This window comes from Canis lupus, chromosome 25 (genome assembly GCF_011100685.1).
Source record: "Canis lupus familiaris isolate Mischka breed German Shepherd chromosome 25, alternate assembly UU_Cfam_GSD_1.0, whole genome shotgun sequence".
In the NCBI taxonomy this organism is placed as follows: domain Eukaryota; kingdom Metazoa; phylum Chordata; class Mammalia; order Carnivora; family Canidae; genus Canis; species Canis lupus.
The window spans coordinates 18812532-18884620 of record NC_049246.1 but is presented as its reverse complement, the minus strand read 5'-3'; the positions used below and the strand labels follow the sequence as shown (position 1 = coordinate 18884620).

The 72089-nt window shown below is 41.6% G+C and overlaps 1 protein-coding gene and 2 long non-coding RNA genes across 6 annotated transcripts; 1 reads left to right on the top strand and 2 right to left on the bottom strand.

Annotated features, from left to right (window-relative positions):
* Positions 1-17875: 17875 nt before the first annotated feature.
* Positions 17876-26106, bottom strand: LOC102152828. 3 transcript variants are annotated; one of them, XR_005378522.1, is made up of 4 exons: positions 25917-26106; positions 21925-22012; positions 21598-21708; positions 17876-20369 (listed from the first exon to the last, which is right to left on the bottom strand). It is a non-coding gene; the product is annotated as an uncharacterized LOC102152828 (long non-coding RNA). The 3 variants fall into 3 exon arrangements; XR_005378524.1 differs by lacking the exon at positions 25917-26106 and adding an exon at positions 22928-23265; XR_005378525.1 differs by lacking the exon at positions 21925-22012.
* Positions 26107-35469: 9363 nt separating this feature from the next.
* Positions 35470-62025, top strand: ATP12A (ATPase H+/K+ transporting non-gastric alpha2 subunit). Its single transcript, XM_038573552.1, has 23 exons — positions 35470-35570; positions 36168-36323; positions 38560-38619; positions 41532-41735; positions 42529-42642; positions 43605-43739; positions 43876-43993; positions 44231-44499; positions 45524-45722; positions 45881-45990; positions 47525-47659; positions 50796-50988; positions 52872-53047; positions 53709-53845; positions 56243-56393; positions 57243-57411; positions 57515-57669; positions 59125-59248; positions 59439-59584; positions 60081-60214; positions 60363-60464; positions 60892-60983; positions 61070-62025. Exons 1-23 carry the CDS (start codon positions 35562-35564, stop codon positions 61096-61098), a joined length of 3117 nt encoding a protein of 1038 aa, XP_038429480.1. The 5' UTR covers positions 35470-35561; the 3' UTR covers positions 61099-62025.
* On the bottom strand, positions 44175-53532 carry LOC111092363. 2 transcript variants are annotated; one of them, XR_005378521.1, is made up of 4 exons: positions 53324-53532; positions 53010-53100; positions 50524-50589; positions 44175-44661 (listed from the first exon to the last, which is right to left on the bottom strand). It is a non-coding gene; the product is annotated as an uncharacterized LOC111092363 (long non-coding RNA). The 2 variants fall into 2 exon arrangements; XR_005378520.1 differs by lacking the exon at positions 50524-50589.
* Positions 62026-72089: the final 10064 nt, after the last annotated feature.

The following is a 72089-nucleotide window of genomic DNA, read 5'->3' as shown; positions in this document are numbered from 1 at the left end:
GAGAGGAAGGGCAGCAAAATGGAAGATAGAGGAGGCCTGTATTTCCACATTTTTACTTCAGCCACCTCTGGAAAGGAGGCAAATACTCCTATTTCTCTTTCTTATCTCTTCTTCAGTCCTATCTTATCCTCCTAGAGTGCAGGTTTCAGGCTGGCTTTATACTGAGATGTAAATCTCTTTGAGAACCATGGCAGAGGTAATAATTAATTAGATTTGCCTTATATTTTCAACTAATTTGTGGGTTAAATAGGATTTTATAATCTCATCTGGGGATCAAAACAGCCATTTTAACTAATTATATAGAAAAAAATTATAATGTTCTAAGTTCCAAAAATGTGGGTTACATTTTTAAAAATAAGATGTATTGGTTTTTTTCTGATTATAAGAGTAGTACATGTAATAATAAACTTTGAAAAGTATAGGAAAATATAAAGAAGCTAATTTAAATCATTCGTAGTTTCACATTAGAAACACAACCAATTCTTCAAAAAGGACAGGACACAGTGCCAACTGCTAGCCAAAATTTATGTTTTTGCCTCTCTGGGTACAAAGCTGGAACTCAGGACACCTGCGTAGCTCAGTGGTTGAGCATCTGCCTTCGGCTCAGGTCATGATCCTGGGATTGAGTCCCGCATTGGGCCCCTCACAGGGAGTCTGCTTCTCTCTCTACCTATGTCTCTATGTCTCTGCCTCTCTGTGTGTCTCTCGTGAACAAATAAATAAAATCTTAAAAAAATAAAGCATATTTACCAAAGAACTTTAAAAAATAAAAAAAAGAAAGCTGGAACTCATTTCCTCTATTGCTGTCAGATGTGGCCATGTAACCAAATCCTAGCCAATGAATGTAAATAGAAGTTACACCTCTGGGCCTGGCTGATAAAAATCTGGCACACCTGCACTTCGACGCTCTCTTCCTTTCCAGCTGGCTAGAATGAAAATGGTCTCCAAGGCAAACTTGGAAGCCATGCATTCAAGATAGAAGTATTCTTATCAGTCTCTGTCCTGCAGCAGTTTTACAGAAGAGGGGCCTATGCCAATCTATACATCCACTCAGTAGTGTTAAGAAAGAAAAAGCAATCTTCTCTTGTATTAGTCCTTATACTTTGGGGTCTACCCCTTCCTACATTTATTTATTTTTTTTTTAATTTTTATTTATTTATGATAGTCACAGAGAGAGAGAGAGGCAGAGACACAGGCAGAGGGAGAAGCAGGCTCCATGCACCGGGAGCCTGACATGGGATTCGATCCCGGGTCTCCAGGATCGCGCCCTGGGCCAAAGGCAGGCACCAAACCGCTGCGCCACCCAGGGATCCCCCCCTTCCTACATTTAACCTGCCCTATTAGTATAGCTAAGGATTGCCTAGATTTCCTAAGTAATCTGTAAACTATCTACCATGGGCCTCTCATAAAGCACAGACCTACAACAAATATTTCTTGTTTGATTAGTGATCAATTGGTTGACTGAACATATATAATTTCAGTGAAATTAGTCCTACATGATCCCTTCTTTTCTACACCTGCAAACTTTTCAATACTAGAGTTGAGGCCTTGCTGTCCAAGAGCCCCATTGGCAACCTCATTGGCTGAGCTATGGAATTTCTTATTTTCTCTGGTGAACTATGGAATTTCTTATTTTCTCATTTCCTTCCTAGGAAATAAGACCATAAATCTCTCAAAGCATAGTAAGGTATAACAAAGAAAGAGTTTAATATCTATTTAACAAATCCAGAGTGTCCAGGGGAATGTCCTATCATTGCATCTAAATTCTAACTGGTATCTTTTGGCAGGAGTTTCAGCACAATAAGTGTGCATTAACAGATCAATCTAAATATAATATTCCCTGCCTAAGCACATGTTAGTTCCAAGCATGTAGACAGGTGACTTTCAGAATATCCACAATAAGCAAATATGCCCCACAAGTAAAGAAAAAGAACAAGGGGAAAGTGAAATTAGAGGACTAAAAATGAAGAGCAAGAAAATGAAAAAATGAATTAAAGACTTAAATGTGAGACCTGAAACTATAAACCTCCCTAGAAGAAAACATAGGCAATGATCTCTTGGACATTGTCTTAGCAACATATTTATAGACATGTCTATCCAGGCAAGGGAAATAACACAAAAATAAACTATTGGGACTACATCAAAATTAAAAGCTTTTGCACAGCAAAGAAAATCATGAGCAAAGCAAAAAGGCAACCTACTGAATGGGAAAAGATATTTGCAAACGCATATCCAATAAGGGATTAGTCTCCAAAATATATAAAGAACATATACAACTCAACACCAAAACCCCAAATAATCCAAGGACAAAATCGGCATAGGATCTGAATAGACATTTTTCCAAAGAAGACATACAGATGACCAACAGACATATGAAAATATGCTCAATATCAGTCATCATCAGGGAAATGCAAATCAAAACCGCAAGGAGATATCACCTCACACCAGTCAGAATGGCTAGTATCAAAAATATAAGACAAGTTAACAAGTGTTAGGGAGTATGTAGAGAGAAGATAATCCTCATACCCTATCGGTGAGAATGTAAATTGGTAAAACCACTATGGAAAACAGTATGAAATAGAGAAAGGTAAGATTAAGAGGTACAAACTTCCAGTTATAAATAAATAAGTCACTTAAATGAAAAGTGTATCATAGTGAATATAATAACAATTTGTAATAATATTGTGTGGTGACAGTGACTACACTTATCATGGTGAGGATTGAGTAATACATAGAGGTATATTACTGAATCAATATGTTGTATACCTGAAACTAATATAACATGTTAATTATACTTCATTATTATAAAAAGGGAAAAAAACCCTGACACTACACAAATAACGATTTCTAGTCATAATTCCTTAAAATTAGAAATCAATAATAAATATGGTTTTTTAAAAACACATATATCTAGAAATTTAAAAGTATATGTCTAAATAGCATTGGCTCAATAGAAAAATGTAATGAAAGCTTTGAAATATTTCTAACAGAAAGAACTGTATTTTAAAAGCTTGGGGGAAACCCTTAATGCAGGATGTAAAGGTAATTTATACCTTATATGCATTTATGTAAAAACATGAAAGATTAAAAAAACACAATAAACTATGGAAAGGACAAGAGAATAAATGCAAAGAAAGTAGTAGGAAGAAAGTAATATAGATAAGAGTAAAAAAGTAATAAAGAATATAAACCACAGATAATCAACCTGAGAAAAGCTGGTTCTTCATAAGGACTATAAGATAGACAAATTCCTTGCAAGATTGATCAGAAAAGAAAACAAAACAAGTTACAAATAAGCAAATTTAGAATGGAAAGTGTGACATATCCACACATTCAGTAAAGTTTTTAAAATCATAGGAGAATGTTATAATTTTTGTATCAATAAATCTGGAAACGTCAGCGAAATAGAGTAATTCCTAGTCAGATATAACTTACCAAAATTTACCAAAGAGTGAATAGAAAGAATGGAAGAAAAATAGAAAGAAATTGACTCAGTACTTTAAAATCCCACCTAAAAATGATATTGGGATAAATAAATAAATGGGGAAAATAGATAAATCTCCCATATAGAAGCCTTTCAAATAATTTATGTAGCTACTCTATCCTCAAGAAAATGAGGCATAACTCCTTATTCCTTAAGTGTGGGCTGCCCGTAGTGATTTTCTTTCAAAGAGTACAAAATGGATAGCAGCGGTATAAGTGGGGAGAAGTAGCCTTACAGTGAACAAATCTAACAAGCAGTATTTCAGCCAGGTGATAAAGGTCAGTATCATTAGTGATAAATCATAGTGAAAGTATGTACCTTCAATTTGATATGATGAGAACAGAAATTCACTTTTATGGTCTTCTTCCCCCAAACCCATAGCCCCAATATAATAATAAGAAAAGCATCAAAGAGAACCCTCATGCACTGTTGCCAGAAGGCAAACCAGTGTAGCCACTGTGAAAAACAGTATGGAAGTTCCTCAAAAAATTAAAAATAGAACTACCCTGTGATCTAGCAATTCCACTTCTAGGCATTTATTCAAAATAAATGAAAACACTAACTCAAAAAGGTATAGCACCCCCATATTCATAGCATTACTTACAATAGCCAAGAAATGGAAACAGCATAAATATCCATCAATGGATGAATGAATAAATAAAATGTGGTACATATACAATGAAAGATTAATTGACCATAAAAAATAATAAAATCCTGTTATTGTGACATTGCGGTCGTTATACTAAGTGAAATAAATCAGAGAAAGACAAATACCATATGACTTCACTTATATGTGGAATCATAAAAAACAAAAACAAACAAAAAACAAACTCATAGAACCAAAACAGATTAGTAGTTGCCAGAGGCAGGTATTGGGAAGTGAGTAAAATGAGTGAAAGGAGTCAAAAGGTACAAATGTCCAGTTAAAAAATAAGTCCTGAGGATTGTACAGTATGATGACTATAGTTATTAATACTGCATTATATATTTGAAAATATTTTAAAATCTTAAAATGCTTATCGCAAGAAAAAAACTATGTAACTATGAGTGGTGATGAATATTAACTATTTATTGTCGTGATCACTTCAAAACATCTACATATAAAAACCACTGTTTTGTACATGTGAAACTAATATAATGCTATATGTCAATTATATCTCAATTTTTTAAATAAATTAATTAAATAAAAATTTTTAAAAAGAAAAACATCAGATGAATTCCAACTGAGGGACATTCTACAAAATACCTAAGCAGTATGCCTCAAAACTGCCAAAATCATTAAAAACAAAAAAAGTCTGAGAAACTGTCACAGCCAAGAGGAGCCAATAATTCAGTGAATTGTGATTTCCTGGGAAGGGACTCTGTAACAGTAAAAGGACATTAGGGAAAAACTAAGGAAATTTGAATAAAGTATGGACTTTAGTCAATAATGATATATCAATATTGGTTCATTAATTCTAGCAAAAGTACCATACTAATGTAGATATCAATAATAGGGCAAAGTGAATGTGTGGGGTGGTGGGTTATATGGGAACTGCTCAACTTTTTAAAAGAGATTCATTTATTTATTTGAGAAAGTGTACAGTGGGGGTGCAGTCAGAGGAGAGGGAGAGAAATCCTCAAGCAGACTCTCTACTGAGTAGGGACCCCCCCTCCCTACCCCCCAGACAGGGCTCATCCCAGGACCCCAAGATCATGATCTGAGCTGAAACCAAGAGTCTGTGCTTAAACAACTGAGCCACCTATCGGTAAACATAAAAGCTTTTAAAAAATTGTCTACTGACCAAAAAGCAGAAAAATAATTAAAATTCAACAATTATTCATCATTTGTTAGACAGTAGGTTCTGCTCACTGAATTATTGTTGAATGAATGAATGAATAAATAAATAAGTAAATAAATAAATTTTAAAAGCTCTTGGCAAATGCGGAATAAACAAGAATTTCCTTCACCTGATAAGAAGAACCTGCTAAAAACATCAAACTGTATTGTGAAACCTTAGAAGTAGTCCATTTAAAGTCGGAAGCAAGACAAAGGCACCTACTCCCACCAACCTATTCAACATTATTCTGGAGGCTAACTCAGTGCAGCAAGAAAAGAAGCAAAGATGTTAGGTTAAGTGGAGGGGGAAAAATCTTTATTTGCAAATGATATTTTTTTTTGTCATTCCTCTTTATTTTTTTAATAATAAATTTTTTTATTGGTATTCAATTTGCCAACATAGAGAATAACACCCAGTGCTCATCCTGTCAAGTGCCCCCCTCGGTGCCCATCACCCAGTCACCGCCACCCCCCGCCCTTTTTATCAAATATGTGGAAGCCAATGCACAGAGCAGCTCTGACTGAGAGCGGCAGCTCTGCGAAGGTGCCTCAAAGAAAAGGGAGGCTGTTGGTCAGGTTCTTCTCTCCAGTTTATTCATCTCTCAAACCATCTCCTTCTACCGTGAGACAAGAAGAGAATTCCACAGATCCATTCCTCAGCTCCCCTGAAGCTAGCTTCGCCAGATTGGAGGCAAGTCGGACTTCACAGTATGCAGCACCAGGTAAGCCAGCAGCGCAGCCTTGTACCTCCAGACACCTGGCCACCTAGCCTTAATGCCTAATGTTTCATAGTTAGGATTTCCTGTCTCCCACATCAAACCTACAGCAATTTTGTCCCTCTGGGAGACAGAAAACTCTAAGAACAGATGGGTGTCTCCACAAACACCTTGAACTACATAAGCCCTCTGTACCTCACAGACCCAACAATAGGGACAGCTGGGAGACCTCCATTATAGCAATACTGACTTTTGAAATAGAAATTAAATTTAGTTATAGAAAAATAAAGTTCTATTTCTCACACCCCCAAGTTTATGATCTGAGTTTTTTTACCCTCTGCATGAACATTGTTGATGTTCAAAATTCTTCGGGGTCATGACTCTCAACCTAAGTCACCTGGGCTGCAGCTTAGGTGACCTCTATAAGTGACAGAAACTATCTTCCCCAGCAAGCTGTTAAGGTAATGATCTCTGAGAACAAGGATGGAGGGAAGGCAGCACAGAAGCTTTCCCGTTTACTTTATACAGTGCTACATTACTTTTGTAATTTAAAAAATTAATTAAAAATAACATCAATTATATCTCAACTTTAAGAAAAGAAAAAAATAAAATATGTTTATAATATACCTAGTGCATAGTAAGCCCTCAATAAATGATAGCTACTACTGAGAAGGTCAATGAAAAACAACAGTTCTTGAAAGACAACTATCCACAAGTCATGAAATTAAGGATTTGTCCTTATTACTGTTATTTATTTCCCAATCTTTATTTTATTTTTTTTTAAGATTGTATTTATTTATTCAAGAGAGAGAGAGGCAGAGACACAGGCAGAGGGAGAAGCAGGCTCCATGCAGGGAGCCCAACGCGGCACTCATCCCGGGACTCCAGGATCACACCCTAGGCTGAAGGCAGCGCTAAACCGCTGAGCCACCCGGGCTGCCCTATTTCCCGATCTTTAAACAGAATATTTTGACTTACTGATCAAGCATTTAACCAAATGAATTACTGTAAATATTTTAAAAATTCTAAACAGAACATAGTAACATAGTACATAAAGTCAAATAAAATTTGATATTTAAACAGGTATTCTCCAAAATTATACACGTGTGTCTTACTTTATGGAAAAAAATGATTTTTAATGATGAGCTCTCTAAAATTATTTCCTTACTAATTTCCTACTATTTTCTACTTTAAAGGGAGGCAAATAGATGAAATAATATATCAGTCTGAAATTTTTTGTCTAAGGCCATTAGAATGCTGATAGTCATTGGAATCAAACAATTGAACACTAACTGATGATTGTGGTCGCCTGTTAGTTTACATTTCTCATGCAACACCAATCTGAGCTTCTTTAGTCTGTTACTGGCTACCCACAGAATTTCCCATAATCCCATCATTATACCCACTGCTTCTGTTGTCCTGGTTTTGCCTTCTTTTTTGCCTTGTAAGGCTGGACAATACTTCTACTTCTCACCACCTGGACACATGGCATTTTATTATTGAGGATGGGCAATACATAAAATGAGTTGTTTCCCTGTTTTATTAGGTTTAGCATATTGTATGTTGTGTTTACTAAAAAAGATGATTACTCACACTATATACAACATCCAAAGATGTCATATAAAGAACTTTATTGGATTCATAAAACTTTTCTCATACAGCCAGGATCATTGTAAGATGTATTTGTGAAGTGTAAATGGAAGAACATTTTACTATATCTAGTCAGTGCTGTTCCCAATCTCTGCCAGGCTTTAAAATAAAAAAAATCTCGTTAAACACACCCACAGGCACACACAAATCAATATTCCTCATCAGCAAATAATTCTTTGTTTATCAGTGATTGATACTACCAAAATGACTAGTTAAAAGCCATGAATTTTTTTGAGCTTTTACATTTTAGCGAATGCATCAAATAGCTTAACTTAAAGGGTTTTCCACTAACTACCTGAATCCCCAAAAGTGATTAAAATAGTACAGGTTCAATCACCTCCATATACTTGTCAAAATAGAAAAGGAGCCATGCTCACCCTAAAACTAAATGATAATGCTAATCACCCAATTATAAAACTAAAGAATTTTGAAATTATCTAAATAAGTCCTCCAAGACCATTTAGAAAAGGAATGCTACTTAAACAGTTGCTCAGTTGTGTTTTACTTAAAAGTTACATCATAGGCTCTATATATTGGCACAGGATTCCTTTCTATTCTCAATAAAACAAGAGCCACTCAGCTTCTGATGCTGCTATAATTGGTACTTCAAAAAATAAAGAAAAGGATATCTACCCTTCCGTCTGTCCTGGTTCCCTGGTCCCCAAAGGGGATTACTTGAGGAAACTGAATCCTTTGCTCCAATCACACATCTGGCCTTGAAGATGTAATTTCCAATTTACATTAGAATCTATAATTTACACAGACTTTATGGAGAATACAGATAAGGATTCTATTTTTAGATACAATGAACTCATAAGGAAACTACAAAGTTTATTCCAAGTAAACATATTTGGGGAGTGTTCTCTCTAATTAAGCACAGGAGATTTTTCTAGTTTGGGAGGAGCTATCCTTTTGTACCTCATTACCTAAAAACTCATTTTTCCTGGAAGGAATTTTTTAAGACTTCCTTGTGTATCTCCCTATCTCCTCAGTAAAATAATTTTTCAGGTTTCAAAAAAAAAAAAAAAAAAAGCTACCTATTGCCTGTGGGAAAGTGCTCCTCTCTCCCCTTGTCCTTGGGTCTGCTGGCTGCCGTATTCAATCCCGTCAAATACTTAGACTATGGCCACTGAAACTCCTATGTGCCCATGAGATGGGAAGTGAGTTCACTCAGCTGCAATGGCTGGGCCACGTTGGAATCCCTTTTTGCCACCGCTTCTTGGAATACTGCCTGTCAAGTCCCTGTGACCCCACATTGAGGCTACCTTTAGCACTTTGAAGGTGAGCAGCAGAAAAATGGATCCATCTCCCAGGGAGTTCTAGAAGAGCCTGTACTGTTCTAAGGGTGTGAAGAAGGCAGAGGGCTGGCCAAATAGCTGAGAAGCTATTTCAGAGGAAGGCTGCCTGTTTCTATCAATTCTCATAAAACTTTCTGTGGAACTTGACAGAGAATGATCAATAAATTCTCCCTTCCCTTTTGCCCAGCGTCAGAAAAATGAAGAGGCTACATAGCAGAAATTACTCCAGATTTCAGGCCTTTGTTGTTCAGATTTCAGGCTGGTCCTTTGTTGTCACTCACTTGCTCTGTGATACTGTGAAAGCCACTTATTCCAATGAATTTCCACCTGCGCACCTACCAAATGCTTGTAGCAACTGTATCAGGCTAAGTTCCACCAAAAAAACAAAACCAGTAGGAAATAGATAGACCCTAATTACAAACAATTGGCTTACACAATTCTGGGGGCTGGTGAGGCAGATCTGAAGGCTTTCAGAAGCGGGGCTGGACCTCTGAATAACAGGTTTATGGAATTTTATGTTCGGGGAAGACTCAGATCTGCTCTTAAGGCTTTCACCTTTTTGGATTGTACCCACCCAAGTTCCATCACAATCTCCCTTGCTTAAAGTCAACTGATTATAGTCTTGAGTCCCATCTTCAAAATACCACACAATACCTAGATGAGCATTTGATTGAATAACCAGACACTGTAGCCTCACTAAGGGGACACATCAAACTGACCTTCACATGAATATTTGTCCTTGCCAAGCCCCAGGCCTGTGAAATAATGACTTACACTTCACATACCTGGGACATTTTAAATGTGCTCTCTCTCTCTCTCTCTCTTTTTTTAAATTTTATTTTATTTTAATTCAATTAGCAGATAGTGTATTATTAGTTTCAGAGGTAGAATTCAGAGACTCATCAGTTGCATCTAACACCCAGAACTCATTATATCACGTGCGCTCCTTAATGACCATCACCCCAGTGACCCCAACCCCCCACCCCATTCCCCTCCAGCAACTCCCAGTTTTTTCCTAGAGTTAACAGTTTCCTATGGTTTATCTCCCTCCCTGATTTTATTGTGTTTTTCCCTCTTTTCTCCTTTGATCCTCTGTTTTATTTCTTAAATTCCACATATGATTGAAATTATATGACAATTGTCTTTCACTGATTGACTAATTTCACTTAGCATAATATCCTCTAGTTCCATCCATGTCGTTACAAATGGTAAAATTTCATTTTTTGATGCCTGAGTAATATTCCATTGCATATGTGATATGCATATATCATATCTTCTTTACGAATGTCTGTCAATGGACATCTGAGTTCTTTCCATAGACTGGCGACTGTGGACATTGCTACTACAAACATCAGAAGGGCTACAGGTGCCCCTTTGGATCACTAATGTTTGTATCTTTTGGGTAAATACCTAGTACTGCAATTCCGGGGTTGTAGGGTAGCTCTATTTTTAACTTTATCAGGAACCTCCATACTGTTTTCCAGAAGGGATGCACTAGCTTGCATTCCTACCAACACTATAAGAGGGTTCCCCTTTTTCTGCATCTCTCCCAACATCTGTCATTTCCTGAGTGGTTAATTTTACCCATTCTGGCTGGTGTGAGGTGGTATCTCAGTGTGGTTTTGATTTGTATTTCCCTGATGCCAAATGATGCAGAGCATTTTTTCATGTGTCTGTTGACCATTTGTATGTCTTCTTTGGAGAAATGTTTGTTCACGTCTTTTGCCCATTTCTTCTTTTTTTTTTTAAAAAAAAGATTTTATTTATTTATTTATTCATGAGAGACACAGAGAGAGAGAGAGAGAGAGAGGAGGGAGAGAGAGAGAGAGGCAGAGGTATAGGCAGAGGGAGAACCAGGCTCCATGCAGGGAACCCAATGTGGGACTCGATCTCAAGGCTCCAGGATCATACTCTGAGCCAAAGGCAGATTCTTAATGGCTGAGCCACGCAGGAGTACCTTCTGCCCATTTCTTGACTGGATTCTTTGTTTTTTGGGTGTTGAGTTTGATAAGTTCTGTATAGATTTTGGTTACTAGCTCTTTATCTGATAAGACATTTGCAAATATCTTCTCCTATTCTGTTGGTTGGTTGGCTTTTGGCTTTATGGACTGTTTCCTTTGCTATGCAGAAGCTTTTTATCTTGATGAAGTCCCAATAGTTCATTTTTGCTTTTGTTTCCCTTCCCTTTGGAGACATGTCTAGCAAAGAAGTTGCTGTGGCCGAGGTCACAAACGTGGCCGCCTGTATTCTTCTCCAGGATTTTGATGGATTCCTGTCTCACTTTTAGCTCCTTCATCCATTTTGAGTTTATTGTTGTGTATGGTGTAAGAGAATGATCCAGTTTCATTCTTCTGCATGTGGCTGTCCAGTTTTTCTAACACCATTTAAGAGACTATCTTTTTTCCATTTGATATTCTTTCCTGCTTTGTCAAATATTAGTTGACAATAGAGTTGAGGGCCCATTTCTGGATTCTCTATTCTGTTCCATTGATCTATGTGTCTGTTTTTGTGCCAATACCATACTGTCTTGATGATTGCAGATTTGAAGTCAGGCATTGATGTCCCCAGCTTTGGTTTTCTTTTTCAACAATCCTTTGGCTCTTCAGGGTCTTTTATGGTTCCATACAAATTTTAGGATTATTTGTTCCAGCTCTTTGAAAAACGTTTATGGTATTTTGATAGGGATTGCACTGAATGTGGAGATTGTTCTAGGTAACATATACATTTTAACAATGTTTGTTCTTCTAATCCATGAACATAGAAAAATTTTCCATTTCTTTGTGTCTTCCTCAATTTCTTTCATAAATGTTCTATAGTTTTCAGAGTACAGATCCTTTACTACTTTGGTTAGGTTTATTCCTAGGTATCTTTTGGTTTTTGGTACAATTGTAAATGGGATAAATTCCTTAATTTCTCTTTCCTCTGTATCATAGTTACTGTATAGAAATGCAACTGATTTCTGTGCATAGATTTTACATCCTGCCATGTTGCTGAATTGCTATATCAAAAATATCGATTTTGGGGTTTTCCACATGCAGTATCACGTCATCTGTGAAGAGGGAGAGTTTGATTTCTTCTTTGCCAATTTGGAAGCCTTTTATTTCTTTTTGTTGTCTGCTGAGGCTAGGACTTTTAGTACTATGTTGAAGAACAGTGGCAAGAGTGTTCCTGACTTTAGAGGAAAAACTGAGAGTTTTCCCCCATTGAGAATGATATTTGCTGTGGGCTTTTAATATATGGCTTTTGGGATCCCTGGGTGGCGCAGCGGTTTAGCGCCTGCCTTTGGCCCAGGGCGCGATCCTGGAGACCCGGGATCGAATCCCACATCGGGCTCCCGGTGCATGGAGCCTGCTTCTCCCTCTGCCTGTGTCTCTGCCTCTCTCTCTCTCTGTAACTATCATAAATAAATAAAAATTAAAAAAAATATATTAAAAAAAATAATATATGGCTTTTATGATTTTGAAGTATGTTCCTTCTATCCCTACACTGTGGAGAGTTTTAAACAAGAATGGATGCTGTATTTTGTCAAATGTTCTTTCTGCATTTATTGACAGGATCAAATGGTACTTATCCTTTCTTTTATTAATGTAGTATATCACATTGATAGATTTGCAAATGTTGAACCACATTGCAGCCCAGGAATAAATCCCATTTGGGATTAATCTTGGTGAGAATTATTACATTCATGTTCATCAGAGATATTGGTCTGTAATTCTCCTTTCTGGTAGGGTCTTCATCTAGTTTTGGGACAAAGGTAATGCTGGCCTCATAGAATCAGTTTGGAAGTTTTCCTTCCATTTCCATTTTTTTAAACAGCTTTAGAAAAATAGGTACTAATTCTTCTTTAAGTGTTTGGTAGAATGCCCCTGGGAAGCCATCTGGCCCTGGGCTTTTGTTTTTTGGGAGATTTTTGATGACTGCTTCAATTTCTTTGCTGGTTATGGGTCTGTTCAGGTTTTCTATTTCTTCCTGTTTTAGTTCTAGTAGTTTAAATGTTTCTAGGAATGCATCCATTTCTTCCAGATTGCCTAATTTGTTGGCATACAATTGCTCATAATATTCTCTTATAATTGTCTGTATTTCTTCAGTCTTAGTTGTGATCTCTCCTCTTTCATTCATGATTCTATGTGTTTGGGTCCTTTCTCTTTTCTTTTGATAAGTATGGCTAGGGGTTTATTGATCTTATTTATTCTTCCAAAGAACTAGCTTCTAGTTTTGTTGATCTGTTCTACTGTTCTTTTGGTTTCTATTTCATTGATTTTTACTCTAATTTTTATTAATTCTCTTCTACTGCTTGGTTTAGGCTTTATTTGCTATTCTCCAGTTCCTTTAGATGTAAGATTAGCTTGTGTATTTGAGACTTTTCTCATTTCTGAAGAAAGGCCTGTATTGCTATATACTTCCCTCTTAGGACTGCCTCTGCTGTTTCCCAAAGGTTTTGAACAGTTGTGTTTTCATTTTCATTTGTTTCCATGAATTTTTAAAATTCTTCCTTAATTTTATGGTTAACCCATTCATTTTTTAGTAGGATGCTCTTTAACTTCCATGTATTTCCCTTCCAAATTTTCCCTTTTGATTGAGTTCAAGTTTTAAAGCACTGTAGTCTGAGAATATGCGGAGAATAATCCAAGTCTTTTGTACTGGTTAAGACTGGATTTGTGACCCAGTACATGGTTCTGGAGAATGTTCTCTGTGCACTTGAGAAGAATGTATATTGTGATGTTTTAGGATGAAATGCTTGGAATATACCTGTGAAGTCCATCTGGTTCAGTGTGTCATTCAGAGGCCTTGTGTCTTGTGAATCTTCTGCTTAGATGATCTGTCCATTCCTGTGAGTGGGGTGTTAAAATCCCCTACTATTAGTGTATTATTATCAATGTGTTTCTTAAATTTTTTTATTAATTGGTTTATGTAATTGGCTCCTCCCAAGTCAGGAGCATAAATATTTATAATTGTTAGATCTTCTAGTTGGATAGACCCTTTAAGTATGAGATAGTGTCCTTCTTCATCTCTTATTACACTCTAGGGTTTAAAATCAAATTTGTCTGATATAAGGATTGTTACCCCAGTTTTCTTTTGATGTACATTAGCATGATAAATGGTTCTCTACTCCCTCACTTTCAATCTGGAGGTGCCTTTGGGTCTAAAATGAGTCTCTTATAGATAGCATATCTATAGACTTTGTTTTTTATTCAATCTGATACCCTGGTTTTTTTGATAGGAACATTTATTGAAAGATATGAATTTGGTACCATTATATTACCTATAAAGTCACTGTTTCTGTATATTGTCTCTGTTCCTTTCTGCTCTTTGTAATTTTTAGGCTCTCTCTTCATGTACAGGATCCCCTTTAATATTTCTTGCAGGGCTGATTTAGTGATCACAAATTCTTTGTTTCTGTTTGTCCTGGAAGCTCTTTATTTCTCCTAATCTGAATGACAGCCTTGCTGGTTAAAGTATTCTTGGCTGCATATTTTTACTCATTTATCTCCCTGAATATATTAATTGGTTTATGTAATTGGCTGCTCCCAAGTCAGGAGCATAAATATTTATAATTGTTAGATCTTCTAGTTGGATAGACCCTTTCTGACCTGCCAGGTCTCTGTGGACAAGTCTGTTGCCAGCCTTACATTTCTATCCTTGTAAGTTAAGAATCACCTTTCCTGAGTTGCTTTTAGGATTTTTCTCTTTGTCTCTGAAATTTGCAAGATTCACTATCATATGTTGAGATGTTCACCTATTTTTATTGATTTTGAGGAGGCTTCTCTGTGCATCCTGGACTTGAATACCTGTTTCCTTCCCCAGACTAGGGAAGTTCTCAGCTATTATTTGTTCAAATAAACCTCCTGCCCCCTCTTTCTCTCTCTCTCCTCTTCCTCTGGGACCCCAATAATTCTAACATTGTTGGGCTTTATGGTATCACAGATCTCTTGAATCCTCTTTTTAAGGATTTCACAATCCTTGTGATCCAGTAATTATCTCTCTTGTCCTCGTTCCTTTATTTTCCATCATTTGTTCTCTATCTCACTTACTCTCTCTTCTGCATCATTTATCCTAGCAGTAGAACCTCCATTTTTTTTATTGCATCTCAATAGTAGCCTTTTTATTTCGACCTGATTAGATTTTAGTTCTTTTATTTCTCCAGTAAGGGATTCTCTAATATCTTCTATCCTTTTTTGAAGCCCAGCTAGTATGTTTATAATCATTGTTTTGAATTCTGTTTCTGACATCTTACTTGTATCTGCATTAATTAAATCCCTGACAGTGATCCCTGTGTCTTGTTCTCTTTTAGGGGTGAATTCTTCCATCTTGTCATTATGTCCAGAGAAAAATAAATGAGAGAACAAAAATATAAAAATAGAAACAGCAACACTGAGAAAAATATACACTAAACAAATCAGAGGAGATCAGAAACCAAAAAAGAAAAAAAATGTAGAAATAAATCAAACAGAAGGTGAACAGAGCGATAAACTAGATCCTGGATGTATTTCAGTCTGCTAGAAGAAACTAGATCCCAAAGTCAGAAAGAAAAACATATATATACATGAAAATAAAATTGAATACAATGAAAGGAAGCCAAATATGAAAATATATATATATATATAAAAAATGTAAATGTAAAAGTGAAAATTTTAAAAGATTTAAAAAAGAGTTGATAAAATAAATTAGCTGAGAAGGAAAAAAATTTTAAACCGAAAGACTAAGGATTCATGAGAAAAAAACACAAATTCTATATACTATTTTCCCTTAGTGCTGGAGATTTGCAGTTCTGTATGATGGGTAAACTTGGTATTAGCTGGATGTTCCTGCTGGCCTTCTGGAGGAGGGGCCTGTTGCTCGGATTCTCAGGTGTCTTTGCCTAGGGGGAACTGCACCCCCCTTGCCAGGGTGCTGGGTTCTCTAGGTGGCTTTTGTTCTGTGAAGGTTTTCAGCACCAATCTGAGAGATGAAAATGGCAGCACCTGATCTCTAGCCCCAGCACTGAAATTTCATTCCCCCCTACTCTTCAGTGAGCCCCCAGAGAAAAACAATCACTCCTGTCTCCCTGGTTTCCATCCATATTCTGTGTTCACTCAGAACCTCAGCCTGTGACTGAGCATTTTTATCTCGGGCACATGACCACATTTCAAGTCTCCAAACTTTACAGATTCCTGCAGTGTGCACCTGCACCATTCCTCCCAGGAGGTCTCACTGTGGTTCTGCCTCTTGCTGGACCCCTGATCAATGGATAGTAGTCATCTGACAGTACAGCACTTCGTGGTTTATGGCAACATCAAGCAGAAAGCCCACTCTAACTTCCCTGCTCTGATGCTTGGGAACTCTGCTGCACTCAGGCACACCCATTCTTTTTGTCCCACCTAAGCACCTTTCAGGCAGGGACGTCCCCCACAGGAGTAGACCTCCAAAAGTTCTGATTTTATGCTTCGCTGCCTATATCACTCTCCAGTATCCTGCTTACAGAGGATCTCTCCCCCCATGGCTTATCCTCCAATATACCGCCTTGGATTCACTTCTCCATGTCTTCTACCTTACAAAAAGAGGTCACTTTTCCATTTGTAGAATTGCAGCAATTCTTTTCTCAGATCTCTTGTTGAGTTGGTAGGTGTTCAGAATGATTTGATTATCTAGTTAAATTCCAGGGACCAGACAAAATTAGCATCCCATACTCCTCTGCCATCTTACTTCTCCCTAAACTTGCTCTTTTAGTTATTATATAGTTAGTTATTTTCTCAGTGTTTTTTTAGTATAATTGACACACAATGTTACATTAGTTTCAGGTGTAACACACAGTAATTTAACATCTCTAAAAAGCTATGCTAAGTTCAACACCTGTGTAACTGCCATCTGTCACCATACAATGCTATTGATACCACTAACTATATTCCCATTACTTATTCATCTCCATTACTTATTCATTCCATAACTGGAAGCCTGTATCTTCTACTCCCCATCCACTGATTTTGCCCATTCCCCTACCTCTCAGTTTATTTTCTGTATTTATGAGCCTGATTTTGCTTTTTGTTCATTTATTCATTTGTTTTGTTTAGATTCCACATGTAAGTGAAGTCAAATGGTCTTATTTCATTTAGCATAATACCATCTAGTTCCATCCATGTTGTCCCAAATAGCAAGATCTCATCCCTTTTTTGTGCCACATAACATCCCATTGTGTCTATATATTACATCTTTCTTATCCATTCACCAGTCAATGGACACTTGGGTTGCTTCCATCTTGGCTCTTGTAAAAAAAAAAAAAAATGCTACAATAAACATAGGAGTGCATATATATTTTTAAATTAGTGTCTTCTTTTTAAAAAAGATTTTATTTATTTATTTATGAAGGACACAGAGAGAGAGGCAGAGACATAGGCAGAGGGAGAAGTAGGCTCTCTGCAGGAACTCAATGTGGGACTTAGTCCCAAGACCCCCAAAATCACACCCTGAGCCAAAGGCAGACACTCAACCACTGAGCCACCCAGGCTTCCCAGTGTCATCCTTTTCTTTGGCAAATACCCAGCAGTGGAATTATTGGATCATAGGGTAGTTCTATTTTTAATTTTTGGGTAACCTCCATACTATTTCTACAATGGCTGCCTGAGTTTGCACTCCCAACAGTGCACAAGGATTCCTCTTTCTCCACAACTTAGCCAGCACTTGTTATTTCTTATCTTTCTAATTTTAGCCATTCTGACAGATGCGAGGTATTATCTTTTTTTTTTTTAAAGATTTTATTTATTTATCCATGAGAGACACACAGAGAGAGGCAGAGAGGCAGAGACACAGGCAAAGACACAGGCAGAGGGAGAAGCAGGCTCCATGCAGGGAGCCTGATGTGGGACTAGATCCCAGGACTCCAAGATCACGCCCTGGGCCAAAGGCAGGTACTAAACCGCTGAGCCACCTGGGGTTCCCCGCGAGATGATATCTTATTGTGGTTTTGATTTGCATTTTTCCCTCATGATGAGTAATGTTGAGCATCTTTTCATGTGTCTCTTGGCCATCTGTATGTCTTCTTTAGAAAAATGTCTACCCAGGTCCCCTGCCCATCTTTTAAGTAAACTTGCTCTTTTAGAAACATGAGCAATTGTATAAAAAAAAAAAAGAATATTAAATTCTAAACTACTAACCTCAAATTCTCCCATATTTGTTCATGTATGTACATATAATTCCACTCAGCTGCAACCAGTGTACGTGTAACTTATTTTCTGGTATTTTCACCTAACTTTATTTCATTTAGGCATAACTAGTATTGACATTTTCTATATATTTATCATTTTTTCCAATTAATCTATAGCATTTATTCATGTTAATATGCTATAGTTTTAAGTCATAGCCCTCTTTTAGCCATTTGCGTAGTTCCAAGTATTTGTGATTTAAAAAGCACTACTAGAACACATTTATACAAGTAATTTTTTAAACTTTTGAATAAAAAAAATTCTTCCTTCTTTTGTAGATGCTGTAATTATGCACTTCCTGCTCACCACCTAGCAAAGGTGAAAGGAAGAATCTCACCTCTACTTCCATGTATGAGGTACCAGGTCTCCCAAAGAGCTCCTCTGGCAGGCTCGATCTAAAAAGAAGTTTGCAGGCTTAGAAGAAACGAAGCATTTTCATTATTCAAGTTTAGATTCTGCATATGGTAATGGTATACTTACTACTCTTATTGTACTTGGACTAATTAACCTTTCCTTCTGATTTAATATAGATTTATAAAATCAGTGATCTTTTAGAGCAAGTTTCCTGTTCCAGCAAATGTCCCTGTCTTGGTTTACCACCCTCTCTGGAGTTTCCCTGGTGTAATCTGAAAGTGACTAATTGTTATGGAGAACAGGGAAAGACCAAAGAAAAAGGAGACCATTCCAGGTTGGTAGGTAATAGTTTTAACAAGGAGAGGGAACTTACAAATGAAGCTTATCTTGGGTGGCAGCAAGATGAGTGGATCCCTGCCTCTGCCTGCCAAATCTTACAAAGTTTATAAAGAGGGCTTAATTAGGTTTAGTCATGTATATCATTTAAGTATTCTCAATATCACATCACACTATCAAGACTAGGTCCTTGGAATGGCCTCTGGGAGTAGGAAAGGAAAGTGAAACCCACATTCCAAGGAAGGGGTTGGTGAGGAGCCTCTGAGCGTTTAGGTTGAGCTCACAGGTGAACTGGCAGTTATGTCTTTTCAATGACCTTCCCCAACATTCCACTCCTCATGACTGGCCCTTTACAGTCTCACACACCCTTCTTTCACAATGGGTCCTGAGCAGTTGGCAAGGAGTTTCACTAGCATGAGGTGGCTCAGCTGGTGGCTCTCTGGCTGCAGTGGAGCAGATACCACACCAACACAGGCACATGTAAGAGAAAACACAGGTTAAGATAATAATTCCAAAATCACTGATAACTTTCCATAAGAGCCTGTGATCCAAACCACTGATTCATCAACTCCCCTAAGCTGGGAGTCAGATCACTCGGGGAGCTCACTGTGTCCTTATGTGACTTTTTTTTTTTTTTAAGATTTTATTTATTTATTCATGAGAGAGGCAGAGATGCAGGCAGTGAGAGAAGCAGGCTCCCTGCAAGGAGCCCGATGTGGGACTCAATCCCGAATCCCGGGATCACACCCTGAGCCAAAAGCAGATGCTCAACCGCTGAGCCACCCAGGTGTCCCTCCTTATGTGACTTAATAAACATGATACATTAATATATTCATCAAATATGAACACACAACATTCTGTTTGGATAATGACACAGGTGCTTCCTTGTAAGGCAATAATAATGTCAATAGCCATTCTATTTTGGAGGATAGCTTTTCTCATCAGAGACATTTCAGTGTTCAGTAAAGACAGTCTTTGTTAACTATCACGTAAGTCTTGCTGGGTGAATTTAGTAAGGATTTCTATGTGTGCTATAACATCCTCCATACCAAAGGAGGGAACAAAGATGGCAGCCAAATGATCAAACCAGTGAGAAAATGCACCCACCTGGCCTTGAGGAGAGAGAGGTCGGGAGGTTTAGAAAGTTGACCTGGTTGTATATACCATGCTTGTTGGTGGGAGGAAGCAGCATTTTCAGGCATGAGCACTAAGGGCAGGCTATGACAGACCAGGACCTTCATCTTCTCCCCTTTGGTGGTGCACGTTCCATTCCTGGTATAGTGACTTTTATCATGTCCAGGTTGGAGCAGGACAATAGGATCCTGGTGGAAATGGAATAGCTCTCCCTCACAGAGGGATACAAAGTAACTATCCCAGCAGGAGGTCCCACTGCAAATTCTTGTAGATAATTCCTTTCTCAGGTGTGGTGGGTTGGTGTTCTCAACAGGATAGCTTGTTGATCACAGTGAGAGTCAGAGCAATGGCTGCTTCCCACAACTTCTTCATGGTATTGGGTGCTTCAGCAGGGGTTCCAATCTACCACATGGGGCAACAGGCCATACTGGATGATCATTCAAATGTATTAAAGCCTGGGACAATACTTTAGTCCATCAGCCAAGGTGGTTTTACTTGCTAACAATTTGATTTGCTGCTTTGATATTCTATTTTTTCTTTCTACCAACCCCGCTGCTTATGAGTAATAGGGAAGATGGAACCTCCTTTGCCCACTCTTGCATGTCAGGACTTTTGAAATGTGAACCCCAATGACCATCTTGTCAAGGAGGGTACCCATATGTGGTACTTAGCTTCTCTAATCCCTAATGGAGGCAACTTGATTTGCATAGCAGCAGTGGAAAGCTTTGGGTTAGGCTAGATGTAGGGTCCACACAAAGCAAGGCATATTTAGAACCCTCACCCAGAGGAAGGGAACCAACCTAATCAATTTGCCAATTTCTCATTGGCTGGGAACTTCAGTGAATGGCCCCAGATTCTTTTGACATTTTCTTTGGACACTGTTTAAAAAACATAGGACATGCTGTTATTGGATTAACCAAGTAACTGTACTTCAAAGGCAATCCAGCATCTTTGGCAATATGCCATCCTACTCAGACATTGTGATGGCTGCTCTTTCTAATGCACCCAACCTGCTGTATCTACTGATGAGCTGGTAATAGGGCTTGTACTTGAGCGTCTTGATTACCAAGAGGTGTAAGTGACCTATGAGCTAGAGCATGAAAAACAGTGAGAGCTATCTTAGGCTGTTGCAGGTGGACCCAAATGTCTTTCCACATATTTTGCTTCCAGAAGGGTTTATGTATGATCATCTACCCCTTAGCTTTCCATTGTCCAAGCCACAGGGGTTAATCCCTACAGAACAAACTAATCGTCAGTGCAAAGGGTTAATGGCCAGAGGTCATGTGTGATCACCAGCCAGATCATTCTGCATCAACCCCACTGGCTGATGCACTGGCTGCTATGTGGGAGGTTTACCACATGTACACTGCTAGGAGCTGATATTCTGTGAGGATATATTGGGCCTCTGCCCCCTAGGGGCATTCTCCTGTTCTGTGGTCTCTGCCACAGTGTTTGACAAATACCTTCCAGAGTAGTATTTTTGCTTTCTCAAAGGCAATTGCTACTTTGATCCCCAGTCCTACACATGCCCTTTCTTTACCAGGTGGCATACTGTGCCAGGTATGCAATTGAAGTTCTCCAAACCCCCAAAATCCCTACAAGGTTTTATACCTTATTAATCACAGCTTACCATCCCAAACAACTCCCAAAACCTTACAGCAGTGTCTGGGCCTTGAGCTTTCTGTAGGGTCATTGCCCATCTTCTCCCTCATAAGTGTTCCAGCAAAGCCTGTAGGGTGTCCTGCAGCAAAGGCAAATCTTTACAGGTTAACATGATACCATCAATGCAATGGGCCCATTGTACTGATGTGGGGAAGGAGAACAGGGACAGGTCTCAGACTACCATCCAATGACATACTGTGGGACTATGAAGGTAGACTTGGGAAAGTACTTAAAAGGTTCATTATTATCTCTCCCACAAGAAGGTAAATCAATGTTAGTTATCAGAAACCTGTACCTGTCAGAAATATTTTTCATGAATTTCCTTGAAGTGAAGCACTTTTGTAGGAACAATTTTTGCCAAAGCCTCAGAGCAAAATAACTGTCTGTGAATGACAAAAGCCTTTAAATGGCCATGGTTAAAGATCTGATGAAGACTTATTATTTATGACAGTTGACAAGGGAACTCCTACAGCAGTCTATATTTTAAAAAGCCTTCCTTCTCTCCTTTTTTTTTCAGTGTCCCAGGGCAATGTTTTGGTTATCCTCTAGAATGTTTACATTTCAAAAACATGATAAGATTTCCAATTTTCAAGAGATAGAGAAAGAATTCAAGTTTTCTCCTAGGAGTTTTGGGGTACTTGCCAGGTAAATTTTTCTTCATAATAGGGGCCAGAAGACATTAGACATTTTATCTGTTTTCTCATCAATTACCATAACTTCCTCCTCTTCATTTTCATCACTTTGTCAGAGATTCTACCTCTTAGCATCCTAACTTTGTCACAGTATCCAGATCTTCATCTGAAGAATCAATCTTAGGCCCTCCTAGCTTTGTAGAACACATACCAAGGCCTCCAACTTCTTATCCTGCTCTCCCACCTGTCTGCTAGCTGTGAAGCTAGCAGAGTATTAGACATTCACACATCCTTCTCTAATCTTGGCTATTCTAATTTTCTTTTGTTTATTTTTATCTTTAGAGAGAGAGCACGCATGCTACCGGGGGAGGGGGAGGGAGAGAGGGAGGGGCAGAGGGAAAGAGAATCTTAAGCAGACTCCACTCTCACCATGGAGCATGACCCCAAGCTTGATCTCACAACCCTGAGATCATGACCTGAGCTGAAATCAAGAGTCAGACGCTTAACTGACTGAGCCACCCCTCAGCTGTTCTAATTTTCTACTTCAAGCTCTAGCCTCTAGTTGGGCATTGGTAGCCACCAAACTCCCCACAGTAGAAACCAACCCACTGTAGCAACTTTGAACTTCCTTTCTCTTCTGCATTTTTCAGGTATCCCCATACTTACATGGTGGTCCACAAGCATCTGACATATACACTACCCTTCCTCCCATAAAGACCCATGCCCAAGTTGGGACTTCCTCACAGATGCCTCACTCTCAAGGCTCATTTCTTCCGTCTTCTGACTGGCTAACCAATTATTGTGGTCACAATCAGCTCAGAGCTTTCTGCATGTAATATGAAATTGTCCCCATATATAGGAGGCAGAGAGAGACCAAAGAAAGAGGAGGCCACTCCAGGTTAGTAGGTTGATAAGCAAAGGAAGTTAGGCTTGTCTTGGGTAGCATTAAGATAAGTGGATCCCCAATGCCTGTCAAATTTTTAAAGTTTATTAAGAAGCCCTAACTAAAGAAAGAACCCAGATGTCCATCAATAGATGAATGGATAAAGAAGATGTGGTCTATATATAGAATGGAATATTACTCAGCCATCAAAAAGAATGAAATCTTACCATTTGCAACAATGTGTATAGAACTAAAGGGTATTATGCTAAGCAAATTAAGTCAGAAAGACAAGTACCATATGATTTCATTTATATGTGGAATTTAAGAAATCAAACAGATGAACAGGGCAGCCCGGGTGGCTCAGCAGTTTAGCACTGCCTTCAGCCCAGGGCGTGATCCTGGAGTCCTGGGATCAAGTCCCACATCAGGCTCCCTGCATGGAGCCTGCTCCTCCCTCCGCCTGTGTCTCTGCCTCTCTCTCTGTCTCTCTCTCTGTGTCTCTCATGAATAAATAAATAAAATATTAAAAAAAAAACATGAACATGGGGGGAGGGAAGGAAAGATAAAATAAGATAAAAACAGAGAGGGAGGCAAACCAAAAGAGATTCTTAACTCCAGGAAACAAACTGAGGGTTGCTGGATGGAAGGTTGGGGGTGGGGGGCGGAATGTAATCACTGGGTGATGGCATTAAGGAGAGTACTTGATGTAATGAGCACTGGATGTTATATGCAAATGATGAGTCATGAAATTCTACCCCTGAAACTAATAGTACAGTATATTTTAACTAAATAAAATTTAAATAATTGTTTTAAAAGATGCCCTAACTGGGTTTAGTCATGTGTACAGTGCAGGTAAGCTCAGTACCACATCATATCTCAATGTTATGTCCTTGGAGCAGCGTCTGGGATCAGGAAAGGCAAGCAGAACCCACATTCCAAGGACAGGGGAGGGGATGAGGAGTCTCTGAGTGCTGTGAGTGAAGTCCAGCTCACAGGTGAACCGGCAGCCACTTCTTTTGGATGACTTTCCCTATCACCCTCTGAGGTAGGGATCCTAGTACCTCCTGAATGCTAATAGCATGGCAATTCTCCAAGGATGAGAAGATCTTACAATAAAACATTTTTTAGAGTATTTGTCCTTATAACCATGTTGCAGAACTAAGACTCCATGGCACACATTTGGGGAACTACAAATAAGTAGAATTGTCAAAAAATCACCTTTCTGTGTTTCCTCTTCTCATACATTAATAATCATAGTTGAATAATCTGATTCTATGTGGCTAAGTCCAAAGAAGCCAAGAAAATAAGGATATTTAGGCAGCTATTTGGATCTTTCCAGTTCCCAAACCTCCAAACCTAAGTGATCCTCTGAGCTGCAGACTTGATGTCTATTGCTTTTCAAATTCACCAGAAAGTTACTGTGTGCCTTATTTCCTAGTATTCTGTAGAAATAGTTTACATGTTGCATTTAAAACAGAGCTTATAACCAACATGAGATTTAGTAGAAATAGCTTGACTTCTCTGAGTTCCTAAGAAAATTAAGAATTCAAATCAGTTCCTGCAGCCTTTCAAATTTTTTACAACTAGAGCCTCTGCTTCATGCTTCTCTTACGTGAAGGTGACTACTCATTGTCTGCCTCCCCACTGCTACCCAGATACCCCAACATTAATAAAATGGCTTTAGAACAAATCACAAGGAAATCTGGTTCTAAATAGTGCTTATGAAAATGGAGCAGTTGATGGTAATATTCAATTAAGAGAACATCAATAAATTTTTTTATATAAACTCCATCCCAAAAGATGGTCAATCATGCAGGTCTCCTTTAGGTTGTAGACAAATGATAGAAAACTGCCTTTGGCAACTGATTTCTTTTCCATATGCTAAAAGTTATCTGTTTGGTTTACTGGACTGATGAGCTTAAAGAGCTTGCATTAGCTCATATTAGCTCAGGATTCTCCAGAGACACAGAACCTATAGGATGTTTAAACATAGAGAGATTTATTTTAAAGAATTAGCTTACAGAGTTGTCAGGACCAGCAAGTCCAAAATCTACATACAAAGCAGACCAACAGGCTGGAGACCCAGGGAAGACTTGATATTACAGCTTGAGTCCAAAGAGGTCTGGAGACAGAATTCCCTCTTCCCTGGGGGACCTCAGTCTGTTTTCTCTTCAACCAATTGAATAAGGCTCACCCGCATTATGGAAGGCAATCTACTTAAAGTCTATTGATTTAACTGTTAATCACGATGGAAAAAAAAAAAAATGCTTTCACAGCAACATCTAGACTGGTGTTTGATCAAAAACTGGGTAGCATGACCTAGCCAAGTTGACACATAAAGTCAACCATCACAGACCTTTCATAATTTTCTAAGAGCTAAAAGCTTGCATCAGAAATAAGATGGAGTGATTGAAATGAGACCAGCTTTTTTTTTTTTTCTTCTATGTGGCATGTCTTTCATTGCTTGCTGAAGTGGAGCTGAAGGATGCCCCTGGCAGAAGATCTGGTTCACAACCCGTGTCAGACCCAGCCCCTCGTGAAAGCAGAGGCTCCAGGCCACAGCCCAGGGTCTGTCTACTCTATTCTAAACTCAACCCCAGTTCATCTTTCCTGCCCACATAGGGAGGGAGAGAAGTAGAAGAAAGGTGCTTCTAAGTTGCCACATAGGTGCTGATAAGCTCCCACAGACATTCTGAGAAGAGGCGGTTGGTATTAGAGATTCAAACCACCTATAATCATCTAGACTAGTAGGATTTCCAGTCACTTGCTCACCATAGAAGCAATGCTATTCTTCTTTCAAATGAACCACCTCTTACGTACTCTTGATGATAGCAACAAGACCAAGTAACTCATCACAGAGGACTGGAGACCATCGATAAAGCCTACCATTTGTTGAACTGAACTAGAAAATTTCCCAAAGAGATCACAGGTGTTTGGGTCCTAGAATGGGTTTCTGGGAGTTAGAAACTGGCATTATGATGTCAACTCTGTTCTGTTGAACAGTCTCTCATTCCACTTAGCTAATTCAGAATCCTGGCATCTACAGGGGTCCTCCTGCAGGCCTGGGGTGCTGGGAGAGATCAAGTCTCCCTCCTTCCCTTTCTCTGCTCTAGCCCTGTCACACTCTGCTGCTAACTCCCCATCTATCAGGCACCAAGGGTCATCACCACTTCCTGCAAGTTCCTGCTGAGCCTCAGTTTTTATGAAGCATGGCCACTGTGAATATACAGAACCTAGAGGTGCCAAACCCCAGAGTTTCAGAGAGGCGTGGGGGGATAGCCTTTTGAGCTTTTACTCTCAGTCCTTTCTCTTCCTTGGGCCGGAGGTGTATCGATGAGCTGGGTCAAGAGACAGATGAGAATGACGACACATTGTACTGTCCTTCCAATGACTAAGATTTTTGTACTGGACCAACCTTTGCACACTTCACTCTTTTTTGCCTGAAAGGAGATGCCTCCACCCAACCTTCCTTTTGGCCTGCCCCACCGGTTAACCAGACATGCCCAGGCAGGTCCTACTGCTGAACACAATTTAGGTTCAAGCTGGAAGCCCTGTCATGCTCCCAATGTGTCCCTCTCTCCTTGTGTAAACACAACACACACAGCAGTTACATTTTAAAATATAGAAATAATTAGGAATGTGGTTACCTTGAGGGGATCACAATTCAATACGTTGTTTGTAGAATGAATTTACATCCCTGTTCATAAAAAGCTCTATTCAGATGTCAATACTTCTATATTACTAGAAGCCAGCAGTTGGCTGGGACATTCAACTTGCTGTCAGTAAACGTGCACTTCAAGTGGTCTGCCTGAGAGCATAGCTGGCCTGTGCTGACCCATCCACACTCCCACATCCCCTTCTTCCCAGGAACAAGAGTGATCCTTTGTCAAGGGGTAGCTATGAGACATTTGCCCTTTAATCTACAGATCTGAGCCACAAGAGCAAGGCACCCATTTTAATAAATGCAATAAAACTACCACATAAGTACTTATAAAGACAAGGTAAAAGTTCTTGGACCATAAAGTGTTAGAGTCAGAGGGATCTTAATGAGCACCTTGTCCAGGGCCTTGACCTTCATTGCACGTTAGACCCACCTGGGAACCCAGATCACAGTAGACCACTGAAGTCACTCTCTGGAGGCCTGGAAATGGGTATGCACAGGAGGGCTAGTGATCTGGTCAAATGGTTCTCAAGCCCACTTGTTCTTTTTTTTTTTTTTTAATAAATTTATTTTTTATTGGTGTTCAATTTACCAACATACAGAATAACACCCAGTGCTCATCCTGTCAAGTGCCCCCCCCAGTGCCCGTCACCCATTCACCCCCACCCCCCCACCCTCCTCCCCTTCCACCACCCCTAGTTCGTTTCCCAGAGTTAGGAGTCTTTATGTTTTGTCTCCCTTTCTGATATTTCCCACACATTTCTTCTCCCTTCCCTTCTATTCCCTTTCACTATTATTTATATTCCCCAAATGAATGAGAACATATAATGTTTGTCCTCCGATTGACTTACTTCACTCAGCATAATACCCTCCAGTTCCATCCACGTTGAAGCAAATGGTGGGTATTTGTCATTTCTAATAAGCCCACTTGTTCTTAAGAATCACCTGAGGAGCTTAAAAAAAAATTAACTTCTAGGACTTATCCCAGACTTATTTGGGTGTGAGGTTTTTAAAGCTTCCAGGATATTTGGCAATCAGTCAGGTTTGGAAACCATTGCTCTACTCAGCTCTAACACTGTCCTGAGGCCACAGATATGTTAAATGTCTTTGCCCCAGCAAATACAGTTAACAGATAAGAAAGCCAGGACTAGAATTCAGTTTTACAGTTCTCAGTTTGGCATTATTTATGAAGAAACTATTAAGCCTTTCTTTCTTTCAACCTGGAAAGAAATATCTACTTTTATATTTTAGGTTTCACAAAAATGTTGAACTATGTTTTGTTTCATTTTTTTTCTATTTCATCAAAACCTCCTTACACCTAGAAAATGCTTCAAAATGAGTTTTTTTCAGTAGTTCATAAGGAAAGTGCTTTCCTAATTGCAAGAGTCAATCACTAAAATCAAGGGCAGTGAAGGAGGATTGTGGACTCTCCTTTTAAAATGATATTTTTAAAATATTCTTCTGGGGCACCTGGGTGACTCAGTCAGTTAAGTGCCAGCTCTTGCTCTCAGCTCAGGTCTTGATCTCAGGGTCACAAAGTCAAGCCCCACATTGGACTCCATACTGGGCATGGAGTTTACTTAAAAAAAAATTTTTTTAAAAATATTCTTTCATTTTTCAAGAGAATTAAGGTATGGAGGCACCTACTACATGCCAATCACCATGGTCATATTTTTGAGAGACTTAAAGTATAAAACATGGCAACAAAGGGCATATTTATTTCATGGGGAAACAAGCAAATGAAAGGAAGCAATCAGGGGCTATGGGGCCAGGACTATGATAGTCCTTTGGAGTAGGTAGAGTGTGAAGTGGACTGTTACTCAGAGAATGCCTCGCAGAAGAAGCAAGTCTTGAGAGGTGAACATGATGTTTCCAAATCCCATCCAGTCCTTGGAGTAGGGAAAAAAACACCTGTTTTTTTTTTGTTGTTTGTTTGTTTGTTTTGTTTTTTTTTTCTTATAATCCTGTAGTTTGGGGATCTCTGGGTGGCTTAGTGGTTTTAGGCACAGATCCTGATCCTGGAGTCCTGGGAACGAGTCCCACATCAGGCTCCCTGCATGGAGCCTGCCTGTGTCTCTGCATCTCTCTCTCTCTCTCTCTCTCTCTCTCGATCTCTCTCTCTCTCTCTATCTCTGTTGTCTATCATGAATAAATAAAATCTTTTTTAAAAAAAATCTTGTAGTTTGCTGTTTCTTTACACTAATTGGGGTTTTTGTTGCTTCTTTTCCTTGGTGTTTTTTTTTCCCTGATTTGTTTGTTTGGGGTTTGTCTTTTACCCAAGTTGTCCTTTGCTCAGTCAGAAGTGAAATATTTGGCACACAGTTGCAAAGCCTGCGGGGGTTCCATAAATTCTTGGTGCCTGAGTGATGCCAGGTGGCCTTGACAGTGATGATCTCATCTAGGTAGCCTGAGCCCAGTGTGTCCTTTTGGAATGTGCTCCCCCTGCTGGTCAACTCTAAAAGTTGAAAATTGGTTTTGCCACAGCACTGCATTCCTACAGTTGAGTGCACTTCTCAGACCCAAGAATGTGAGCTTGGCAGAGTAGTAAGAATCTGGGGGCTGAAGAGCTATCTGGCTTAAAAAAATAAAACTTATTCACACACTCATTCAAGTTGACTGCCTTAAAGCAAATCTAGTTCACGTGGGCTCTTGGAAGGAACGGGCAAAAAGAGAAAAATCTGAGTCTTTTTATTTTCATGTTTGCCCTCACAATAAGAAGACCAGTAGAGGGATCCCTGGGTGGCGCAGCAGTTTAGCGCCTGCCTTTGGCCCAGGGTGTGGTCCTGGAGACCCGGGATCGAGTCCCACGTTGGGCTCCCAGTGCATGGAGCCTGTTTCTCTCTCTGTGTGTGACTATCATAAATAAATAAAAATTTAGGAAAAAAAAGAAGGTCAGTAGAGTTTAAGTCAATTTCCCAAAATGTGCCTGCTTATGAGCAATAAAGGATTGACCCCCAAGGCATCTACAGGGAATAGTATTGCCAGAGTTAGCAAATATCCAATTAAATTCGCATTTCAACTAAAAAATGAATCATTTTTTAAGTGAGTATGTCCTATGCAATATTTAAGACATACAAAAAAATGATTCATTTTTTTATCTGAAATACAACACTAGTGGGAGCCCTGTGTTTTATCTGGCAACCCTAAGCAGGAGGAAAAAGTAAGATGAGGAGAAACGTCCGTCCAGAGGCAAAGAAGTCTCTTAGATGAATACTGCCCAAATGTAGTAGTGGCTGGAAGCTGGAGACTGTTGAACCATTAGACCAGAGATGATAACCAGGCCTATCAAGACCCTTTTAATTTAATTTTCTTTCCTTAGAGCTGGAGACAGGCCCCACACTATCGTATCTGTCAATTAACTAAATGCAGCTTGTCCTGTTTTTCTGACTCTGCCTGTTTCCCAAGCTGTAATCAAGCGGGTCTCATGTTAATTAACACATTTCACTTCAGCGGCCAGTGGCTTTATTTCCTAAGGGGACACTTCAGCAGCCACAGTAAGACGGCCTATAAATATACTTCGTGTTTTCTCTTGCTATTCTCATTTCTGGCCTCCCCAAGCACCCAGCTGCCCTTTACAGAGCAGATCTGACCCTTTGCTGTCTCCCCGGAGTGAGGGCAGACAAAACTCCAGAATCTCCACTACCGACTCACCTCTTAGGGGAGCTTCCCAGGAGAATTTGCAGGCAAGCATTTGCCAGTTTTCTCCTAAATGTCCCTTGAAAGCAGTTTTTCATTCCTTTACTCATTGTTTACATCCCCTTATTTATATACAAAATGCTGAAAGTCTCAAGCCATGCTTTGAGCTCCTCACTGGGTTGTGGCATGGTCCACTCTTGTACACCTTTCTGGATCAGCAAGAACTAAGTCGGCCCTGCTGTAAATGGGACCAGGAATTCAGGCTGTTCCTTTTCTTTCTTTCCTATTTGTTTCTTCAGTGAATTTTTGTTATTTTGAAGTGCTGATCCCAGACAGATATGTTCATAGTCATGCTGACTTAAGATGTTAGGTTTTCATAATTATTAAAGTACATCAGATAGAAAGAGACACATGACCAAGCATATAGATAGAACACTTACACCGTAAGGACAAGATCATTCTCATGTACCCAAACACCAAACCTGGCATCTCACAAGACCTGAAAATTGGGGGAGATGAACACAGTTGTATTAATTTCACTGAAAAAAGATCAAACTCTACATTTTTTCACAAACTCAGATCATCATTACTACTAACTTGAAGCCGTTCTTTGTGGATGAGATAGACTGTGTCACCTGTAATGTCTTTTAAATCCATAGCTCCCCTTCCTAGAAAACAGCTCAATTCACCCTGGAAACACAGGATAAATATAAATGTATTGGGGCATGGAGAGGGCAGAGTCCTATAAGCTTCCCTAACATAGATTGTGTGACTACCATTTGCTCTCTCTCTGGTTTCATTCCAAAGGCTCTTGATAGAACAAATAAATTCTGTCTAAAATGACAGTTGCTTAGAGACTAGACATGCTTAGGGCATTGGGATGCGAAAGTAGATTTGACAAAAGCAGCAAGACACCTTGTTTAGAACCTGCTCACTGACAGGATCTAGGATAAAGAGAACTGGGTTCGAGACTCATGTTGGGATAGTTGCAAACCCAGTAACTTCAGAGTCAGGAGGGCTTTCAGTTTTTGCTCTAGAACTGCTCATCTTTCCCAAAACGTTTCCATTAGACTACCCTCATCATCAAGGGCTCCCTAAGGCATATTGATAAAGTCCAGCCCCTGTACAGTCCCACCTTGACAACTGGAGTGCTGGCTACTCCCTGAGAGAACCTGTCTGCTTTGGCTACCAGGCTTCTTTCTCTCCCTGGAACACTCCCAAAGGAACTCCTTTGGTCATTGCAGGAGCTCTTGCCTTCCTTTTTCCTCCTCTCACATTGCACACATCGCCCTACTCCTCCATAGTTGTCCCAGGTTACACAGCCTTCAAAATCTGTTTGTACTTGCTCCCCTCAAGAGGCACCCATCATTCCACTGCCTAGAGCTCACTTCTTCCTTGGTTCCTCTGGAGTTCTGGTGTCTGCCCACTGACTCAGTGGTGGACCAGATATAGCCTTTGACATGGCTTTACATTAATATTCTAACCTGGGGTGATGTATTTCACCTCCTCAACCAGGTCGAAAGCCCTTTCAGAGGAAGGACCTGGTATGGCCCTACACATTTATCACAGGCCTCCAGTAAATATTTCAGAGTAAATAAAATATTGGAATATCTGCTTTTGGCTCCCTAACTGAAGACTGAGGAAGCTGGTGACCAAGAGAGTAGTACTTCACTCTTGAGAAGAGGTAAAGTCCCACAAAGTTAACTAAGCATATTTGTATGAATAATATCCTTCATGGCATACATGTTATATGTCATATATGTTATACTATATGTGGTATAACTTTCATGATAAAGGTGAAGATGACTCAAATGGAAAAATCTGTCTCACCCTAAGATTCAAAAACAAATGTAAGAACTTCAGAACGCAATAATTTTTTTTAATCACCTATTAAAAGGAAAATGGTATTTTTTAAAAAAGATTTATTTATTCATTCATTCAGAGAGAGCGAAGAGAGAGGCAGAGACACAGGCAGAGGGAGAAGCAGGCTCCACGCGGGAAGCCCAACGTGGGACTCAATCCCGGGTCGCCAGGATCACACCCCAGGCCGCAGGCGGCGCTAAACCGCTGCGCCACCAGGGCTGCCCGTTGTTTTGTTTTGTTTTTTTTTTTAAAGGATCTATTACCCAAGATAAGCCACAGAGAATAAACGCTGTAGTAACCTAATATTTTGGGGAGCTATATCCACAAGGGGAGAAAACATGCCCTGTGGCATATCCCCATGGCCTGATCTAAGGCTCATGCAGGCCTTTTATCTACTTCTGGAATCACCCTGATTCACTCTGGTCATGGCCTCTAACAGCCTCAGGCAGGGCCAATATTGTGGTATTGGGGCTTATTTCTGAAAGCAGATTTCCTTTTTGCAGGTTGTTCATATGCCAACCTCAGGGTTTCTTATATATGAAGAAATGAGGAAACTGTAGCGGTGTGCTTGGCTGAAGTCTTGTTTTGTTTTTGTTTTTTTCATTTTGACTCTGATCCAGGTGCCCTTGTCGGTGGAGAAATGCAGCCTCGTCATAGCCTGGCATGATGAGTGGATACAGGTGTGTGGGGACTGCCCGTGTGCGTAGGGTAAGAATCCAGGGAGAGGAAGAAGACAGTGGGCAGAAGTGGCACTAGTTGACCCAGATGGGAGGCAGGAAGTGAACCTTCCTCTTTCCATTGGCACCTGGATCCACTTTGCTGGAGGGTTCAGTCTTCATTCGTATTCATATCCTTGAGCCAGCTGGTGGGAGTCCCTTTACCGAGAATTTTGTCTGCAGCAGGAGGGGGGCCTTCAGGGCAGCAAGAGTGATCTGTAATCATAAGGCCCTAACTCAGCCACTCTTTCTGCTTCCCTCCCATATTTCAAGGAGAGTGAAAATTGATAGGAAAAAAATCTGAATAATTAATCCTAAGAAATAAAAATCTTGCCATCTTTTCTTAAAACTTTTAAAGCACTTAGAGCCTATACCATTTAGTGCTAAATTCTTTTCTGGCTTGGGTCATTTACTCTGGTCTATTCATTAATTTTGCCTCTCCAACTCAAGTGTAACTTTCTTGAGGGCAGAGAATGACACAATTTTAGTACCACTTCTTCCCATCACCCTATGTCTAGTACAGTTTCACGTTCATTGTGTGCATTAATCAATTACAGTGAGCTAGGAGTAGTTATATGTATTATGACAGCCTATCCCAAATATGTAATATTTACCAATGAGAACAATCCTGCAAGAGATTCTTGGCATGGATAAGGCTTTTTTGAAAGACAGGAAAACCCAGCCTCAAGCGGAAGCTGCTAATAGAGTATTTGACTTGAGAAGGTGCCCTTTATGGCTAGTTCAAGAGAAGTCATAGAATTGGGTGAAGTTCAGAGTACAGAGCCTGGAACAGGACGGGTGATAGTCCCTGGGGCCAAAAAGAAATGAGTGTGCTTCTGAGGGGAAATCCAGTCCATAGTTCTATCAGGTGGGGACTACTCCAGGGGCCTGCCTCACAGATACTTGGAGGACATTCTCCTCAAGAAATATTGGGATGTCTGGACTTTGGGGCAAGGTGATGAGCAACAGCAAAGCAGCACCTGGAGTTAGGGTGGGTGGGTGTGGAGCGGCCCCATTTGTCCTCTTTGGTAGAAATCACACTCCAGGATACCTGATAGCATCAGAAGCTGCCACATGGGCCAAGACTGGCCCCTGACAGGAACCAGGAACTCTGCAGGACCAGAGAGGTGCTAGAGTATCTGCCAATGTTCTCTTTTGTCCAATTTGGTAGTGACTAACACCACTCCAAGCTTGACACCAACAAGAATAAACAGCAATCTTCTCTAGGAGGAGTTGTTAACAATTTCCTGATTTTAAATTCTATGCTATCATCTCTCCAGAAGCCCATTCCTCTCCTATTCCCCTAATCAGATAAGTATGAATCTGAGTTTGCTTTGGAAGCTTGAACTAGACTTGAGGTTGGGGGTATTTCTGTAGCCATCCTGCTTCTCTATTCTCTACCTGTTCAAAAAGGTAGAGCAGGAGCTAAAAGAGGTGAAGGTGAGCAAGCAGCCACTTGCTAAACCCTCCCTCTTGGATTCCCAGCAAACAGTGGGAATTTCAGCTGCAGGCAGATTTTGTTTCTCCTTAGCCCTATCTTCAAATTTTTCCTCTTAAGAGCATTCTCCAGGGGAGAAGGAGAGGGAAAGGACACCACACAGCCTTTGCCAGGGGTTCACAGTTACTTGAGTTTGGACTAGAATTTAATGTCCCCTCTGACTCCAAAGAACCTGTGATGTGTATCTACAAACCAGATGTCACCCCGAATTCTCCTGTCCCTTGCCGCTTAGAACTCATTGGTGCTGCCCAGCCCCACAGTGGAAGTGTTGGGGGGTGGGGGGAATCTGACTTCAGAGTGTGCCATTTTGGAAAAAAAAGAAGGCAGGAAGGAGGGGAGGATGGAAAGCAAGAGGGAAGGAAGGGAGGAGGGATTCACAGCATTGGCCAGACACGGAGGAAGGGATGCAGGTGTTGATGTGACCCCAGCCTGCGGCCTCTGTCCCGCCGGGCCGCCCCCGGCACCGCGTCCTCGCGTCGCTCCTCTGCACTCCCTGCCCCACAATGTTTCTGGAACTCGGTTTTCTATCCAGATCCCGCGAAGTACTTCGGCCACTCCTCACAGCTGTCTGGGTCACTCCCGAGGTCCCTCTGACCGCGTCGGCCACATGGGCCTCATCGGCCGCGCAGATCCAGCCTCCCATCCTCAAGCTGCCTTTTACAGAAGGCCAGGACCCCGCAGGGAGCACTAGCTGCCCGGGGCCGCGACCCGCCCCGCCGGCCGATTCAAGCCCGGCGGGTGAGGGGCGGCGGGGCTCGTCCAGCGCAGGCTGCGCCCGGGGACCGCTCGGCCGGCCCGCGCCTGCGGGACTCCCGCCTCCCGGGGCGGCGGACCGGTAGGATCGGGGGCGGGGCGGGCGGCATTTAAGGCGGGGACCGCCTCCCGGGGCAGCGGCTGGCGCTCGGCCGCGGGAGGTGCGCCTGGGCTCGAGCCGCCGCCGCCGCCGGGACGCCCTCCCTGCCCTGCCCTGCCCTGCCCTGCCCTGCGCGCCCCCGGAGCCCCCGGAGCCCCGGAGCCCGCCCGCCGCCGCCGGCAGCCTCGCCATGGGCAAGGTGCGTGCGGCCCTCCGCCTGCCGGGGACGTGCGGACGGGGGCGCCGGGGGAAAGAGGAAGGCCCGGGGGTCCTTATTCTGCTCCCTCTGCCTCCTGCCTGGCTCCCGGCCCGCCCCGGGGCTGGCCGGGGTGAAGACCCAAATCCGGGGGTCCAAGGCGGGCTCCGATCCGGCGAGGGTTACGCGGCTGCATGAGGATCGGTAAAGCCCGTCTGCCGGAGACTGAGGCTCACCGAGCGCAGGGACGCCCCATCCAAGAAGGGGCGCACACGCCGGCCGGCGTGCCCTGTGGGTAGCGAGGTCCCAGGGAGACCCTGGGGCTACTGGAGGGGGGGCTTGTCTCCAGCTGGAGGAGGTCACTGCCCACCTTCCCTGGAGGAGAGAGGCCCGCAGGGCTGTGGTGAAGAAAGGCGAGGGCTTGGGCGCTGCTATTTGGAAATGGGGAGAACCTCTCCACAATCCCCAATCCCGAGCGGAGAGAATGCAAGCACCGAGGGGACTCCCTTCCCCGTAGGCCCTGACTCACAGACGGAAGCACTCCACACCTTTTCAGAAAACCCATGTTGGACCAATATCGCACCTCTGCTTTCCTTTCAGAAAACATTGGAAATTTACTCTGTGGAGCTCAACGGAACAAAAGACGTTGAGCAAACAGACAAGCAGGATGGCAAGGAGAGGTACAGGGGCCTGAAGAACTGCTTCCACTCCAAGAAGGATCACCATACGGAGAAGCTGAAGAAAGAATTGGATCTGGTCAGTTGATGTGGTCTTTTAGCCAAATGGATGCACTGAGTACTGCCCTTTCCCCTGGAGAACTTGCCCCTATAACCTACCTCTTAACAAAAGTAAGATCAGTCTCAAGGATTTGAAAATCCCTGTGAGATTTGTTTCCTTGTTTAAAATAAATGGTGTGATAATATCTGCCCAGGGGTCAGGACTTCTGTGGGATTCCTGCATTCTGGTTGTAGGCACTCCCAGCTGGAACTCTAAGGAAAGAGCCTCTGATTCCAGTCTCCACAGGCACAGCCCAGACCTTTCTCCTTTCCTGGCTGCTTTGTGAAGATACCAGTAGCCAACTGCCAGTTTTTAGCTGATTAGGTAAAACTGTTGGAGCTGGAACCATGCGGCAGGAAAACCAAAACCACTAAACCTTGCTAGGTGCGTGGCTATGTGTGCCCCATGAGAAAGAATCCTTTCACTAGTAAGAATATTGGGCTTGGACCTTAGGCTCAATTAAGTTCCGCTTCAGGGGTTGGTAACTAGGAGCAAACTACCAGCTTCAGTTCCTTGATGTAAGCTCCATTTTCTTTATGTAAAGTGGGAAATAAACAGTTTGCATGGGTGAGGGAGAAAAGTAAGGAAAGAGTAAGAATATTTTGTAATTTGTGCATTTTGTGATTTAAGTTATAATTTATAATTCATAATTTTGTAATTATGGAAGCCTGATATTATTCCTGTTAAGGAAGAACTTTGGAGTTATTAAAGCTGGTTACAGGTTCAGTTCTGCCTCAGAACTGAAATGTGACAGGTTATGTTTTAGGAATGTCAGGGGAAAACTTTTACACTGAGCTCAAAGTCTTACTAGATTGTCCCTGCAGTTCATTGCAGACTTTGAAACTCTGTTATTGTTGGAGCAGATAGTAGTAATATGGGTTCATGGGAGCTAAGAGAGCCAATTGTTAAATATTCAGGAATTTGGCAAGTTGATTGACATTGGGTTAGCAGCTTGGAATTTGGCTATGGTGAGAAATCAGTAAATGCTACAGATCAGAGCTTTTCATTTATTTTCCCTGAAGAGCTTGTTAAACGTTTAGCAGCACAACACTGGGCATTTGCCCGTGTATGTTCTGAGAAACATCTAAGAACACAGCCTTGAAATTGGACAGACCTGAAATCCAGTTTTATTGACATTCATTTCCAATTTCGAAAAATAGGAATTAAAAGTGGTGCCTACTTGTTGGAGTTGTTAAGAGGGTTAAATGACATAAAGCAGGAGAAATAGCATCAGATAATAGATAGTCGTTCTTATTTCCTACGTATCTCTATCATTTAGGATTGAAGACATATTTAGTCTTCCTTGAAATTGCCACTTATAACATGAACATATATCCATTCTATCATATGCCTATTTATTATGAGGAGACTCTCCCTTCTTTGAGCATTTTGTGAAGATGTATAATATAGACAAATAAATTTCATAGTGTTAGCCAGTGTTACCTTGCTTCTGTGCTGAGGGAGGAACATCTGTCATTCTTTCCCAACATTTGCACAAGAATCCTGTAATTTAATTTGTGACAGCAAACTGGGATGCCCTCTGGCACATTCGAACCTCGAACCTCGAGGAGAACTAAAGTGTCCCTGGCTGCAGAATGACCAAGACCATGCCTGGCCACAGGGTGATACCTTGAGCTATTGTACAGCTGGCCAGCAGAGTGCACCACAGGCCCCCACCACACCCACCAACCTCTCCCCCATGCTCTCAACCCCAAAGATAGAGCTAACTGAGGAGGACCCTCTGCCTCTCAGTACAGGCCCCTTCAAGTCTGAGCCCCTGTTTGGTATTGCTCATCACCCTCAACTAACCCCTGAACTCAGATCTGAACTAAGTATCCAGATCACTAGTAGCTGGAGAGCAGACAGGTGTGCTAGAACTTGCCTGTGTTGGAGATCAGTTTGAGATGAAATGCATTGCTTTGTTTGTAAAAACTAAAGACAGCTAATATGTGGTAAATGGCAAATTAAGTCTGAACTCAAGGGATGGCCAGGAAATCCCCTGGCTGGTGAATCAGAAGAGCAAGCCTCTTCTGTAGCAAGGCTCTCTCTTCCCTCACTGCAATAACCACCTGGCACAGAAAGTTTTCTCTTTCCCTTACTCTCTGGCCCCTTCCTATCCTTAGTGCTACTTTCAGTTTTCATGGGCTGGCCAAAGCTTAGAGTTCAGTGTTTTGGAGTTTTTAATGCACTCTCTTCTTCCTTTCATGGACTCTAGGATGACCACAAACTCAGCATTGAGGAACTGGAAAAGAAATATGGTACAAACATCATTACAGTAAGTCATCAGGGGTCTGGGGATTGGGAGGAGAAGCCCTGGGACTATGCCAAGGGCTGTAGAAAGCCATGTGCTTAGGGTGTATGGACAAGTAGATAGCATCTTTAGGATGAAGCAACAACTTTGAGAATGCCAGTCACCCACACACCCAGCATGTGAGAGACGGTTGTTAGTCTCAAGAGCTGGCGTGTGTGAACCAAGGCCCAGAGTCAAGCCCCTCTGCTGAGCTGGACACCTGGCTATAAACATTTCTTTTGATTGTAACTTCAGGAAAGCTGTGGTTTCCCCAGAAAGGCTCAGAAACTTCCTTATGGTCATGGTCAGAGGTTGCTTTTAATCCCTGTGTCCAGGAAGTATAATGATCTTATCAAAGAATGGGGAAAACCAGTGTTAAAAAGTGAGTATCCAGAGTCACAGTCTAGAACCCTGCTTGTCCACCTCTTCCTCTGAGAAGGAACAATGACTCTGGAGCATACTGTTGTGTTCTCAGGCATCTAGCAAATTCCCCTACCACAGGAAGACTGCTTCCTTATGTGAATTTAAACTCAAATTAATTAATTAATTAATTAATTAATTTTGGTGTCTTGACATCAGGAGATTTGGATACATCTGTTCAACTCAGCAAAAGACATACCATGTGCAACGCACAAGACTAGCAGTGAGGGCCAAAGAGGGACAGGTGATCCCTGGTCATAAGGAGTAAGCAGTTCAGCAGGGGAGGCAGGTGTATAAGGGAGTATTATAACTTCCAGTCTGTTCAACTTAGATGGCAAAGAGAGGTTTAAATGGTGTGCTGAGTGAGTGATAGATTCTGACCAGAGGAACCAGAACAGGCTCTCTGGATGGTGCAGCATTTGAATCAGGACATAGGAGGAGGATTTGGACTTACGTGAGCAGAGTGCCCAGGCGACAAGAGAGGACAGAGTACATTTAGAAAGCAGTATGGGATTTCTGGGAGCTAATGTGTGTGGAAAGGGCAGAGAAGGGGGAGAAAAGGAGATTGGGGAGAGGTAGTTTGGGTGAAACCATCAAGTGCTTCCATATCAAACTAAGGAATAAGGACTACATTCGTTATATACAATTTCTAAACAGGGAAGTGATTTTAAATAAGATTGGCTTTCAAAAGGTAAGATATACAGATATAAGTAGGTAGGTATATGCAGGTATAGGTAGGTAGAAGAGATAGATATAGGTAGGCAGGTAGGTAGGTGGATAGATTTTTTTTTTAACCTAAGGTAGAAGATGGAAGGGTCTAGAAGAATGAGACAATAACCTGGGAATATAAAATGAGGAACTAAAATAGGATAGCAGCAGTAAGATAGGAAGGGAAAAGGACAGATTCAAGGGACATTTCAGTGAAATAACTGATAGGACTTTGTTTCACTGGGTTTTTTGTTTTTTGTTTTTTTTTTAACAAATCCCTGATCCCAGTTACAAAGGTAGAGAAGCAAGAGGAGGAGGAGATTTGGTCAGGTGGTCAAGAGGGCCATGGCAGGGCATGGGACTGAGAGTTTAGAGAAAAAAGTGGAAAGGAGAAGGTGATGAATTTTATTTTGACTATAAGTTAGTGACTTCAAATCCAGTTATTCAGCCAATATTTGAGCCTCTATTACAGAACAAGCAGTACACCCTATAAAGGACCAAAAATCAACAAGGATAGAGTTCTTTTGTGTTAAAGATTAATTTTACTTATTTTAGACAGAGAGCACCTGTGCATGAGTGGGGAGAGGGGCAGTGGGAGAGGATCTCAAACAGACTCTTCTGAGTGTGGAACCCAAGGCAGGGCTCGATCTCATGACCCTGAGATCATGACCTGAGTCAAGATCAGGAGTAAGATGCTTAACCAATGGAGCCACCTAGGTATCCCAAGGATATAAGCTGTCCTTTAAGTAGCTAACAATATGACAAGGAAGAAAAAGTAATGACAAGACTTTCTCCATAAAGGATAGTTTTGGAGGAAAAAAAAACCCTTATGAATCATAATACAGGATTTCAAGGCAAGTGGAGGGGCCTCTGTACACCTGTGCAGGCATGCTTACAAGGGAGGGCTTCTAGCAAAAAATGACTGCTCATGTGGGTCTCAGAGGTTGGTAGAATTTAAGACTCTGAAGATGAGTAAGAACTTAGAACTTGGGGTGGAAAAAACAAAAAGAACTTGGGGTGGATATAGAGAAAAGCAGAAAGACACAAAACTTAAGGATGAAAAATTAGCCCATACAATATGTAGAAGTTCTAGGATAGAGAATATTTTCTGGATAGTTACCGCATTGCCCTTACCTGTAGCAATTAGCTTTTTTTTTTTTTTTAAGATTTTATTTATTTATTTATGAGAAACACACACACAGAGAGAGAGGCAGAGACATAGATAGAGGGAGAACCAGGCTTCCTGTGGGGACCCAATGTGGGACTTGATCCCAGGACCCTGGGATCATGACCTGAGTCAAAGGCAGGTGCTTAACCACTAAGCCACCCAGGCGCCCCAGTGATTAGCTTTTATATTTCAAATCCTCCTTAGCCAAGTTACTCCTATATCTGGATAAATCTCCAAGAAATTAAAATGCCTTAGCAGAGTATAATATAGTGGCTCTGGAGCCAGGTTGCCTGGTACCATTTATTAGCTGGATGATTTAACCTCCCTGTGCCTCAAATTCCACATCTGTAAAATGAGGCTAATAATAGCACCTTCTTCAGAGGGTTATTTTGAAGAGTAAATAGCAAATTGATGGAGTACATTGCCTAGCTGATATTAAGCATTAATATTAAATATTCTTTTTAAAAAAGTGAGAGTTGAGGGAGGTGGGGCATCATCCACTTTTGCCAGGCCCTCCTACCCTCAACCTGCAGAAAAATGATGTCCAATCTGAGGGAAGAGAAATGTCTAATTTCTATGTGTTTTTGTCTGGCTTTCTCAGGGTCTCTCCAGCACCCAAGCTGCTGAGCTCCTGGCTCAGAATGGGCCCAATGCCCTCACTCCTCCCAAGGAAACACCAGAGATCATCAAGTTCCTCAAGCAGATGGTGGGGGGGTTCTCCATCCTTCTGTGGATAGGAGCCATCCTGTGCTGGATTGCGTATGGGATCCAGTACTCCATGAATAAGTCCTCATCCCTAGATGATGTAAGGGGGTCTTCTTCCAGGGTTTGCTAAACTAGTAATGGGAAATAACCATAAAATAAGGCTGCTAGTGGACAGAGTGGTGGGCTGTAATCAGGAGTCTACACTGACCAATCCCTGTGCAGGTTTGGGAAAATCAATAATTTTACCAGCTGTAAAATAGAAATTATAGCTGACTTTTGATGTCTCAGAGGCAGCATAAGCATGAATTTTAAAGAGAGAGAGAGAGAGAGAGAGAGAGAGAGAGAAACTATAAGTTCCTAAGGGGAAAAAAAGATCTATATCCATGTGAAATATTTTGGGGTTCTCTCTTCTCGAAGCTACTTGTGTCCCTTTAACATGGGGAGCATCTGTGACTACTGATAACTTAGTACCAAAACAAAAAAACTGAACTGGCCAACATGATGCCAAGAAAAAGAAGCCAGATGCAAAAGGCCACATACTTTATGATTCTTTTGGTCTGAAATGTCCAGAACAGGCACACCCTAGAGACCAAAGGCAGGTCAGAGGTTGCCAGCACTGGTGGGAGTGGGGAATAATTGCCACTGGGCAGTAGTGGTCTTATTGGGGTGATGGAAATGTTCTAAAACTGGATTGTGGTGATTGTTGTAAAATTATATGAATTCATAAAAAATCATTGACTTACATACTTTAAAATGGGTAAATTTTGTGGCCTGTAAATGACACCAGCATACCACTGCCATGTCTCTCCTTCCCATGGAGAGCCCTAGCCCGAGGACCTGGCCCATTTCTCATGCCTAATGTTTTTCTGATCGATGCTCTCCTCCTTACCCAGGTATACTTGGGCTGTGTGCTTGCCTTGGTCGTTATTTTAACAGGAATCTTTGCTTACTACCAAGAGGCAAAAAGCACCAACATCATGTCCACCTTCAACAAGATGATCCCACAGGTGAGTGGCAGCCATCCCTCTCTGGTCTTCACATCACTTCAAATGAAGAAGCATCAGATAAGGAGGAGAGTGGGGCCTCTGAGGCAGAAGGTCTGTGCTCCACCCCCCTATGCTATCTGAGAAGTCTTAGACCATCCTTTTGAAGCCCTATTTCTGCACAGAGTTTTGAGATGATCAGAGAAATAAGATATAGGAAAATGCTTAGTCGAGCAAAATAGGACAAACAACAGTCGCTGCACAATATTTTCTATTACTGCTCTTGAGCTTTGGTGAACTATTCAAACAAAAGTAATTCAGGTGCTTCCAAGAGTGACGTGTAGAAGTTTGGGAATATTCCCTGGTAGCCAAGGAGGTCAAATTGCAATTTGTTATCTGTGACCATTTTAGCACCCATTTTGGAGCATCTTGGCATGTTGCCTCAAATTACAGTGAGGGACGCCCACTGCTCTTGTCTTCCTGCCAGACCCCATGAAGGAGGCCTCTAGGGAGATCTTGCACCACTGTCAGCACAGTGCAAACACCATACTGCCCTGGCCCATAGAGCTGCCTGCTGGAGAGGGTTCTGGATGGAATCATCCATGCTAAGAAGTGGGAGATCAGCCTCCTACTCCACGAAAGTTTTCCTGACCCGAGCAAGAGTATTAAACCCTTTGGCTCAGCCATCAGGGTTCTTCCTCAACATCCCAGCCAAGATCACTCATGCTTAATTGTCTGTCTGTCATGCTCAGGGCTGTCAATTTGCTGTATCGGCCCAGAGAGTTTTCTGGTTTGAAGAATATCTCCGAGAGTTCTTCCTCAAAAAGGAGATAGTACTTAGTGTCCTCTGTCCCCAAGTAAAAGTTTTTTGTCACATTGTTGCCATTCTGACAGCTGTGGCTTCCATCCCTGAGATGTGGGGGTGTGTGGAGGAGGGTTGGGGTCATTCCAGGATCTGAGGCCACCATCACTGTTTCCTTTTGCAGCAAGCTTTTGTCATTCGAGATTCGGAGAAGAAGACAATCCCTGCCGAGCAACTGGTGGTGGGGGACATAGTGGAGATTAAAGGGGGAGACCGGGTCCCTGCAGACATCAGGTTGTTGTCTGCTCAGGGGTGTAAGGTAAGCATCATCATGGGGTGCCCCAAAGAGCATGCTGATAACTAGCTGACGTTCTGTTGTCCTTTTAGATCTCAGTGTAACTGGGACAGGGAACAAGATGCCAGATCTGGAGCTTTTTTTTCAAAATTTTTTATAGGTAGATAATTCATCTCTCACTGGAGAATCTGAGCCCCAGGCCCGCTCCTCTGAGTTTACCCATGATAGTCTCCTGGAAACAAAGAACATTGCCTTCTATTCTACAACCTGTCTTGAAGGTAAGTCCAGCTGGTTCTCAGGACCGTATGCCCCACCCGTATCACTTCTCCCCCCACAGGCTCTTGTCTCTTTACCATCTCTTGCTATAAAGCTTTGCAAGGACAAAACGTGGAACTAAAGAGTCCAGAGAACTTTGTAATGTTTATTAATTGATCATGTAAACCAGCAAAGAGAGGACTGGAAGCAGATCCTCGTAGCTGAGGATCCCCAGAATAAAATGTCTACTTCACCTGTAGGCACAGCAACTGGCATGGTCATCAACACAGGCGACCGCACCATCATTGGTCAGATCGCCTCACTGGCTTCAGGAGTTGGAAATGAGAAGACACCCATTGCCATTGAGATCGAGCACTTTGTCCATATTGTGGCAGGAGTGGCTGTCTCCATCGGCATCCTTTTCTTCATCATCGCAGTGTCCCTGAAGTATCAGGTTCTGGACGCCATCATCTTCCTCATTGGCATCATTGTGGCCAATGTGCCTGAGGGTCTCCTGGCCACTGTCACTGTGAGTCCATAATGCCTGGTGGCCTGTCCCTTGACCCTGTGAACACGTGGCATTCTGCTGTGCTGGGTAGCACTCACCCATACACTTCAAATCTCCTCCATCTTCAAAGGGACAGTCCCTCACTGTCATGGGACACAATGGGACATCCTGAATAGATTGTTCCTTAGAGAGACAAAAGACATTGTGATATTGCTAACATTTTTAACTCTGTCCTAGAAAACTTTATATTTTCATTTTTAGGGGCTCCATCTGCAAATTGCATGTTATCTTTCTCATTAGGAGCTAGAATAGACCAAAAAAAAAAAAAAAAGGAACTATATAAGACAGACCCAAACCACCACTTACAGATTTTCAGGAAGCCTGACACCTTCTCTACATTTTCACATTCTTTTTGTTTTTTAAAGATTTATTTATTTATTAATGAGAGAAGGAGAGAGAGAGGCAGAGATATAGGCAGAGAGAGAAGCAGGCTCCTCGCAGGGAGCCCGATGTGGGACTCCATCCCCAGATCCCGGGATCATGCCCTGAGCCAAAGGCAGACGCTCAACCGCTGAGCCACCCAGGGGTCCCAAATTCTCACATTCCTTAAAAAGAAAAAAGAATCTTTGGCCATTTATACAACGGAGGAACTTGGGTGCATTGTTTACCTCCTACATTTTTTAAAAGATTTTATTTATTTATTCACAAGAGACACAGAGAGAGAGGCAGAGACATAAGGAGAGGGAGAAGCAGGCTCCATGTAGGAAGCCTGATATGGGACTCGATCCTGGGACTCCAGGATCATGCCCTGAGCCAAAGGCTCAACCACTGAGCCACCCACGCATCCCAGCCTCCTACATTTAATAAAAGGATTACGACATATGGATAGGGCTTTATGTGGTTTATCAGCCACTGGGTGAGCTTCACTGCATCTGTAACTATACCTTTGTCCTGAAACTAGTTTGGCTTCTGCTGCTTCTTTGTTATGGAGCCTGAGTTCAAAATGTTGATTTTTCTCAAAGCTTCGTCCTCTCTCTCTCTCTAGGTGACTCTGTCACTGACAGCTAAACGGATGGCCAAGAAGAACTGCCTGGTGAAGAACCTGGAAGCGGTGGAGACCCTTGGCTCCACCTCTATCATCTGCTCAGACAAAACTGGGACTCTGACCCAGAATAGGATGACCGTGGCCCATCTGTGGTTCGACAACCAGATCTTCATAGCTGACACCAGTGAAGACCATTCAAGTAAGTCTTCTGGAACATTCAGTGTGGCCTGAAGCTGTGGACTCGAGCAGAGGGGGCCAAGGAGAACATGGCAGCTTTAGTCTGCAATCCCAGAGAATTGTTTGAATAGTATAGATATTAGGCCCAGCATCCACAGCATCCACTGTTCTGTTTTCCAGACCAAGTCTTTGATCAAAGCTCTGGGACCTGGGCCTCCTTATCAAAGATAATAACATTGTGTAACAGAGCTGAGTTCAAACCAGGACAAGAAAGTGTCCCCATCATGAAGGTAAAGCTTCGGTATCACTCGGTCTTAAATCACAGCCAGTTTGAAATTACTTTCTTTGTTCTGATTTGATGCTTGATTGAAATCTCTCCAACTGAGTAAAGTGTGTTCTAGTAAGAGCAAGTCTGACTCACAAGACCTGCAGAAAATTTTCTTCACTATGCCTAGCTTTGAGAAATCACAGAGATGTCTAAAAGTCCTCAAAACATTGATTGAGGTCTATTGAAAATTTTGTCTCATTCCTGAAAATGAATGTACCTTTAAGTTACTTTCCTTTACAAGCTAAGTAGATATAATCAAAGTTTATCTATTACATAAATGCCATTCACTGAAGTTTAAAATATAACTGGAAGGAAATAGAAGGATTGACCTTAGAATATATTCCTCTTGGCAGCAGATGCAGTTCTAAGGGGCCCTGGAATGTCAGAATATACAAAAACAAACTTTTCTTCCTTCTCTCCTTTCTTCCTCCCCTTCCTCTCTCCTCTCCTCCCCTCCTTCTCCCTCTGAGTCACTGAATCTATCTTCTCCTAGCTTTTCTATATGCCATCTGTTTCCTTCATTGACTTTTTCTCTTTCTTATACTTTTTGTTTGGTTGGTTTTCTTTCTTTGTCTGACAGCTCATCAATTCTCTTCTTGGCCCATCACTTCTCTGTCCATATCGTTTAAATCCTTCTCTCTAGTCCTGATTTTTCACCCAAACTCCTTGGATCTCCAATTAGCTGTGTGTTCCCACTTGAAAGTTTTGCCATGTTAGACTCTCAAATCATATTTGCCACCTTCCACCTGTACGCAACCTGGCTCTAAATCACTATCTTGTCCCTTTTCTATTTTCCTATGACATAACCACTTTATGGTCATCCCAGCCAAAACTTTTGGGAGTAATCTTTAACTTTCTTCATTCCTAATATCTAGTGAATCACCGAGTCCTTTTATTCTTGCTTCAAATAACTATATAATTTTACTTTTCTGTTATTGCCAGTACCTTACATCTAACTAATTATACCAACCTCTTGATTGGCCTCTATGATTCCAGTCTTTCTTGCATACCAGTAATTTTCCTTAAATACTTTATTAGAGGAACTGCTTCACCTAACTTTGCTCAAAAACTTTCCATGCATCTGTTTTATGCTTCTCGAGTTTTAGACCTTACCTGACTTTCAGAGCATCCCCCAAGTCCACCCATATGTCCAGCACTTACAGTGGAACACTTCCACTTCATGCCTTCATTCATAGCATTCTAATTTCCAGAAGGCTTTCTTCTGTTCCTTTGTCTGTCTTACCCATCTTTCAAGACTAATTCATAGCTAGTATTTTTTCATGCAACCCTCCAGGTCTCATAGAGCTCTATGTGTTTTGAATTTCCTTAATGCCAATAGGCAGCGCCATTCAGTTTAACACCTCCACCATGGTTCAGTCAGTGGCTAATTGTGATGTGGTTGCTTTTTGAGTTTAGGCTACATGCTGGCTCATTGAAAATAATTACAAAAGAACAGATTATATTGCTACAAATATTTCTTATCTCTTGATTCTCAGAGAATTGTGGTTGGAGATGCCTCAGAAACTGCTCTTCTGAAGTTCTCAGAGGTCATTCTGGGTGATGTGATGGAAATTAGAAAAAGAAACCACAAAGTAGCTGAAATTCCTTTTAACTCGACCAACAAATTTCAGGTGAGTTTTCCCTCACAACCAAATCTTTGTTATCAAAGAATGGCGTTTCTACCTCTAAGTGTTCTTTTAGTATGTATTTTGAATGATATTTGACTCCAAAAATACAGGAATACAGGGCCTGGGCATCTGGTATGCCCAGAACAAGTTTCCCTTGCTGGCCTCTTTCCTTTGCCAGAAGTAGGTAAAGAAAAACGAGAAGTGAAGACCTTGTCAGGGCCTGGCTATTCCTATGAATGATTGATTTATATTACACCCTCCAAACACACACACACACACACACACACACACACACACACACATACACACATGTCACCTCCACCCCCACAGGTAACTTTTGCACAGGTGAGGGGCAAAAGCCACGTCCCAAAGGATAAATGTAAAGTAAGAGAATGGGAAGAACTAACATTTACTGCTCCCTTAGTCTGTATCCAGCACTTTACATAAATTCTCTGTTAATCCTCATGATAAGCCTGAGGTAGGACTAATCAATCTCAATTTCTAGGTGAGGAAACAGGCCCTTAGGAAATGTTGATGTGACCAGAGTTATCCAAGCATCTAAGTGGCACAACCAATTTTCACATTATCTCTTCAACTCCCAAGGCCATGCTTTCTCTACCACAACACAGAAGCAGAACAGTTTAGCTTGGGCCTTGTGAGTAAACATTGCCCTTTGTGAAGACCAATGAATAGCCTCTCAGGTGACTGTTTCCAGCCACATTGCTTTCTAGTTCTTCCCCACATGTAGTTGACAGGGACCTCCTTTCTACCCATTGCTCAGAGGGAAAATGGCCATCATTGCCTAGGTGTCTTCCCCCATTCCAGGCTGGCCAACAGTCAAATAGCTCCATCCTCCTCTCATTTGTCCGTGATGGGACAAATGAGAGCTTGTAGCCCAGTTTATTGCTGCAGGTAAGACTTCCCAAAGACTCCAAAGCTGAGAGCAGGAAGTTGTGACTTGGTCTTTGCATAACAGGAAAATATATAAATAAGGTAACCATGCTTATGTAAAACTTTATTGTGTTTACTGACACATTTTGTTTGGATGGCATTTAGGATTGGGAAATAACTGTGTTGCAAATATCTTTGTGGATAACAAGCCAATGAAGAATTATAGTTAGCCAAATAGACAACTAAAAAACGTATGAAGTCAAATATTAAAGCCAGTAAATCAGAAGTCTTATTCAAAACAGAAGTGAAAATAGATTGAGTAACGATCCTAAAATAACAACAGTAATGTTAGTTATTATATGCTAATTTCCACATGTAATCCATCACTCAATTCTCTCAACTCTACAAAGTAGGGAATGAGGAACTGACGTACAGAGCATTATCACACAGCTAGTAAGGGCCAGAGCCAGGATTCAAACAGACCCAGGGAGTCTGTGCTCTTAAGAGGTAGATTGAATGATCTTCTAATCAAGACTAAGATTCAGAATCCTGCTAGGGCTCCATCTACTCTAGTAGAGACTTTCCTCATCATGTGAGAATGAGAAAAAAGCAGGTTCCATGAGGCCTCATGTACTAAATGTTGAGGGAGAAAGTAGGCTACCCAGATTTGGGACTAGATAGAAGGATCTGTGTGGGTTACTACAGAAGAGGTCAAAGAGCCTCTTTGGAGGCTGTCAGTGCCATTTTCTATCTACATATGAGCAACATTCAAAAAAGAGTCTTAGAGGTCATGGCCTTGGAAGGTCCCTGGGGTATCATTCAACCAAAGGAAACAAAATAGAAAGAGGAATAGCAATTCCCCAAACTGAGACCGGCCCATAGAAATATTTCCAATAGTGTGTGATAAACTGGAAAATTAGGACAGTATTTTATAAAGTTTTATGTAAGGATGAATGTATTTAATTTAAAAGATTATCCTTTATATGCTACCAGATTAAGACAGGGACTCTGGAACCTACTAGCCTAAATTCAAATCCCAGCTCAGCCACCTATTATGGCATAACCTTGCACATGCCAGTTAACCTCTCTGCACCTCAGTTTCCTTCCTTGTAAAAGGTGATAATAATAATAATACCCACAGCCTTAGGGTAGTTTTGAGAATTAAATGAGTCATATGTGAAGCACTTAAAAGAATATGCACTATAAAAATGTCTATTATTCTTACTTTTTAAGTGTTCAAATATTCTATCTTTGAGAAAATGATAGTGATAATAGATGGAAAGTTTTGGTTTGATTTTAGTTAGTTGGGTTTTTTTTTAATGTGCTTACATGGCCATTTAAAAAAAAAAAAAAACAAGCTATGTTTGCCCTCTACTTTTTAATTTTTTATTGTGCTCCTCTCTGGTATCCAGAAGGCTGAGAACTACTGATTTGGAATCAACTGATAGACCCAAAATGGTAGTGTTGTTTTTTGTTTTTGTTTTTTTGTTCAGTAACTGAGTTACTAAAACTCAGTTTCTCTTTTAAACACTCCAGCTTCCCGAAATTCCTTTTGAAGGCTTAGAAGAGCACCTTGTATATGAAAATGGTTTCCATAAGACCCAGCCATTTTATTTTATTTTTTTCAGATTTTTTTCTCATTACCTTATTAGGATGATTCTGGAAGTAGAATCAGTAGGTGAGAGGATATTGATGTTAAAATTGTGTTATTTACTTTGTAACTGTCCTGAAAGCCTGTGAGAGTGTCCACTTCCTACCCTCTGTCTGCCTGAGCTCAAAATAGCCTGGGACTGAAAGGGTGCTATCCATGACAGGGAGGTGGAGAAAAGAAGTGAGATGAGGTGCCTCACGGTCCCCTGACCCCCACAGGCATCCTCAGGAGATCTGGTTCAATACACATGACTTCACAGGGTGACAACCACATCTGGCCTCCCCAAAAGCAATGAGTTTCTGTTTGAGAGATGAGATTTACTTACTTTGGATTCAAATTCAGGGTGCCTCTCTGAGCTGGACCGAGTCTAGATCTCTGCATATTACTTGACCTCAAAACAAAAAGGGTAGAATACGCCTATAGTGAATTCTCCTCTTCATGTCAAGGATAAGTAGCCGCATGAGAGAAAGGATGTCTTTAAGCTTCTTGTAATATTGCTAATTAAGAGGTCTGTCTGGTTCAGGCCCCTGTAAGTAAGGATGGCGTCATTATCTGATGGCAGGGAGTACCTAACACGCTCAATTCCTTCCCTCTCAGCTCTCCATACACAAAACGGATGACCCCAACGACAAGCGCTTCCTCATGGTGATGAAAGGGGCCCCTGAGAGGATCTTAGAGAAGTGCAGCACCATCATGGTCAATGGCCAGGAGCAGCCTCTAGACAAGAGCACAGCCGAGGCCTTCCACACAGCATACATGGAGCTGGGAGGCCTAGGGGAGCGTGTGCTGGGTGAGCTCTTGGTTGCAGAACCCTTTTCTGTTACCTTGGGTGTAAGGCTCTAGAGCCTTATGCCGGGTCAGGGCACAAGAGGAGACAGGCTTGTTATCTAGTGGAGTGGCTACGGCATACATGTGAATCATAGGAAGAAGAATATCGTAAACAAACATATGAGGATAAACTGGGCCTTGCACGATAATTCTTGAAGGGAGGTGAGGGAAAATATTGGCAATAGAGGGAACAGCATAGGCCAAAGTACAGAGTTAGAAGTGGATGGGATGTGTGCACACATTATAAGTGGGGCAGTCTGTTTTACAGGTAGATGAGATGGCATAGTCCCAGGAAATGGGCAGGAAAGAGATTGGAGGGCATGCATGATAAGGAGTGCCTTGTGTGGGTGAGGAACTGGGGTTCCATACCATAGTCAGAGAGAGTCACTAAAGGCTTTGTGGTGAGTGGACCAGTCAGAATTACAGTGTTTTCTAAAGGATAATTCTTGGCAGCAGCAAGGAGAGGAGAGGCATGGGTCTCAGGAGGAGGTGGTTGCCCTCATTCAGGTAAAAGAGGGTGGGAATCTGATCCAAGGCACTAGGAATGTGAAGGAGGGGGTCAGACACAACAGACTTCGTGGAAGCAGAACTGGTAAGATTTAGCCACTAGTCAGAGGAGAAAAATAAGTTTAAAATAATATGGAAGTTTCTCACTTGCTTAGTAGGGACAGTACTACCAGTAATAGAGACAGGGTTGTCAGAGGTGGAAGGAACCACAGAAATGCTGCCACAGTGGTAGGAGCCTAATTGTGGTAACTTTAGTGATCTCAGAGGGTATGTTCTGTCATGAAAACCCAATCCTGGGTTGACAGAATGGGACCTGTGAACTACAGAATATGAATTCTAGGTAACAGAAGTTCACGGTTGATGATAAGGCTCATTAAACATCATAAAGTTTCTTGCCAATAGAGATGGAATCTGTGGAATGTGTTTCTAAAGGATATTTCAGCTTGTAAGGCAAATGAAATAATTAAATGAGGTGATAATGCTTTAAGCATGCCTTAAATAACCCACAGCACCAGCTCGTGTTTTCAATGCAGGATTGATACCCATCTGACAAGAATTGCTCTAGGAACCTGGTGTTTGACCTCTCAGACTCTGCCCTGTGCTTTACTGAAGTGTGTAAGGCAGTGGGACATGCTGATAATAAATTTGACATAAAAGCTGATGAAAAAGTCATGTGATCTTGGGAGTCCCACCAGACAGAGGAATCCCATCCACCTTAACCTGTTTGAAGCAGATCCCTTCTGAATTACAAAAAGTTCTCCATTCCAAATGGCCTTTCTCTCATACTTACCTTGATTAAAGACAGCTTCACACCATCCCCCTGGTACCCTGGATTCTTTCCCTAGTTTTTGCAGTAGCACATGCTGTTTTCTGTGCCTCAGGTGGCCTTCCCATCCCCAACACTCCCTCCCTTCTCCCTAGAAAATGTCTAACTCCTCTCTCAAGAGTCAACTCATACATGACCTCCTTGCAGAAGTCTTTCTTGATTACCCAGATGGCTCTACTCTGTGACACTCGCTGTGCTTTTTTATGCTTTACTTCTTTATGTCTTTGTTGTCACACTAAACTGAGACATCTTCAGAAGCAAAGGCTATCCCTTCGTGGTCTCTATATCCCCAGAACATAACAGAGAATCCAGTGGACACACAGTAAATTACTTTTGGATGAAATATGTCCTTCCTAATTATAGTATGCATTATGGAATTGAAAGAATTAAACAATTCTAGAATACTCTCAAGTATTAGTAAAATAGTAAAGGAGTATGTGAAAATGTTTTTCCTTTTCTTTTGTTATTTCTTATCCTAACTTCATTGACTCTCAAATTCACATGCATTCCAGGTTTCTGTCATCTCTACCTGCCAGCAGATGAGTTTCCAGAAACTTACACATTTGATGTAGATGCCATGAACTTTCCCACATCTAACCTCTGTTTTGTGGGGCTCTTATCAATGATTGATCCCCCTCGGTCCACTGTACCTGATGCAGTCACCAAATGTCGGAGTGCGGGGATCAAGGTGGGAGTTCTTTTCCTCTCTTAAGAAGTCCTCCATCTATGTTGTATCCTTCTCTAAAAATATCATAGGAGATAGTCAGTATTTAAGTCTCAGGTAAATATCATAATCCCCCACCCCCTTTTTATCTCTACTTTCACTATACTAAAATTCTACTAACTGACCAATAAAGGCAAAATGTGTCTATGTGGAACAAACCACAATAGTAACTGCAGTGAAAATGCCATGAGTTGACTTTATCTTGCCCTAGATATGATAGATAATAAAAGGTTTTATTACTTAATCTCAAGGTTCAGCCTTCAAAATCCATTTGTCTTCATAATACCAAAGCCAAAATATTGATTCCAGTCCATGTTAATATGAAGACTGTTGAAGCAATATGAGGCTGTCTCAAGTATACATCCACTAGCCCTTTCACAGGGAAAGGGCCTCCTCTAATGTCAGAGGAAGAGATATAAGCAGCTCGGAAGTAAGGATAGATGCAATGAGGTACTTCTGTCTTTGATCTAAAGATCAAGAACTGCCCATAAGAGCAAACCACAATGATTCACCAATCACATTCTACCAGGTCACAATAGAGTAGGTGATACTGAACTATCTCTGCTCTGTCTGTCCAGCCGAGTTTCTCATTGTCCACATGTCTTTCTCATTGTTTGTGTTCTAGGTTATTATGGTTACAGGTGATCATCCAATCACAGCCAAAGCTATTGCCAAGAGTGTGGGTATCATTTCAGCCAACAGTGAGACAGTGGAAGACATTGCAAAACGCCTCCACATTGCTGTGGAGCAAGTTAACAAACGGTAAGCACAGAACCAATGTAGCAGAAACTAAAGTCTTACCCAAGTCCTTATCCCTGTTGGCCCTAAAGAGCTGTGCTGTTTGGAGCAAATCCCCTTTTTTGCCAGGAACTCTCTCAGGGTAACGCTAAACTGTATTCGTACCATGAAAGTTACCCATGATGTATTCTGTATATGAAATTTAAAAACCCAATGGAGTAGATCTGAAAATTTCAGCACCAAATTTAGAGTGAGAAAAACTGAAACAAAATTTATATTAAATTACTTGCCATTGATCCAGTTGTATAATCAGAAATATTAAAAACCCTCTGTGTTTGGTGCACTCCCCTAGTGCACTCAAAATATTATTTATTCAGTTGCTTCATGATGTATAGCTATGTGAACATGCACTTCTCTTTTTTTATTTTGTAGTAAATAGAATGAAAGCTTCCTGAGGAGAGATTCAGTTTTTCCTTTTGTCTCCTGATTCTTGTAATCATGTCCACCCTTTAGTCCATTCATCCATTCATTCACTCATGTATTAATTCTTTCAACAATTAATTATTTTTTTCTTGTTGTTTTAAAGAGTTTATGTATTTGAGAGAAAGAGAGACAGCACAAGCAGGGGGAGCTGCAGAGGGAGGGAGAGAGAGAAACGGGGATCTTGACCTGAGCCGAAGGCAGATATTTAACTGACTGAGCCCCCTGCCCCTGTGCCCCTCAACAATTACTTGTTGAGTGCCAACAATATGCCAGGCACTGTCCTGGACACTGGAACTATAGTAGCAAACAGACCAGACACAATCCCTGCTCTTTGGGAGCTTTCCATCTAGGCAAAGGAAAAGAAAAAATAAAAACTAATTGTGATGTGGTAAGTACAGTGAAATACAATGAAGGACACACAGAGAACAAGGGTTCAAGCAGTCAGAGGAGTCCAGAGTCACCTGGACTCTTGACAATATAAATGATAAAGACTCCAAAATCTCAGTATAAAAATAAATGTCATTGGCTTTATTATAATTTCTTGAATGCAGGGAAAAAAGGAGAGACCAATGAACCTCTTGTAGTTTACCCCAAGCATTTATGCCTTTTAGAATACGGAGCTGTCAGTCAATAAGTTATTAGCAGGACAGCAAATTACCAGTTAAGACAACCAAACAGAGTTATATCATAGCCTCTGAAAACAACAACGTCTGAAGTCTAAGAATATTCCAACACTGCTTTGTGTAAACAACACTCCTCAACAAAAACTTTTTGGAACTTTTAAAATTCGTTTTGTTTTTAAAAATAATAGGGTAATACATTTTTGTGCAACTCACCTAACTGAACAAGAGATGGCATAGATTCTTTTGTGAATATTTTCAGTTATCTACTTTATCAACTGTAGCTTCGTGATGGTACAATAACTGTACTTTTTGCCACTGTGGGGAGAAAGGACACACCCTTTTCTTCTCATCTTACTTTTACAATTTTTTTTACCAGAACACAGGGATACCTATAGTTTGAGTCAAGTGCTAGGATTCCAGTTTTTAGCACCAACAGGAAAACACATACCTAAAAAAGCTTAAGACAAACAAATGTAAAGAAAAAGCCATGCAGTGTTTTTTAAGTATAGTCTATAAGTTAAGATTTGAAAGCTAAAATGTAGAGTGTTAGTCAGGGGAGGTAAGGTGAGATATGCCCATTCCTGGCAAAGGTGGAAGACCTATGAAGACCTGAGGGCAATGGAGGGTATCAAGGGCTGCAGGGGAGAGCCAAAGAGGAGGTGAAGCCCAGCAGCACCAGCTGCACCTGGCCTTGCAGACCAAATTAGAAACTCTGGGGTCTGCTCCAAGTGCAACGGAAAACCTCTGAAATGTTCTAGCAGGGAACGACACAATCAAATCTGCATTATCAGTACTTTCTAGAACCTTACTTTTATCAGCAGCAGACAGTAGTTCTCATCAAAGAGGACCTCAGTAATAAGTTGTTCTCCCTACACAGCTCATTGTGCAATAGACACTATAAATCTGAAATAAGCAACATCAAAGACGTGTTTACCCATGTGTGTTGGCATAAGCTGATTCTAAGACCCAAAACATGAACAGGAAGGTTTTTTTACCCTCCTTTTACTCCTTGAGTAAAATATTGCCCCAGGAATGTTCCCGCCCCTTCCTCCAAGCAAAAGACTACTTGGCTTATTCCTATCATACAATATCAGGAAATATTGGCCTTGCTGTTTAGCTTCAGTGTTCTGTGTCTTGAAATGGAGACCAGTGTCCCCAGAACTCACAACCCCTATTATCCCACTAGAGTATTAGGTGTCAAGGACTGTGGGTGCCAGGTAAAGTCAAAGAGGCTTCAGCCCACTTCCTGCCCAGAACAGTGTTTTAGCCTAAGATCCGACATTTGGCCTCACTCAGTCCCTTCTGGCCCTTCTAGGGATGCTAAAGCTGCTGTGGTGACTGGCGCAGAGCTGAAGGACATGAGCCCAGAGCAGCTGGATGAGCTCCTAACCAACTACTCAGAGATTGTCTTTGCCCGGACATCCCCCCAGCAGAAGCTGATCATCGTAGAGGGGTGTCAAAGGCAGGTAGGTGGACAGCAGTGCCCAGAGAACCTTCCAGGTCTGTCACTATCCTATGGGGGAAATGCAGGGCTGAGATCTGGATCCCAGATCAGGGCTAAATCACTTTTTAAACCTCTCATGAGGGGCACCTGGATGGCTCAGTGGTTGAGCATCTGCCTTTGGCTCAGGGCATGGTCCCAGGATTCTGGGATCAAGTCCTACATCAGACTCCCTGCAGGGAGTCTGCTTCTGCCTCTGCCTATATCTCTGCCTTTCTCTGTGTCTCTCATAAATAAATAAATAAAATCTTTAAAAAAAAAAAAAAACACCTCAAGACAATTCTTTGCTGTCTTCATCACCTTATGTTTCTACCCTTTCAGGGGGCTGACCCTTTACTCTCCTTTGAGAGAGCCCCTCCTGCATGCAGGGCTTTCTGACAGTGAAACTTTTGGTACTATGGTAGGTGTGGGTATAGAAAGATCTGAAAATGTAAGATATAGGAAAAAAATTGTAAATACATACAAGATATAAGAGATCCATTTTACCTTTTTTTCCTGTTTAGAAAGCCTCTTTCAACTAGCATCTTCTTTGTTTTGTTTTGTTTTTTAATTTAAATTCAATTTGCCAACATATAGTCTGACACCCAGTGCTCCACTTTAGCCTGCTATACACAATGGTTTTAATAGAGCACATCTTTGGAGTTCATTGTACTTATTTCTGGGATTTCCCGGCTTTATCTTTTCCCCCAAACAGGCCCTCGTTTCAGCTCCAGTTTTCCCTACATCCTCCAGAGGGAAGGGAGACTTTGTTGATCTTGCGCTACCTGTGACTCCTTGGACCTGCTGACTCCTAGTGTCTCATGTGTCCCCACAGAATGCAGTTGTCGCTGTGACAGGGGATGGAGTTAATGACTCTCCAGCCCTAAAGAAGGCAGATATTGGGATCGCCATGGGGATAGCAGGCTCTGATGCAGCCAAAAATGCAGCTGATATGGTCTTGCTGGATGACAACTTCGCATCCATAGTCACAGGGGTGGAGGAAGGTGAGTGAGGTCTCTAGGGGTCTAACCAAGACAGGGGTCACCTGAGACAGGGGTCACCTGAGAGACCAAAAGCAAGTCCTATGGCAGTAACATTTTTGCCTAGGTCGTCTGATCTTCGACAACCTGAAGAAGACTATCGCTTACACCCTGACCAAGAACATTGCCGAGCTGTGCCCTTTTCTGATCTACATCATTGTTGGGCTTCCCCTGCCCATTGGCACCATTACTATCTTGTTCATCGACTTGGGCACAGACATAGTAAGTAGCTCTAAAGGGAACAGGACCTGATAACTGTCCCAGGTGATGTAAACGTCCAGGGCATTACCTTCAAGGGCAAGGAGTTAGACGAAATCAGTGCTCCTCAAACTTTGACGTGATGGGCCCAGAAGTCCTGCATTTCTAACACACTTTTAAGTGATGCCAATTCTGCTGGTCCACCAGCCACACATCAAAGCAAAGGACTAGAGAGATCTGTCAAATGTTTGGAAGTTAAAACCACTTCACTTAGTGTAAAAGCTTTTCAAGACAAGAGTTCTTTGCCCTCCCCCCAAAACGTGCTGTTGGTCAGTTTCAGCTTCCGTGCCTCCCTCCCCTTTGAGAACATAGAACTATCCATGAATAGCCCCTGTAACGCTGGGGCCCAGTGGCCAATGTGATAACCTACAACTACCCCCTTGTCAAGTAGAAGAATCTGTGACCTGAAAGCCCCTCACCAAAATGCAGTTAGAAGTAGCAATTATTAAGACCCGATCAGGCCTCACACTGATGTACAATAATGTCACCTAAGCCCTCCCTCTTCTGGTATGTATCCATTTAGGAAACTATCCACATGGCAAAGGGGAAAAAGGCAACAGGGACGGAACTGAATTCACAGTGAGAATGCTGCAAATGGCCGCCTCCTACTCTCTTGTTTTGTATAATACCCAGGCCATCAACACATTGCAGAGAGGCCAAAGATATTCTTATTTAGAGGGGAACTGCGGTCCTCATGGTTTACAGTCAAATCATTTTCGGGCTCTTTCAAGTCATTTCTTTTTCTCCACAGCAGTGCTTCTTGCAGTGTGGTCCAGGCATCACCTGGGAACTTGTTACAAATGCAGATTCTCTGAGCCCAGCCCAGACCTTGGGAAAGACTGGAGGTGGGGGGTGGGGCCCAGCCATCTGTCCTTTAACAGGCAGGTCTTCCAGGCAGGAGGATCTGTGCAGGAACTGGTATGATCCAGTGGCATGCCTAAGAAAACATCTGCCCCAGAAGGGAAAAGTTTTTTATAGCTAGCATCTTTAAAACTGCCAGCACATGGTGATAATAAAAAAGCAGATTGATTTTTTTTTTTTTAAAAAGACGTATTTATTCATTCAGAGAGAGCGAGAGAGAAGCAGGCTCCATGCACCGGGAGCCCGACGTGGGATTCGATCCCGGGTCTCCAGGATCGCACCCCGGGCCAAAGGCAGGCGCCAAACCACTGCGCCACCCAGGGATCCCAAAAGCAGATTGATTTTTAAAGCCAACTGTTTTTAAATTCTTTAGAAGCAATGCACCCCTATTGCATACACCCTAGATAGACCAGTTCCATAACCTGCCCCACCCCTCACCACAATCCACCAGCCTCACTGCCCAACCTGAGGCCTCCTGGCTATGCCACTGTAGTTATCGCTCTGCTGATACAACACAGTGTTCCAGGGCTAAGTCTCACGGACTGTCTCCTCCTCTAGATCCCCTCCATTGCCTTGGCCTATGAGAAAGCTGAAAGTGACATTATGAACAGGAAGCCTCGCCACAAGAAGAAAGATAGACTGGTGAACGAGCAACTTGCCATATACTCTTACCTGCACATCGGTACGATGAGAGCATCTCTGACCTATCAGACAAGGGACCACCCCAAGAATTCATTCCAGTCCATCAGAAACTGTGTTTCTCCTCGTGGGGCAGGGTTGGAGATGGGAGGAGGAACTGAGAGGAGAGTGAGCACAGGGGCAATTCCAAAGTCCTGATAGAACCCCTGCCTTTATCTTTCTTGTTCTTTTAGGCCTCATACAAGCCGTGGGAGGTTTTGTTGTGTATTTCACTGTGTATGCACAAGAGGGGTTTAAACCCAGTATTCTCATTAACCTCCGGGTGGAATGGGAAGACAGCAACGTGAATGACTTGGAAGACAGCTATGGACAACAGTGGGTAAGAGAAGGAGACTCTGCCTTCAGCATTTCTGCCTGACTCTGCCATTTCTGCCCCATTTCTGCCCTACTCTCACTGCTTTGCCCAGACTGATACAGAACTTTCACGCCCTGGACAGCCTTAATGAGAGAGGATGTGAAAGTTTTCTCAGTTAATAGAGCTGTGTGCCCCTTTGTTACGTAGGTTTGACCTTTGCCAGGACTCAGTCTCTGCTTTCAAATTTGATGCCTTGAGCTCACTTTCTTACATTGGCTTTGCAGTTGTGTGGAAGAGTAACCAGTCCAACAACACCCACAGTAGGGCCAGATCAATTAAGTTAGCATCTTTCCCGACTCAACTGAGTAAAGAAAAAAAAAATTTCTTTTCAGACACTAGAAGGTGAACTTTTGTCAATCTTGGTGAGGTGGGGAGAGAGTAAAACCTTACAGAACTACATTGAAATCTTCCTGCAGTTTTCCCTTTGGGGTCTCATGGTCTCCTTTTTGTCTGTTGACAGACATGGTACCAGAGGAAATACTTAGAATGGACGGGCTATACGGCTTTCTTTGTTGGCATCATGGTCCAGCAAATAGCAGATCTAATCATCAGGAAAACCAGGAGGAACTCCATCTTCCAGCAGGGTCTCTTCAGGTACTGCTCACATCTAATATCCTGGGTTGAATCCTGGGCCTTCCACAGGAATGGTTGGGTATATAACACACAAGGCTTTGACTACACTGGGTGTGTGGTCCTGTGACTGTGTGAGTTCAGAATCTGTTTGCTTTTATGTTTCTTGTAGAAATAAAGTCATCTGGGTGGGAATTGCCTCACAGATCATCATTGCATTAATCCTGTCCTATGGACTTGGAAGTATCACAGCCCTGAATTTCACAATGCTCCGGTGAGTTCTCCTTCAACAATGAATAGGAAAGAGCTAGCCCTGTTGTGAGCTGTCACAGCTTAAATAAACATCAGGATTCCAGGGGGTCTTTCCTCTCCAGACTTTCAAAAGAGGTAAAACCAAATCAGTTCTAATTTAGTCAGATTTCGACCCGCTAGTTTTGTCAGAAGAGGAAATGGGTTTTCCAAACCTCACCGTCCCATCTCTATCTTCATCCACTAGGCCGCTTTAAAGACAGATGTTGCTTCTACCAGTCCCAGTCCAGTTTAAATAGAAGCTTTCCAGTTTTATGTTGTATGACCCAAGGGATGTACTTTTCTTTCCAATAGAGCAGAGAAAATAAACAAGAAGCCCTCTGCCTGTTGGCAGGGGGCTCGGCCCTTTCTTTGGATCCATTCAGACTTACCGTCCTCCCTTCTGCTTCCAGGCCTCAGTATTGGTTTGTGGCTGTGCCATATGCCATTCTGATTTGGGTGTATGATGAGGTGCGAAAACTTTTCATCAGACTCTACCCTGGAAGTAAGTAGTAATAGGACTTTTTGAGACTCTGTTTATCTACTTCAACAGACTCCTGATTTCTCATTGACTTTTTTCTACCTCTACAGGTTGGTGGGAAAAGAACATGTATTATTAGGACCACCTTACTTCCCAGGCCTCCCAGTTGCACATTGGGAATGTCTTTCATCTTCTGGCTGCATCTGAGAGACTGCTACAGTAGAGACATATCAAAATGCAGAAAGAGAAGGCAGAGAATAGTATGAAAGATACTCACTGAGCTTTTGTACTTTCAAACAAATTCAATTGTTGATATATGATTTGCATCTCTCTATTCATCTCCTTGTTTAAAAATATGTGAATTTCACAGGAAGAATGACATATTTATATGTATATAAAGTTCACTCACATTAAAGAGTTTTGGGTAATCCAGCCACCTGCTCAGACCTCCCTGCTAGATAAGATTGCTCAAACCTCCATCCCATACCCTATTAAAAGTCCAGTAACCTTCCTAGATTTCTGTGAATTCCCAGAGAGCTTATAATTTCATGGTCACCTTGCTTATACAAGGTGAATTCAATGGAAGGTTTGCAGGAGGTGGAAGTGATGGCAGGTTTACATCAGAGCAACACGGATGACCTGTTCTGACTCTCAGACATCTTTCTTAACGGTCCTCAGTCACCCAGTTCCACCCCTACCCATCCACCCCTCACCACCTTGTCAGTCCTTTGGTGCCCTCTCTCCTCCCAGCTAGACACCTCCTTCCCTCCCTCCACCCCTGCCACCAACTCCAAAACTGAGCCCCACGTCCATTTTGCACATCCCAGCTCCAAATGCTCTCCCAACCCAAAGGGGTTTTCATTTACCAGGATTCAAGCTCAGTAGGGATGCACTGGGGTTTAAAAGAGTAATATTTATTAGTGTAAAATGGTTGCAAAGCACTCTTCACCAATTTTATGTCAGTTATGTTTCATGCTTTAACTTAGCTTTATTCACAGGTGACACATCCATGTTAATAGTCCCCAGGAGGCCTCATTTTTAAGTAAAAGATGTTTTATAAAACCTAGTCTGATTGTGGTATTTTAATCAGAGTTTTTCTAGAATGCAGAGCATAGGCCACAAAAAATGAGACATGATTTCAATTTTGTTGTTGTTGTTGCTTCTTGCAGCCATTTTCTGTGGAAGGTCTAAAAATATAGGATTTACCTTCTGGACACCCCTCTCCAACATCCCCACTATGTGTCCTAAGTCTGATGTGCCCACATTGTTAAGTCAGGATTTCTGGGGGAAGATACACCTCTCAGCAGCAGCACTGGGGAAAGCAGTCAACACAAAAGTTGACTTGACAGAACCTGAAAGTTGCATTTGGTTTAACTTTTCCGTTCGTTCCCTGGCCTACCCCATCACCTCTCCTCCATTACACCTTTAGGCCAGGTCGGTCTGCTGCTGGTGGCTCTTGGCTGGCATCTCTGGGACAGGAAGAGGGGAACACAGAGCCACAGTTCTCTGCCATTTTCTCAGGGGTCACACTGAGAAGCATGAAAGAGGTCAGGGGCCACTACTGTAACTTTATGTGAATAGATGATAATGTACAATGTGTGTTGTAAGCGAAAATCGTATTGGTGTGTCCTCAAGGTCTTTCATCTCTATTTTCAGCCACAATTATCACAGGGCTAATCTCACATCAGTAGTAGCAGTGAACTGGGAACCCCTTCCAGGCAGCGACATCATGGCCTTCTCATTCCAGTCCTGACAAAGCAGCTAATGTGTTCTAAACTTCAACTAGGAATAATTTGTCCTCACCGTGTTTCCTGCCAGGCTGTCTGAGTGCTCCTGGCTGTGACGGTTGGCAGCTCTTGGTCCTGCCAGAGCCAGCCAGGGGAGGCTATGAATATAACATATTCATATGAGGGGCTGAAAAGAGTAACATTTGAAACGGAATTTTCTTCACAGAAGGAATCTTGTCTGTAATAACTTTCATATTGTATATACCTACTCTTGCAAGAAATTGACACTCAAACATTTATAAAAATGAACACATAACTAATTTAAGGAATCTCAGAAATGAGACTCATATATCAAGTAGCTTTATTAAATTATAGAAAGAATAAGGCAATAAAGTCCCATATCAGAGGTTGTTCTGTTTTGTGTTTTGAAGGGACTACTTCATTGACCCATTAAGGAAGGTCTAGATACATTTTAGAAATAGTAACAGAGTTAACTTTAATTGCTATAGCACAGTAACTCAGGGATATGAAGATGAGGCCAGATTTATTGTGTCTTTTTTTAAAGATTTTATTTATTTATTAGAGAGAGAGAGAGAGAGAGAGAGAGAGAGCACCAGCAAGGGGAGGGGCAGAGGGAAAGGGATGAGTAGGCTCCTCTCTGAGCCTGACACGGGCTCCATCCCAGGACCCTAGGATCATGACCTGATCTGAAAGCAGATGCTTAAGCCACTGAGCTACCCAGGTGCCCTGAAACTTTATTTTTTTAAAATAATCTATGTTTTATTCTGATCATAAAACTGCAGCTGGTTTTAGAAAATTTGGAATATGTAAGAGTAAAAAGAAAATTTAAATCACCCTAAATTTCACTACCTAGTAATATAACTAAACAAAAGAATAGCTATTTCCCTGGGGCTTTTCTAAACATTTATTTCTTTTTAGGCAAAATTGAAATATAAAGTTTTCCATTCTGCCTTTTTACTTACCACTGAATATGTGATTAATGAATGCACAGTATTCCACATTGAAAGCATTTTAACCATATCCCCATTGTCAGGTGGTTTGTTTATTTCTGACTATTTATCTTTTTATTTAAAAAAGCTGCATTTTGTCATTAAACCTTACACTACATCTCTGATTATTTTATATTGACTCCTCAAAATGGGATGGAAGGTTAAGAGCATTTTTAAGGCTCTTGATACACATTACCAAGTTTATTTTCAGATAAGCTGTATCAATTTACATTCCTATCAGCAATAATAAAATAAATATTTATTTTGCCTGTCATAAAGATATGAAAGATCCGGCAACTAGAGATTTTTATTCATTCAACAAAGATGTACAGAGTGACTGCTGTGTAGTCTGAGCACCCAGAGGGGGACGAGACAGAACCATGGATCTGATATTCTAATGAAGGGGCAGAAAAACAATGTAAATGGTAAAAAAAGGCTTTAAAAGACATAATGAGGCTTAGATAGTAAGCTAGAAGGTGGGCAGGTGCGGTGAGCCTACTTTAAGTGGAGTGGTCAGGAAAGTCCTTTTTGAAGAGATGAGTGAGAAGGAGCAGCCATTGTCACAAGCAGAGAGAAAAGAATTCTGGGAGAGGGGGCACAGTGAGGTGTGCAGGGACACAGAGGACACAGACAACAGGTTCATTGCACAGCTGGAGAAATAGGCAAGAATCTTATCAGATAGGGCCTCATAGTTCCTGTGAAAGAGGTTGAATTTCATTACAAATACAATGTCACATTATTGAAAATTACTTTTTTGAAAATTATTAATAAGGGCAGTGGCTCACTCCAGTTTACATGTTATAATCACTTTGGCTTCTGCATAGAGGACGAGGAGAGGAAGCCAGGCAAGAATGGATGCAAGGAGATGAGATAGGCAAGAAAAGCTATGGTTTAGACTAGGCAGGTGGCAACAGGTAGGAGGACAGTGTGTGAAGCACCTGGCTCTTATGAATATGTGTACATACCTTCAACTAGAAAAATAGACTTCCATGGAAGAATTTTCTAAGGGAGGTTACTTGTAGATGATCCAAATCAGGCCACTAGAAAGGCCATCAACTCCCCTGATTGACTCTGTGATTATCAAGATGAGGGAAAGGAAAGATATTGAGGCAAGGACCTTCCTCCCAGGAGACTTCTTAAATAGAACAAGATATACACCTAAATGCACATATGCTAGTTGCTCCTGACTCTGCATTTATAAAGAGTATATAAGGTTTCTACATTCCTTCATTCTGCCATCATCATTCTACTTGTGGAGTTTAATGTCTCTCAATAGGAAAGTAACAACAGCTGATATTTATTAAATACCTATTATGTTTGGGCACAGTGATAGCCTCCTAAAAGCATTATTTCATTAATGCTCACAACGACCAGACCAGTGAGTAGTGTCAACCTCACATTACAAATAAAGGCACTGAGACTCAGGGTAACTTGCCCAGCACTGTGGATTTCTTCTGCTCTACTGAACAGCTCAATTTTAGGATCTGTGAAATGATGTAGGAGGAATTTGTGCTTCCATAGCAAACAGCCTCCAGTGGTTATATAAGGTTACCAAGAACCAACAGCAATTCAAAATATTCCTTGTCTATAGGTATGTAAATGAACTCCATCCCATGAGGTACAGTCCTGCTTCCCCTGGAAAAGCCTGGTTTATTCCTTTTGCACAATCTTCTGACATTCCATGTGTGATTTTTTTTTTGTCCTCTGAACCAATTCTAACAAGTTCCCGCATCTAAATAATGAGCCAATAAAATCTTTAACACTAAGATGGCAGAAGAGTAGGGTCCCCAAGTCACCTGTCCCCACCAACTTACCTGGATAACTTCCAAATCATCCCGAATACCTACGAATTCAACCTGAGATTTAAAGAGAAAACAGCCAGAACGCTACAGAGAGAAGGGTTTTTGCTTCTAGCAAGGTAGGAAGGTGGGAAAAAATAAAATAAAGAATCAAATGGGGGAGGGGCCCTGCGAGGAGCCAGGCTAAGGCTGGGTGGCAAAAGTCTCTGGGACAGGAGAGCCCTGCCCGGAAAAGCGGGAACTTTAAAAAATCCACCCCAGATTCTTCCCGGACAGAAAGGCGCTTAGCAGGGAACTTGGGCGGGATCCCAGGAGGGGCAGTGGAGCTCCTGGGTTCCCCAGGGACACTAATAGAGGGAACGCGCCCCGAGGAGAGCGCCCCAAACACCGCGGGCTGAGCACGGTAAAGGGCTGGTGCTCCGGGGGAGGGGGCTGCGCCCTGCTGCCTTCAGGAGCCCCGGCCCGGGAGCGCGATTCCAGCAGCGCAGGCTCCCGAGCCCAGGGCGCGGGGGGACACAGCCCAGGTTCCTGCGCTCCCCCCAAGACAGGCGGAGGCGGGGAGGACACAGGACAGCAAGGATGCTCCTGCCACCTGGCGCCCCACCCCGCCCCGGGAGCATCCAGGCCCCTGCGGACTGGGAGCTGCGGTAGTTACTGCGGGAGCTGACTTCAGGGCTGGAGCGCTGGCCACCGCCAGTGATGTTGTTCCTCCTGCTGTCACCCTGTGCCTGGGAGGGTCGGGGTTGCCAGGGAACAGGGACCTCCCGGGATAAACAGCTCCCACTGAACCCGGCACCTAGCGGGGGGCAGGGCAGCTCCCCTAGGTGCACACACCTGGGAATCAGCACAGCAGGCCCCTCCCCCAGAAGACCAGGGGAAGAGAACGTTCTTGACCAAGCAGCACTGAAAGCTCCAGGGAAAGTCGAGAGATTTAGGGTATATAAAACTAGAGGGTCCCCCTCCCCCTTCCCCCCCTTTTTCCAGTACAACTCGTTTTTACATCAGACTAAAAATTTCCAATATTTTTTCTCTTTTCCCACCTTAACTATGATATTTTACCAGTCCCTTTAGACTTACATATTTCTACAATTACATGTCTTAGATATATTTTCCACTTCTAGATTCCCTTCAACATACTCAGTTTAATTTTGGGAGATATACGAGATATATTTTTTTGTTTTGTGTCTTTGTTTTCTCTGCCTCATTTTGTTCTACAATGGTGGAAGTTAATACCTTCTAAAACATGACCAGCATGCACCCAGAACCAAGTGGTATACCCTGCTGGTTCATTCTGTGAGATTATATTCTCTCTTCCTTCCCATTCTTCCCCTCTCTTTTATCTTGTTTATGTTGTGGTGGTCAGTGTTGAGGCTCTCTACAAGTATTGCTGGTTTATATAAATTTGGGACTGAGCATCTTCTAACATACAGAAATTAATACACTCAGAATCAAGAGGATCACCCTCTAGGACCCCTTATGTAGACTACATTCTCCCTTGGCTACAACTTCTTCACTACCACCATTTCCCAGTCCCCCCCACCCCTTTTTTTCTTCTCTCTTTTTTTTCTTTTCTCTTTTTTTCCTCTTTACTTTTGCTTTTTTATCTTCTTTTTGGGGGGATTCTTGGCCTTTTATTATTTACTACTTTGTTTTAAAATTTGTTTTTCACTTTAGTGGTCCTTTTGTTTTATTTTGTTCTGATCTTTGTTTTCATTTTCTGGTTTCTGACCTCATCAGAATAATCTCGGGTGAAATTTACTTAGCTCATGGTTGATATTCTTGACTCAGCCCACTTATACAGTCACTCTGCACTGAGCAAAATGACTAGAAGGAAGAACTCACCACAAAAGAAAGAATCAGAAACAGTACTCTGCCACAGAGTTACAGAATATGGATTACAATTCAATGTCAGAAAGCCAATTCAGAAGCACAATTATAAAGCTACTGGTGGCTCTGGAAAAAAGCATAAAGGATTCAAGAGACTTCATGACTACAGAATTTAGATCTAATCAGGCCGAATTAAAAATCAATTAAATGAAATGCAATCCAAAATGGAGGTCCTAATGATGAGGGTTAATGAGGTGGAAGAAAGAGTGAACGACATAGAAGACAAGTTGATGGGCAAGGAAGGAAGCTGAGGAAAAAAGAGAAAAACAACTAAAAGACCATGAGGAAAGGTTAAGGGAAATAAATGACAGCCTCAGAAGGAAAAATCTACATTTAATTGGGGTTCCAGAAAACACCGAGAGGGACAGAGGCCCAGAAAGCATAATTGAACAAATCATAGCTGAGAACTCCCTAATTTAGGGAGGGAAACAGGCATTCAGATCCAGGAGATAGAGAGGTCCCTCCCCCCAAAATCAATAAAAACCATTAGACACCTCAACATTTAATAGTGAAACTTGCAAATTCCAAGATAAAAGAGAAAATCCTTAAAGCAGCACTGAGACAGGAGATTCTTAACTTATATGGGGAGAAATATTATATTAACAGCAGACCTGTCCACAGAGACCTGGCAGGCCAGAAAGGGCTGGCAGGATATATTCAGGGTACTAAATGAGAAGAACATGCAGACAAGAATACTTTATCCAGCAAGGCTCTCATTCAGAATAGAAGGAGAGATAAAGAGCTTCCAAGATAGGCAGAAACTGAAAGAATGTGTGACCACCAAACCATCTCTACAAGAAATATTAACGGGGACTCTGTAAAAGAAATAGGAAGCCCAAAGAAATAATCCACAAAAATAGGGACTGAATAGGTATTACGATGACACTAAATTAATATCTTTCAATAGTAGCTCTGAATGTGAATGGGCTAAATGATCCCATCAAAAGACACAGGGTTTCAGACTGGATAAAAAAGCAAGACCCATCTATTTGCTGTCTACAAGAAACTCATTTTAGACCTAATGATGCCTCCAGCCTGAAAATGAAAAGTTGGAGAACAATTTACCATGCAAATGGTCCTCAAAAGAAAGCTGGGGTAGCAATCCTCATAACAGATAAATTAAAATTTATCCCAAAGACTGTAGAAAGAGATGAAGAGGGATACTATATCATACTTCAATGATCTATCCAACAAGAAGACCTAACAATCATGAATATTTATGCCCCTAATGTGGGAGCTGCCTAGTATATCAATCAATTAATAACCAAAGTGAAGACATACTTAGAAAATAATACACTAAAAGTAGGAGACTTCAACACAGCACTTTCTGCAAATGACAGATTTTCTAAGCATAACATCACCAAAGAAACAAGGGTCTTAAATGATACACTGGACCAGATGGATTTCACATACAGAACTTTCCATACAAATGCAATTGAATACAAATTCTTCTCAAGTGCACATGAAACTTTCTCCAGAATAGACCAGGTACTGGATCACAAATCAGGTCTCAACTAATACCAAAAGATTGGGATTGTCCCTGGCATATTTTTAGACCACAATGCTTTGAAACTAGAACTCAATCACAAGAAGAGATTTGGAAGGATTTCAAACACATGGAGGTTAAGGACCATCCTGCTAAAAGATGAAAGTGTCAACCAGGAAATTAGGGAAGAATTAAAAAGATTCATGGAAATGAATGAGAATGAAGACACAACCGTTCAAAATCTTTGGGATACAGCAAAAGCAGTCCTGAGGGGGAAATACATCACAATATAAGCATCCATCCAAAAACTGGAAAGAACTCATATACAAAAGCTAACCTTGCACCTAAAGGAGCTGGAGAAAAAACAGCAAATAGATCCTACACCCAGAAGAAGAAGAGAATTAATAAAGATTCGAGCAGAACTCAATGAATTAGAGACCAGAGGAACTGTTGAACAGATTAACAAAACCAGGAGGTGGTTCTTTGAAAGAATTAATAAGATAGATAAACCATTAGCCAGCCTTATTAAAATAAGAGAGAAAAGACTCAAATTAATAAAATCATGAATGAGAAAGGAGAGATCACCACCAACACCAAGGAAATACAAATGATTTTAAAAACTTACTATGAGCAGCTGTATGCCAATAAATTAGGCAATCTAGAAGAATTGGATGCATTTCTGGAAAACCACAAATTACCAAAACTGGAACAGGAAGAAATAGAAAACCTGAACAGGCCGATAACCAGGGAGGAAATTGAAGCAGTCATCAAAAACCTCTCAAGACACAAAAGTCCAGGGCTAGATGGCTTCCCAGAGGAATTCTATCAAACGTTTAAAGAAGAAACCATACGTATTCTACTAAAGCTGTTCGGAAAGACAGAAAGAGATGGAATACTTCCAAACTCATTCTATGAGGCCAGCATCACCTTAATTCCAAAACCAGACAAAGACCCCACCAAAAAGGAGAATTATAGACCAATATCCCTGATGAACACAGATGCAAATATTCTCAACAAGATACTAGCCAATAGGACCCAACAATACATTAAGAAGATTATTCACCATGACCAAGTGGGATTTATCCCCGGGATGCAAGGCTGGCTCAACACTCATAAAGCAATCAATGTGATTGATCATATCAGCAAGAGAAAAACCAAGAACCATATGATCCTCTCAATAGATGCAGAGAAAGCATTTGACAAAATACAGCATCCATTCCTGATCAAAACTCTTGAGTGTGCAGGGATAGAGGGAACATTCCTCAGCATCTTAAAAGCCATCTACGAAAAGCCCACAGCAAATATCATTCTCAATGGGGAAACACTGGGAGCCTTTCCCCTAAGATCAGGAACAAGACAAGGATGTCCACTCTCACCACTGCTATTCAGAGTAGTACTAGAAGTCCCAGCCTCAGCAATCAGGAAACAAAAAGAAAGAAAAGGCATTCAAATTGGCAAAGAAGAAGTCAAACTCTCCCTCTTTGCAGATGACATGATACTGTACATAGAAAACCCAAAGGACTCCACCCCAAGATTGCTAGAACTCATATAGCAATTTGGCAGTGTGGCAGGATACAAAATCAGTGCCCAGAAATCAGTGGCATTTGTATACACTAACAATGAGACTGAAGAAAGAGAAACTAAGGAGTCCATCCCATTCACAATTGCACCCAAAAGCATAAGATACCTAGGAATAAACCTAACCAAAGAGGTAAAGGATCTATACCCTCAAAACTACAGAACACTTCTGAAAGAAATTGAGGAAGGCACAAAGAGATGGAAAAATATTCCATGCTCATGGATTGGAAGAATTGTGAAAATGTCCATGCTACCCAGGGCAATTTACACATTTACTGAAATCTCTATCAAAATACCATGGACTTTCTTCAGAGAGTTGGAACAAACCATCTTAAGATTTGTGTGGAATCAGAAAAGACCCCAAATAGCCAGGGGAATATTAAAAAAGAAAACCATAGCTGGGGGCATCACAATGCCAGATTTCAGGTTGTACTACAAAGCTGTGGTCATCAAGACAGTGTGGTACTGGCACAAAAACAGACACATAGATCAATGGAACAGAATAGAGAATCCAGAAGTGGACACTCAACTCTATGGTCAACAAATATTCAACAAAGCAGTAAAGACTATCCACTGGAAAAAAAAGACAGTCTTTTCAATAAATGGTGCGGGGAAAATTGGACATCCACATGCAGAAGAATGAAACTGGACCATTCTCTTACACCATACACAAAGATAAACTCAAAATGGATGAAAGCTCTAAATGTGAGACAAGAATCCATCAAAATCCTAGAGGAGAAGAAAGGTAACACCCTGTTTGAACTTGGCCACAGCAACTTCTTGCAAGATATATCCATGAAGGCAAGAGAAACAAAAGCAAAAATGAATTATTGGGACTTCATCAAGATAAGAAGCTTTTGCACAGCAAAAGAAACAGTCAACAAAACTAAAAGACAACCTATAGAATGGGAGACGATATTTGCAAATGACCTATTAGATAAAGGGCTAGTATCCAAGATCTTTAAAGAACTTATTAAACTCAACACCCAAGAAACAAACAATCCAATCATGAAATGGACAAAAGACAAGAACAGAAATTTCACAGAGGAAGACATAGACATGGCCAACAAGCACATGAGGAAATGTTCCGCATCACTGGCCATCAGGGAATTACAAATCAAACCACAATGAGATACGACCTCACACCAGTGAGAATGGGGAAAATTAACAAGACCGGAAACAACAAATGTTGGAGAGGATGTGGAGAAAGGGGAACCCTCTTGCACTGTTGGTGGGACTGTGAACTGGTACAGCCACTCTGAAAAACTGTGTGGAGGTTCCTCAAAGAGTTAAAAATAGATCTGCCCTACAACCCAGCAATTAAACTGCTGGGGATTTACCTCAAAGATACAGATGCAGTGAAACGCTGGGACACCTGCACCCCAATGTTTATAGCAGCAATGTTCACAATAGCCAAACTGTGGAAGGGGCCTCGTTGTCCATCGAAAGATGAATGGATAAAGAAGATGTGGTCTAAGGCAGCCTGGGTGGCTCAGCGGTTTAGTGCCCCCTTCAGCCCAGGGTGTGATCCTGGAGACCCAGGATCAAGTCCCATGTCAGGCTCCCTGCATGGAGCCTGCTTCTCCCTCTGCCTCTCTCTCTCTCTCTCTGTTTCTCATGAATAAATAAATAAAATCTTAAAA

Coding starts and splice junctions, on each gene's coding strand:
- ATP12A (XM_038573552.1), top strand. Junction 38,620..41,531: donor ATGGTACAAACATCATTACA/GTAAGTCATCAG, acceptor TGGCTTTCTCAG/GGTCTCTCCAGCACCCAAGC. Junction 47,660..50,795: donor ACTCGACCAACAAATTTCAG/GTGAGTTTTCCC, acceptor CTTCCCTCTCAG/CTCTCCATACACAAAACGGA.